We start from the raw sequence: 71742 nt of genomic DNA, 5'->3' as shown, positions 1-71742 counted from the left end.
GATCAATCCTCACACATTGCATGATTAGGATCTAATTAAATTGTGGGATGGGAAGTAGATGAGGTAGTACCTATTACCTGTATTATTATGAAACCTTTGGGAGTTACTCTACGTTTGCTTATATTGCCATGCTATGCTAGTAGACGTGGATTGGGTGAGTGATATCCATGACAGATGTGAGATTGATAATTTTAATGGTTTATCTAAGGTGGAAACTTAAACACACATCTGGGTGGATTGAGGCACCTGATGTCTATCAGGACTTGCCTGTTTTTTTTGGACCGCCACCCAGGCTCAAAGGGATCATAAGATCTTTCATGCTAGAAACTTCCGTGTGCAGCCACATGCTACTATGGGCTCTAGCATAGTTGACTAAGTTGTGCGAACTCTTACGGGGTGGACTAGCAGATGTAGGGGATGTAGGTGTACCGGTCTACCCCACAAGTAAGGTGCTAGTGCTTCTGAAAGACTATGTCTCGGTCATCCGTTTCTCAAACACCATGTAGTGCGAGAAAACAAACGGAGGCGATCGATTCATGTGGGGAAAAGTGCGCAAACCTCTGCAGAGTATAAACTAATCATGATTAGCCGTGTCCCCGGTTATGGACAACTTGAGTATCTAGTACTTGAATATCGAGTGAATCTCAACATGTTACTTCTAATTAATGTTGTTGGGTTTTAATTGTACTTTTAATTGGGATTGAGAATGCTGTCAACCATTCTCAATGTTTCACAACCACCATGATAGTTAAATAAACTTATTCCTTTGCAGTAGGGAAAAATTGGCTTTACGCAAAACTGTAACCATAGAGCTTTCCACCAGCCATATGTGCATATAGTATAGCTGTTTCATTCCATTACTCTCTATGTGTTACTTTGCCAGCATATTCCATGTGCTGACCCGTTTTCGGGCTGCAACTTCTCATGTTGCAGACTTTTCATACGACGAGTAAAGAGCTTTTAGGTCGTGGTTCTATACTCAGTGATGCCGCTGGAGTTGATGGACCCATTTATCTTCCGAGTCTTCCGCTGTTATCGATATTAGATGGCCTTCAGCCATATTTATTGTAATAAGTTCTTTTTGAGCCATCGATGTAATAAGTGTGTGATTGCAACTCTGCTATAAAACCTCGATGTACTGTGTGGTGTCAGCATTACTGATCCAGGGATGACACCGTAGCACAGTGGACGTGATCCATTCGGGTCAGGTCGCTACAGAGATGGTATCAGAGCACACGCTGACTGTAGGACACGACCACTAAGTTAAAGCCATAGATCACTATTCTCTCCTCATTTTCTAACTCCTCATCTTTTCTACTCTATTAGGATGAAGGACGCGAAGATTAAGTACGCTCAACCGGATGAAGGCACACCTTTTGGAGTTCACCTGAAGGAAGTCACCAAGTACCTGAACATTGGATTACCAAGCTTCACGGGAACCTTCAACGCCACTCTGCCTGAAGAGGAGCGCTGGAAGATTCAAGCTCACGTTCTGGGAAGAACATTCGCGCCAATCACGAAGCCCATAGATAGTTTTTTCAATGCACCAACCTGGAGTTTAGGAAGGAGCATGGCAGCTCATATCACCATAGGACGCATTGGAGAAGTTTATCAAGAAGACCTCAAGGACACTATCTACCAGATTTGCGGACGCCGAGATGAACAATGGGAGTTAGTCAGCACCAAGAAGGATAGATCCATTGCAGCATTCATCCAGGAGTTAAACCAGCACATTCGACGCCACGAGAACCAGATGTGCAATGATATGATAGAGTTGAAGAATGCGAAGGCAAGGATCATCGAGCTAGAAGGAGAACTGAAGTCTGCACGCAAGGACTACATGGACGAGATCGTAGCTCTAGCAAGTCACAATTGCGATCTTAAGCAGGAGATTGAAGAACTCAAGAGCAAGTTAGCATCCCAGGAGGACGACGAGTACGTCGCATGTCCGGACAACTACATCATCATCGACGACACCGATTCAGATCCAAGTGAACCCGACTTCGAAGACGAAGCTGGAGCAGATATCATGGAGTCTTCCACTGGTTCAAATTTCTAGATGACCACCAGATAGTAGTAGTATTCCCCCATGTAAACATTATAGTCGAGCACTTTTGCCATAGTTAGACCGTTTGTAAGCCCTTGTTTGATTGATTGAAGTGAATTGTGTGTTTTTGCCTCATGTGCATATGGGTAGTGTTTTCTCTTTACACCCCACTCTATTCTCAATTCTCGTCTTTTCTAAACCCTCAGATGCCTCCGAGACGTGACAATGGATTTCCACCGGAGCTCACTCAGTTGATCCAGCAGCAGAATCAATTGATGCAGATGTTAGTCCAGAACCAGCAGAACAACAACAACAACCCACCACCACCACCACCTGTTGACCACTTAGCCCGTTTCCTTAGGCTGAACCCGCCGGTGTTTTCCAGTAGCACCGAGCCAATAGTAGCAGACGATTGGCTCCGTAAGATAGGAAGGGAGTCGACCACTGCAGGATGCACGGATGGTGAGAAAGTGAAGTTTGCCGCACACCAGCTTGACGGACCCGCGGCAGCATGGTGGCAGAATTTCACAGCCACTTACCCAGTTGACACTGTCACATGGGATCAGTTTCAGCAAGCTTTCCGCACTGCCCATGTTTCAGCAGGAGCTATGGCCATAAAGAAGCGTGAGTTTCGCAACTTACGCCAAGGAGGAAGGACTGTTGGCCAGTATGTGGAGGAGTTTGGTAAGCTAGCCCGTTATGCCCCAGATGACGTTGCTACGGATGCAGCTAAGCAGGAGAAGTTTCTGGAAGGATTAAATGATGAGCTAAGCATGCAGTTGATGGTAGCAAATTTCAACAACTACCAGGAGTTGGTAGATCGTTCCATCATGATTGAAGGGAAGCAGCAGCAGATTGAGAACCGTAAGAGGAAGTATGGACAGGGGAAGTATAACTCTGGAGCCCAGCAGAAGCCCCGTTTTACCCCTAAAGCGGGATTTCAGTTTCAGCACACCCATGGAGGAGGTACCTCGCACAACCATAATGGCCACAAGAATGGTAATGGGAATGGAGGAAGCAACGGCCAGAAGCGGACCACCCCATCGACCCCAACCAAGAGAGACCTGAGTCAAGTCACCTGTTTCAAGTGTTCGAAGACCGGACATTATGCCAATGAATGTCCCGAAGGCCAGAATGGAAATGGCAATGGAAGCTCTGGGAAGAAGCCGAACCCTTTCAATAGGGGACAGGTGAACCACGTTAATGTGGAGGAGATTGAAGATCAGCCCGATGCAGTAATAGGTAAGTTTTTGGTTAAGTCATTTACTGCACTCGTTCTTTTTGATACTGGTGCATCGCATTCATACATATCAAGGGGATTTGTGGAAAAGTATAGCCTGCCCACTAGGATTCTTAAAACACCTATGCTAGTAAGCTCGCCAGGAGCAGAATACATGGCCAGACAAGGATGTTTCCAAGTGCCATTGAGTATAGGAAGGCATGTATTCCCAACGGATTTAATTATTCTGGAATCCCAAGGTCTGGATGTGATTCTTGGTATGGATTGGCTGTCGATGTATGGAGGAAACATCGATTGCGCCAGTAAGACAATTTTGCTTACCACACCAGAAGGAAGAAGGATCAAGTATGTATCTCGGCATGTGCCAAACAGGACACAAGTGAACTGCCTAACAGGAGTTGTGCAGGAGGAAGTACCAGTGGTAAAGGATTTTCCTGATGTATTTCCTGAGGAATTACCAGGCATGCCACCGGATAAAGACATTGAGTTTTTGATTGAGTTATTGCCAGGTACAGGCCCAATATCGAAGCGACCGTACCGGATGCCAGCAAAGGATTTGGTGGAAATTAAGAATCAGATTAAGGAGTTATTGGATAAAGGTTACATTCGCCCAAGTTCTTCGCCTTGGGGATCACCCGTACTTCTAGTGGAAAAGAAGGATGGATCATTAAGGATGGTTGTAGATTATCGGGGATTGAATGAAGTAACCATCAAGAATAAGTACCCACTGCCAATGATCAACGATCTGTTTGATCGATTGCAAGGAGCTAAAGTGTTTTCCAAGATCGATTTGCGATCAGGGTACCATCAGTTGAAGATTCGAGAGCAGGACATATCTAAGACAGCATTCACCACAAGATATGGACTGTATGAGTATACCGTTATGTCATTTGGATTGACTAACGCACCTGCCTATTTTATGAACCTGATGAACAAGGTATTTATGGAGTTTTTGGATAAGTTCGTCGTAGTGTTCATTGATGACATCCTGATTTATTCAAAGAATGAAGAGGAACATAAGGAACATTTGCGTTTGGTTTTGGAGAAACTAAGGGAACATCAGTTATATGCCAAATTTAGCAAATGTGAGTTTTGGTTGAAGGAAGTAGGATTCCTCGGACACGTTATATCCGGAGAAGGTATAGCAGTTGACCCCACAAAGGTTGAGACCGTAACCGAATGGGAAGCACCAACAACAGTTGGAGAGATCCGGATTTTTCTTGGACTCGCAGGATACTACCGGAGATTCATTGAGAATTTCTCAAAGATTGCGAAGCCTATGACGGAGTTGTTGAAGAAGGATACTAAGTTCAAATGGACTGAGGAGTGTGAGGCTAGTTTCCAGGAGTTGAAGAAACGTTTGGTTACCTCACCGGTATTGATTTTGCCAGATCAGACCAAGGATTATGAGGTGTATTGCGACGCTTCATGTCGAGGACTTGGAGCAGTGCTTATGCAGGAAGGAAGAGTTGTTTCGTATGCTTCACGGCAACTGAAGCCTCATGAGTTGAATTATGCCATGCATGATTTGGAGTTAGCAGCCGTAGTGCATGCATTGAAGACGTGGAGACATTTCCTCATTGGAAATCATTGTGAGGTGTACACGGATCATAAGAGTTTGAAGTACATTTTCACTCAGAAGGAGTTGAACCTCCGACAGAGGAGATGGTTGGAGCTCATCAAGGATTATGACATGAGATTGCAGTGCCATCCCGGAAAAGCTAATGTAGTAGCAGACGCATTGAGCCATAAGAGCCATGTCAATACCCTAGTGACGGGGAAAATACCAAAGGAATTAGCAGAAAACCTTCGTGAGCTATGTTTGGAAATAGTTCCGAGAGGCTATGTAGCAGCATTGGAGATTCAGTCAACATTGATGGATAAGATCAGAGAAGCTCAGAAATCTGACAAGGAAATTGCTGCTATAAAGAGAAAATGAGTAAAGGAAAAGCAAAGGGATTTCGTGAGGATGAGCACGATACCTTATGGTTTGAGGACCGTGTTTATGTGCCCAATGACCCGGAGATCAGGAAGTTGATTTTGCAGGAGGCACATGATTCACCGTATTCGATTCACCCAGGGAATACCAAGATGTATTTGGATTTGAAGGAAACATTTTGGTGGACCGGAATGAAGAAGGATATTGCAGCATATGTAGCAGTTTGTGATGTATGTCAGAGAGTAAAGGCAGAGCATCAGAAGCCGGCAGGATTGTTACAACCATTGCCGATACCCGAATGGAAGTGGGATAAGATAGGCATGGATTTTATCACAGGACTACCCAGGACGAAAGCAGGGTATGACTCGATATGGGTAGTAGTTGATCGTTTGACAAAGGTAGCACATTTCATTCCAGTTAAGACCACTTACACCAGTGCTAAGTTGGCAAAGATATACATGACTAGAATCGTTTGTTTGCATGGAGTTCCGAGGAGTATCGTATCAGATAGAGGAACCCAATTTACCTCAAAGTTTTGGAATCAGTTGCATAAAACTTTAGGAACCAGACTAGAGTTCAGCACAGCTTTTCATCCGCAGACAGATGGACAGACCGAGAGAGTCAATCAGATTTTGGAAGATATGCTGAGAGCTTGTGCACTAGATTATGGATCAAGTTGGGACGAAAACTTGCCGTATGCGGAGTTTTCTTATAACAACAGTTACCAAACCAGTATGAAGATGGCCCCTTTCGAAGCTTTATATGGAAGGAGGTGCAGGACACCGTTAACATGGAACGAAGTTGGAGACCGTCAATTCTTTGGACCAGATTTGATTAAGGAGTCTGAACGGAAAGTTAAGTTGATTCGCGATAGGCTCAAGGTAGCCCAGTCTAGGCAGAAGAGCTACGCAGATTCAAAACGCAAGGAGATAGTTTACGAAACTGGAGACAGAGTTTATCTCCAAGTATCCCCACTTCGAGGAGTTAAGCGCTTTGGAGTTAAGGGAAAGTTAGCACCGCGTTTCGTTGGACCGTTTAAGATTTTGAAACGCATGGGAGAAGTCGCGTATAAGTTGGAATTACCAGAAGGACTGTCAGGAGTTCATGATGTATTCCATGTTTCTCAGCTGAAGAGATGTCACGCCGAGATGGCGGAGGTACCGCTAAGAGATACAGTGCCATTAGAAGCGATTCAGTTAAAGGATGACCTAACATATGAGGAGAAGCCAGTCAAGATTCTCGATGTTGCCAGTAGAGTTACTCGCAGCAAGGTTATCAAGCTTTGCAAAGTTCAGTGGAACCACCACTCAGAGGATGAAGCCACCTGGGAGAGAGAAGAAGATTTGCTCAAGGACCACCCTCACCTATTTTCTAGCCAACCCGAATCTCGAGGGCGAGATTCACCTTAAGGGGGGTAGGTTTGTAACATCCCAAATTTTCAATTTGGAATGTTATACACTAGATCATATGCATATCATATTTTCTTGCATTTTGGTTGATCCTAGAAATTTCACGCAACTCAAGGACCCTCGGAGAGAGTTGGAGATTTCGTTATTTTCATATTTGAGAGTTTTCTCGAATTTTGAAAATAGGATCATTTGATTTATTTATTTTATCTTCAATAATTTTTCCGATGTCAAAAATATATGAGAGAGGGAATAATATGACTTTCCCAAATTTAGGAAAAATGAAGATTTAATAAATAGATCAATTTTTGTTTTCCGGTGTTTATTTGCATTTTATTTGGATAGGGAAAAATGCGTGTTTTCAAAAATTGCATTTTAGGTCCGGAGAAAAGTTCATTTTGTTCGGCTCATTTTTAGGAGTCGAGGAAAATTTACTTTATTAGTTTTGGAGTCCCGTAGATTTTGTTTTTCTGTGTCTTTCCGAGCGCGGAACCGTTTAAAAAAAATCAAAGTCCAGCGCCTTGGGCCAAAGGCCCAGCCGGCCAAGGCCATCGCTAGCCGCGCGCCAGGCACAGGCGCAGGAGGCCGCCGCCGCCTCTTGCTTCTACCGAATCCTAGTAGGTTAGCCCCTCCCCTTTCCTTATTCCGTTTTCTTTTCTTTTTTCTTCTAGGACTCTTTTCCTATTCCTAGTCTAACTCTTGTCCCCTACCCCAAGTAAACTCCCCCCTCCCCAATATAAATACCCAAGCACCCCCCCCCTCTAAATCATCAAACCCAAAGCCTAGAGCACCGCCACACCCCGCGCCGCGCCGCCGCCGCACCCTGCGTCACCGCCGCGCCGCCGCCACACCCCGCGCCGCGCCGCCACCCCACACCCGCGCCGCCGCCGCACCTTGCCGCCGCCGCCCACGCCCACGCCACTGGAGCCCCTCGCCGGAGGTAGCCCCGCACTACATCTATTCTTTTTCTCGGATCGTTTTCTTCTAATCGTTCCGATTCTTTTCTTCTCTAAACCGTTCCGGTTTTCTAGATCGGTTTTTCGTTCGGTTTTCTTCTCCGAAACCCTAGATCGGATTTGTTTTCTTTTCCGATTTAGTCGCCTAATGACCGTTCGCCGGACCGTTCGTCCTAACGAACGTGATCACTGGATTTTTCTAGGTTAACGACGTCCGTTCGTTTAACCGTTCTTCTTTTTCTTCTCATCGGATTTATTCCGCGTCTTTTCCGCGATCGCGATCTCAGATCCGATCTTTTTCCTAGTCTTTCTTTTCGCTCGTTTATCGGAATCAGGTGATTCAAGCGCCTGGAGTTTCGTCTCGAAACCGCCGTTCCGTTTAATCAACTTGAACAAGCTTTTGCTACAGTGAAATTTTGACCTAGATTCAACTTGCTAGAACCGAGTTGTTTTCTTCTGCCGCTTGTTTTTCCGTCGTTTGTTCGGTTCGTTCTTTCTTTGCAACCGGAGTTCTTAAATTGAACTTTCTGGTTCATTCTCTTGGTCGAGTTTTACCTGTGCATTAGATGAGTACTTATTGTGTGCTTGTTGTTTGTCTGCGATAGATTACCCGGATTGCGCCGCTTGTTACTTCGAAACCCTAGGACTCGCGGATCATCAGCAAGGCAAGTAACACTTTGATCATACCTTTTCTACAACCCATGTTTTGTTGCATTAGATCAATCCTCACACATTGCATGATTAGGATCTAACTAAATTGTGGGATGGGAAGTAGATGAGGTAGTACCTATTACCTATATTATTATGAAACCTTTGGGAGTTACTCTACGTTTGCTTATATTGCCATGCTATGCTAGTAGACGTGGATTGGGTGAGTGATATCCATGACAGATGTGAGATTGATAATTTTAATGGTTTATCTAAGGTGGCAACTTAAACACACATCTGGGTGGATTGAGGCACCTGATGTCTATCAGGACTTGCCTGTTTTTTTTTGGACCGCCACCCAGGCTCAAAGGGATCATAAGATCTTTCGTGCTAGAAACTTCCGTGTGCAGCCACATGCTACTATGGGCTCTAGCATAGTTGACTAAGTTGTGCGAACTCTTACGGGGTGGACTAGCAGATGTAGGGGATGTAGGTGTACCGGTCTACCCCACAAGTAAGGTGCTAGTGCTTCTGAAAGACTATGTCTCGGTCATCCGTTTCTCAAACACCATGTAGTGCGAGAAAACAAACGGAGGCGATCGAGTCATGTGGGGAAAAGTGCGCAAACCTCTGCAGAGTATAAACTAATCATGATTAGCCGTGTCCCCGGTTATGGACAACTTGAGTATCTAGTACTTGAATATCGAGTGAATCTCAACATGTTACTTCTAATTAATGTTGTTGGGTTTTAATTGTACTTTTAATTGGGATTGAGAATGCTGTCAACCATTCTCAATGTTTCGCAACCACCATGATAGTTAAATAAACTTATTCCTTTGCAGTAGGGAAAAATTGGCTTTACGCAAAACTGTAACCATAGAGCTTTCCACCAGCCATATGTGCATATAGTATAGCTGTTTCATTCCATTACTCTCTATGTGTTACTTTGCCAGCATATTCCATGTGCTGACCCGTTTTCGGGCTGCAACTTCTCATGTTGCAGACTTTTCATACGACGAGTAAAGAGCTTTTAGGTCGTGGTTCTATACTCAGTGATGCCGCTGGAGTTGATGGACCCATTTATCTTCCGAGTCTTCCGCTGTTATCGATATTAGATGGCCTTCAGCCATATTTATTGTAATAAGTTCTTTTTGAGCCATCGATGTAATAAGTGTGTGATTGCAACTCTGCTATAAAACCTCGATGTACTGTGTGGTGTCAGCATTACTGATCCAGGGATGACACCGTAGCACAGTAGACGTGATCCATTCGGGTCAGGTCGCTACACCATAGGACCTGTATGGGCCATCACCGTTGGAGCTAAATCCGACAGATCTTGGGGTAGGGGATCCCAAACTAGGCATCTAGGAACGATGGTAACAAGGACACAAGATTTTACCCAGGTTCGGGTTCTTCGATGAGATAAAACCCTACGTCCTGGTTGTGTTTATTGTGTTGGAGTAAGTACAGAGTACAGGTAATCTTCTACGAGATTGTGTGATGTTTAATGTGTTCTCTATGATCCTGACCCCTCGGTTTATGCAAGATACCCAGGGGGTCCTAGGGTACATGATCCTCGTCAGCTACGTACATGGAGCCAGAGTCCTCCATGGATCCAGTTTCTTAGAGTATACGTCAAGTCTTCTGGAGCTTCTGAACTATATTCCCTTGGCCGCCCAATGTGGCCTAGGTCGAAACCGACAAGGGGTCCACAGCCTGGCCTGGGTTGGGAGTCGACGTGATGAGAACCCCCTAGCTGGGACACCATCAATGGCAGATCATGGTCATGATGATGAGGCAGTGACGACTCGTTGATGGCCTGCAAGTGCACAAGGATTAGTTGTAACTTTTTGGAAGTAAGAGTATCGATCACATAGGAAGCACGGGAATCGGTCTTTGTCTCTTGAAGGATTTAGATAGCAATGCCTGAAAGTTAAATGCGATCCAAAGCAAGTTGGTGTGAGATAAAGGTATTGGGTAATTGTAGCAAACAGTGAAGCAAACTTGCAAAAATAAAGTAAAGTAATGCAGGAAGTCCATGACGGTTCTTGAAATCGATAGGACTAAAGCGTTCCCAGGAGTCTGGATTCCCCACTAGTATGTGTCTACACAACCGATGCCTAAGCATGATGTGTCGGATTCCTAAACCACTTTATATGTTTCTATTTGTGGGCGAAGCCAAGTACAGATACACGCATACACACGGCAGCTCCTATCACATGCACCACTACTATTTATCCCCACTTTGGTTATTGAATGATAATTAAGGGGTCTTCCCCCGTGGACGCAGCTAAAAGCAGTCTCCATTTACCCATGCTGCAACGATGAGGCACAAATGGAGATAGGCCCTGTTACTTACCTACCTCCACAACCATTTGTCACGCCAGCTTTAATAGCTTCCATCCAAAACTGACATATGAGGGGTTCACGATGAATTAATAAAATACGCACTTTATCTTTTTTTTAATAGAAAGGTACTCACTCTGTCCTATAATATAAGAACGTTTTTGACACTAGTGTAGTATAAAAAACACTATTATATTATTGGACGGAGGAAGTATATCACTTTCTATCTCATGCATTTCAAGACAGGGCAAAGTCTGAAAAAACAAATTCAGATACAAGAGTGAAAGGCACAGCTGCATTGAAAATGCAGCAACCATCAGACCATGCGAACAAACAACCTGGCAACAGGAGAGAAAAACAAAACAAGCCAAATCCGGGCGTAATTATAGAAAGAATGCACCCCAAACACATAACTTTTTGGCAGAGATATAAGCAAATTGCAGCATATAACATCGAACCGGATGACCCATATATGGTTCTACCATTGCGCTATGAACTTGTCTCCTACAAAGTGAGAAATAAAGCCTAATGGGTACGAATAAAACTGCAAACAGTGCACACAGCGCGACATATCCTGATCGTCAGGTGGCCCATATCATTACAAAATTTTGGGACAAATTGCAAACAGTGCACACCGGCGACATATCCTGATCGTTCAGGTGGCCATATCGTTACACAACTTCGTTTCAGTGGACAAATGTATCAGTTTTCGTCGGCAAAGCAGTTCTCCCCGAACCCAGTTCAGTCCTCGTGAAGGCTGAAAATGTAGCTGAAAATGAAGCCCATGAAGCGAAAGAAGCCACCGCAGCTTGCGGCGCATGCCTCACACCATTCCTCCACCTTAAGCAACCCCTTCAGCAGTCCCTTAAGAAGTGCAGGGACAGTCAATGCAAGAAATACTGAAATAGTATCCCTCCACACGTAGCATTCACAAGACAGATCGCCTGCGTAAAAATAAGAACGCGAGTTAGACCAGTGCAATAGATTAGGTATTGTCATTAACTTGATGGAAACCCTCTGCCACCGCGCGTACTGTCCTAAAAGGATCCTCCTCCTAGTTACTCTTCTTTCCTTGTCCTTCACATCCAAACCCCTCTCAGTTCTCGCCGATCTCCCTCTCCCTTGCCCACCATGGCCGTGGTCCAGATCTGCATCCTCCCATCGGAGGCTCCAGCAGCTAGCGTACGGCAAGCCGGTGGTGGGCTCCTCACCTACTCTCATCTCAGGCTTCAGGAGTAACTGGCTGACGTGCTCCCTGCCTCCTCGTCCCCCTCTCAGGATTCAGCAGTGGCTCGCCAGCGGCAAGCCAATGGTGGGCATCTTGCCTCCTAGTCCTTCCCCCCTCAGGCTCAGAATCAAGGTAGGATCTGGTGTTCCCACTCCCCTTCCCTCTCTCTTCTCTATGGATTTCGACGCAGTGGCAGTTTCCCTCTGCTAGCTACAAACCTATCCATGTTGGTGTCCACCCAATCTGCACCTCAATACTGTGCCCTTCAGAACTCCTTCTCCATGCATTAAATCCATCACAACTAGTATTTAATTAGGTAATTACCACAACTTCATTTTGGACTAGGGGATACTCCTTGCCCCATTTTTGCTTATAGAAAATGAAAGCTATATACTGCAAACTGTAATACACAGCTAATACCATTAGTATACTACTCCAAAGAAATATTTAATTAGTCCCATTTTTGTATATTTGTGTTGGAGTATATTTTTCTTGGTGGCTTGGTATGTAGATTTTGATACTAACAAAGGGAATTATTTACACTGAAGTTTCCAAAGCGCTAACAGGGCCTGCTTTTTCTCAAAGTTAAGGACATTGCAAAAGGGCAAATAGATCGCTTTTATATTAGAAAAAAAATTACTGTATAGAGCCTGCAGTTTTTGTTGTTGAATGTTGATTGCTGTTCCATTGCCGATAATACATTATTAACAAACTTTGAACCTTGATATAGTAGGATACATGGTACTATGTCATATCACCAGAATACCCACCAATATTGGACAAATCTTAAATTGTTGATGACATCCAAACATGCTAATGTTAGGGCATCTCCAATGTTGTGCATCAAACCACCCGTAAAGCCCGCACGTCCGAATTCCCACAAACCGGATGCAAAGATAGGAGGTTCGCGGTCATCCGCACAGTCGCCACATAGACGTCTGACACCCACGGTCCACACAATACTCTCTCTCTTTCTCTCTCTCTCGCTCCCCCCCCCCTCTCTCTCCCTCCCTCTCTCTCCGCGCCACAGTCACTGGTGCATGCCCGACCGAACGGCGTGCCATTCACACTGGTGTGTCGGTCAAGGCACCTGCTCTGACCAGCCGCTCACCCCGTGCCGGTTCAAAGCAGACGTGACCGGACAAGGCGATGGGACGGCTTCCTACGACATTCAAGTGGGTTGATCGTCCGTCCACTTGCTCAGCATTCATGCCAGCGCGGCGAACAAGAAGTCGTCGCTTCACCTGCTGACGCGTTCAAGTCGTCGCCCCGCCTGCTCGAACGCCCGCTATTTAAAGAGCGTCAGCTACGATAGAACCCGCACCACCTCCGAGCCCCATCTCACTCCATCCAACCTCCGCCGGCGCACCACCTCTTCCCTCCGAGCCCCATCTCCTGCTTCGACCTCAGCACCAATGGCCAGGACCGACCGTGGGTGGTTGAAGACCCTTTTGCCATGAAGTCGACACCCACATTACGGGGGGGAGAGCCCTCAAGCTCACCGGAGGAGGAAAGCTCAGACAAGGTGGACATGGACGACGCGGAGAAGGCACCCACGATGGCTGCCAGGTTCACCTTACAGCATGCAAAGGCGCACTACAATGCCGTCATGGCGAAGGCATGGCCGGAGGAGCAGGCGCCGATGGTCTCCGTGTTTCCGATATTGCAGGAGGAGTAGCAGTACAACCTGCAGCTCCTCAAGCACCACCGGCTCATGGAGGGCCAGATCGCTGGCGAGGAGGTGAGCGAGGATGCTGTCGCGATCATGCTTGCAAAGAATTTGGGATCATGAATCGAACATTGGCGGCTCCACGTCAACAAGTCAGAGCGCGACCGCCTATTCGAGAAGATTGCTGCGGAGGCGGACGCGGACAGGAATGCTGCCAATGTCGGCAGCTCCGCGTCGTTCGCACTTGGCCGCAACAATCACTGAGGCCGGACCGTCCATGGCCAGGTGTCAGACTCCCACGAGGATTAGGACGTGCCCATGTCCGGCGAAGAGCAGGACGTGGAACACGGTTGTGCCCATGGGCGGCAAGAGTAGACTAGGGTCGGTTAACTTTTGCTATGTAAGGAAAAATCCTAAATATTAATGAAAAAGCCTTGTCTGCTTATGGTTGGTGCACCGGGTTGGATGGCCGGCTCCCGTAAAGCTGTCTTTGGACACGTCCAGACGTGTCCGCGGACATTTGGTGTGTCCATTTTGATGTATAGCGTTGGAGATGCCGTAATCTTTAACAGAATGGGAAGTTTTGTATTTTTGTCAAAATCACTAATAGAAGAGTCGAGTCTACATAAATTGGGTGTTTTGAACCTAGCTAAAAGTAAATGGTGTATCTTTTTTTCTGTTTTCTCAGTGTCCTTGTTCTTCCCCCTTTCCAACACAGGCTCTACGCCATCCTCTCACTGCACCAAATCCGAAGATGTGAATGATCTGCCACCAGCTCATGCCTTGGCTTATGATATGATTTACAATGGGGTGCAGGCACTCGTTTCTCCTTTTGAAGTGTATGCAACTTTAGTTTAGTACTCCCTCCGTTCCATAATTCTTTTTGTGGTTTTAGTTCAAATTTGAAACCACAAACATATTGGTACGCACAAAAATCGACATAATTTGTTTAATTTACGCATATTAAGATGATGTCGTACCGCCCTGTATAGGCACTACCTATGTTCTTTTGTATTACATTTATATTAGTGCGTGTTTCAAATTTCAGATACTAAATAGTAAATTTTCTTCCACATTGACCCCACAGGGTTTGGACGCTAAGATATTTATATAAAGCTGACTGTTTGATGTACTGCCCTTTTCTATTCTAAATGATTAGTCGAGCAATGTGTTCAAATGACTACATGATATATCGATTAATTCAGCAACCCATGCAAATGATTCCATGATATATCAATAATAAGTTCAGCAACATACTCCCTCCGTTCCTAAATATGAAGTTTGTTAAAGAATGAGGACGTACCGAGAGAAAGCCGAACGATCCGAGACAAACAGCGTAGATCACAAAAAAGAAGGCATCTGCGCTGTTCATGATGGACATAATCAATGTATAATGCTTAGTATCGTCATCGGGGAACCCCTTGCGACTCAGCTGCAAAAAGGGAAAATTCTCAGATTTGTAAGCATTGAGTAAAATTTAAATACAAATACAGGAGGAAAATAACTTACGACTGGGTAAAGAGTAATTCCATTCGAGATAAGAACCACAAAAAATCCAAGCCCATTGATGAGGTATCCAGTGGTCTGATAGTCTGCGAAGATACCGCACAGCACCACTAGGGAACCCGCGTGAAAGAGAAGCAGGACAAGGACCATCTGGAAATTAAGTATCTTAGCAAATCTTAACTAGAACTCAATGGAGAAAAATCTATTGATTAGCATAAACGAAATGCTTGCGAGAAGTATTCCTTACCAACAGGCGCCCAAGGTACGAGTAGCTTTTTTCCATTACCACACGGTGGACAAGGAGAAGAACTGCAAACACGGTAGCCGTAACAAAACCCACCACACTAACGAACAAGACGTCACGGTGTTGCTCCTTATTTTCAATCACAAAGAGAACATGACAGAGCAGCAGAAAATTCAGAGTAGCACTAACAGTGAAAGATTCCAGACTGAAAAACTTGATCACTCGCTTCCAATTATTTGAAAGAACCACAAGCAGACTGCAATGAGAAACACAATACAACTCAAAATACATTTCCAAGTCATTTCTGAATGCAACACAAGCTCAAATCTCTACTCACAGTGGAGCAATGTCAATGAAGATGGACAGCAAGTTAACAATGATTCCGAAACGACGTATCTCGCGAGTCACTGCAGGAGGAACCCGCACACCCAGGTCTACAGCCATCCTCATCCTGGAGTTGAGAAAAAAAACCTTACATGAAACAGTTACAGGCAGCCTCCTGCAACAGACAAGTTCAATACGCATAATTAGGCAATTCCTACGCGTGCTCATCCTATTGGCGCTCAGCGCACAGGTGTAGCTCAGACGGGCGCGCGACTGCTATGTCTCTACCCCCGCAAGCAGGCCGGCGCGCTGACGAAGGGCTCTCCCGGTTGCAGGCCACCAGCACCGTGTGATGCCGGAGATGGTGTGCGGGGACGCCACGGCGTTCGAGCGCGTGGCGTCGTGCAGGGCCCGGCCGTCGCTGGGGCGCCTCGACCCCGGCCATCGGCCTGGCCTCGACACGCAACGGAGCCAGAGCCAATCGTGCGCGCGCGTGTGTCATCGGCGTCGGCGCCCGCGGAGTACTCTACTCGACCCCGACCGTCGACGAGCTCACCGACGAAGGCGAAGGGTGGTCGTGCTCAACGGCCCCGTGAACGGAAGCGGTGAAGGCGGCGCCGATCTCCTCGATCCCCTCGCTAGGCGTGCGGGTTCGCTCCATCCGTCGCTACTAATTAAGCTAGGTGCGCCGTGGGGTAGCATACCTGGGCTCTGATGAAGCGGCCCTGCCTCCGATGGTGGTGGGCGGTGCCTTGCCGGCCGCTCCTCCTCCGAATCTCTAGAACACGGGTGGTGGTGTGCGGTGTCTTGCCAGCTGCTCCTCCTCCGATGCAAAGAACTAGAACTGGGGTTTAGGGGAGGGATTTGGTATGTGGGTGAGTAGGTAGCTAGCCATTACACTTTGCTGACAAAAAGAAAAAGGTGCAACCGCCTGCGTGAAATTCTTTTACCGCGGATGGCAATGCTGAAACGGTGCCTCCAAGAGTCCAAGGGGGTCGTGTTATTACTAAAGTGTATTTTCGTATTTATTTTACTACCCCATTTTGCTTCCTCCACTGAGATTAACACTCCTAGGTACCGCCGCCATTTACCATCAGAAATCTGTTGCAATAAAGAGGGGGAGGGGTGGAGGGAGGACTACGTCAGCCAGTCAAATCCGAGATGCAAAGTTACTTTGGCTGCCACTGTTTCAAACAAAAGGGCTACAGACCGCCAAGCGAACGAGCGCGGCACGGGCAGAGAGGCGGAGCCACTCACAAACGGCGTGGGTTAGAATGTCTATAACCGCGTCCTTCAAACCCGCCTCCTCATATGTTCGGGCAGGCCACCCGATCACTATCCGGTATTTTTTAACCAAGACGATCCTTTTAAACGGGACTCAAACGCCGGGACTGACCGCCACCCCTCATATCTAGCCTAAATATAGGGCGGATATGAGGCGTCCGGGCATATTCGCTATGTCGGACCCAACAGCCCGACACCACCCCAAATTGCACCAAATTGACCCGAAGATCAGTCAAATTCATTTGCTATCTCCTTTCTTCTTCCTCCTCCGCGCCATCCGTCTTGCGCTCCATCGCTGCGCCCGCTCCGCAGCCGTTCCTAGGCTCTCCGCCACCAGCTCCGGAAGAGCCCTCCCGGTGTCGTCGTCGGCCCGGATGCCGCTGTGGTATGTCCGGCAACTCTCCGGCTCCGCCTTGTGCTTGATGTGTTCGACACATTGTCTGGCCGGATTTTTTGTGATTTTGTTAGTTGAAACGATGAATTCCGATGCTTCGTCGGACGAGGAGTATGAACCGACGGAGCTTGACCAAATGATTCAAGATGAGTTCTTCGATTCGTCGGATTCGAACGAAGAAGTGGGCATGATCATGCTCACGAGCATGCAAGAGGAAATGGATCGGGAAGTGAGCGTATTCTCAACTTCAAGGGCTCAATCAAAGGGAGAAGATTGATCAACCGGGACAGAGTGCCTAGAGCAAAGCTATCCCTCAACATGCAACAAAGAGTCACTCCAAAGTCACTAATAGCGGAGAACAAACGAAGAGATTATGGTAGGGTACGAAACCACCTCAAAGTTATTCTTTCCCATCAATCCGTTGGGCTATTCCTATAAGTGTCACAAACAGCCCTAGAGTTCGTACTAGAATAACACCTTAAGACACAAATCAACCAAAACCCTAATGTCACCTAGATACTCCAATGTCACCTCAAGTATCCGTGGGTATGATTATACGATATGCATCACACAATCTCAGATTCATCTATTCAACCAACACATAGAACCTCAAAGAGTGCCCCAAAGTTTCTACCGGAGAATCACGACGAAAACGTGTGCCAACCCCTATGCATAGGTTCATGGGCGGAACCCGCAAGTTGATCACCAAAACATACATCAAGTGAATCACGTGATATCTCATTGTCACCACAGATACGCACGGCAAGACATACATCAAGTGTTCTCAAGTCATTAAAGACTCAATCCGATAAGATTACTTCAAAGGGAAAACTCAATCCATTACAAGAGAGTAGAGGGGGAGAAGAAACATAAGATCCAACTATAATAGCAAAGCTCGCGATACATCAAGATCGTGCCAAATCAAGAACGCGCGCGAGAGAGAGAGATCAAACACATAGCTACTGGTACATACCCTCAGCCCCGAGGGTGAACTACCCCCTCCTCGTCATGGAGAGTGCGGGATGATGAAGATGGCCACCGGTGAGGGATCCCCCTCCGGCAGGGTGTCGGAACAGGGTCCCAATTGGTTTTTGGTGGCTACAGAGGCTTGCGGCGGCGGAACTCCCGATCTAATCTCCGTTCTTGAAGTTTTATGGTACGTGAGTATTTATGGGTGCAGGAAGTACGTCGGTGGAGCTCCGGGGGCCCCACGAGGTAGGGGGGGCGCCCCCACCCTCGTGGGCACCTCCCTTTGCTCCTGACGTGGGGTCCAAGTCCATCCGGTAGCTTTCCTTCCAAAAATAACTTCTCCAGTTGATTTCGTTCCGTTTCGACTCCGTTTGATATTCCTTTTCTTCGAAACACTGGAATAGACAAAAAACAGCAAATCTGGGCTGGGCCTCCGGTTAATAGGTTAGTCCCAAAAATAATATAAAAGTGGATAATAAAGCCCAATATTGCCCAAAACAGTAGATAATATAGCATGGAGCAATCAAAAATTATAGATACGTTGGAGACGTATCAGTACCCTCGTAGACCGAAAGCGGAAGCGTTTAGTAACGCGGTTGATGTAGTCGAACGTCTTCGCGATCCAACCGATCTAAGTATCGAACGCACGGCACCTCCGCGATCTGCACACGTTCAGCTCGGTGACGTCCCTCGTACTCTTGATTCAGCTGAGGTAGAGGGAGAGTTCCGTCAGCACGACGGCATGGTGATGGTGATGATGAAGTTACCGGCGTAGGGCTTCACCTAAGCACTACGACGATATGACCGGGGTGTGAAACTGTGGAGGGGCACCACACACTGCTAAAAGATCAACTTGTGTGTCTATGGGATGCCCCCCTCCCCCGTATATAAAGGGGGGAGGAGAGGAGGCCGGCCCTAGGAGGGGGCGCGCCATGGGGGGGTCCTACTTGGACTCCTAGTCCAAGTAGGAATCGATCCCCCCCCCTTTCCTAGTCCAAGTAGGAGAAGAAGGGAAAGAGGAGAGAACAGAAGGAAGGAGGGGGGCGCCGCCCCCTCCCCTTGTCCAATTCGGACTGGGCAAGGGGGGCGCCACCTCTTGCCGGCCCTCTCTCTTCTCCAATAAGGCCCATTGTGGCCCATTAATCCCCCGAGGGGTTCCGGTAACCTCCCGATACTCCAGAAAATACCCGATACACTTTGGAACCATTCTGGTGTCCGAATATAACCTTCCAATATATCAATCTTCATGTCTCGACCATTTCTAGACTCCTCGTCATGTCTGTGATCTCATCCGGGACTCCGAACAACCTTCGGTACATCAAATCACATAAACTCATAGTATGAATCATCATCGAACGTTAAGCGTGCGGACCCTACGGGTTTGAGAACTATGTAGACATGACCGAGACACCTCTCCGGTCAATAATAAATAGCGAAACCTGGATGCTCATATTGGCTCCTACATATTCTACGAAGATCTTTATCGGTCAAACGTTGTTCCCTTTGTCACCGGTATGTTACTTACCCGAGATTCGATCGTCGGTATCATCATGCCTAGTTCAATCTCGTTACCGGCAAGTCTCTTTACTCGTTCCGTAATGCATCATCTCGCAACTAACTCATTAGTCACATTTCTTGCAAGGTTTATAGTGATGTGTATTACCGAGAGGGCCTAGAGATACCTCTCTGACAATCGGAGTGACAAATCCTAATCTCGATCTATGCCAACTCAACAAACACCATTGGAGACACCTGTAGAGCATCTTTATAATCACCCAGTTACGTTGTGACGTTTGATAGCAGACTAAGTGTTCCTCCGGTATTCGGGAGTTGCATAATCTCATAGTCATAGGAACATGTATAAGTCATGAAGAAAGCAATAGAAATAAACTAAACGATCATAGTGCTAAGCTAACGGATGGGTCTTGTCCATCACATCATTCTCTAATGATGTGATCTCATTTATCAAATGACAACACATGTCTATGGCTAGGAAACTTAACCATCTTTGATTAACGAGCTAGTCAAGTAGAGGCATACTAGGGACACTCTGTTTGTCTATGTATTCACACATGTACTAAGTTTCCGGTTAATACAATTCTAGCATGAATAATAAACATTTATCATGATATAAGGAAATATAAATAACAACTTTATTATTGCCTCTAGTGCATATTTCCTTCAATGGATGGTAAGGTGGGAGGGCTAGCCCCTCTTTCCTTCCATCCACCTCAGAGGAAGGAAAGGGGGCGCCACCCCCTCCTGCCTTCCCCCCGCAAGCAAACAAGGAAGGGGGGCGCCAAATTACTGTCGAGCAATTGATAGAATTGAGCATAGTTATGAGAATATCTAGGCATGATCATGTATATAGGCATCACGTCCGTGACAAGTAGATCAAAACGATTCTGCATCTACTACTATTACTCCACACATCGACCGCTATCCAGCATGCATCTAGAGTATTAAGTTCATAAGAACGGAGTAACGCTTTAAGCAAGATGACATGATGTAGAGGGATAAACTCATGCAATATGATATAAACCCCATCTTTTTATCCTCGATGGCAACAATACAATACGTGTCGTTTCCCTTTCTGTCACTTGGATCGAACACCGCAAGATTGAACCCAAAGCTAAGCACTTCTCCTATTGCAAGAAAGATCAATTTAGTAGGCCAAACCAAACTGATAGTTCGAAGAGACTTGCAAAGATAACCAATCATACATAAAATAATTTAGAGAAGATTCAAATATTGTTAATAGATAATCTTGATCATAAACCCACAATTCATCGGATCTCGACAAACACACCGCAAAAGAAGATTACCTCGAATAGATCTCCAAAAGAATCAAGGAGAACTTTGTATTGAGATCCAAAGAGAGAGAAGAAGCCTTCTAGCTAATAACTATATACACGAAGGTCTGAGGTAAACTACTCACACATCATCGGAGAGGCTATGGTGTTGATGTAGAAGCCCTCCGTGATCAATGCCCCCTCCGGCGGAGCGCCGGAAAAGGCCCCAAGATGGGATCTCACGGGTACAGATGGTTGCGGCGGTGGAAATAGGGTTTTGTGGTGCTCCTGGATGTTTTCGGGGTACGTAGGTATATATAGGAGGAAGAAGTAGGTCGGTGGAGCTACGAGGGGCCCACGAGGGTGGAGGGCGCGCCCAGGGGGTAGGCGCGCCCCCTGCCTCGTGGCCTCCTCGTTGATTTCTTGACGTCCACTCCAAGTCCTCTGGATTACGTTTGTTCCAAAAATCACGTTCCCGAAGGTTTCATTCCATTTGGATTCCGTTTGATATTCCTTTTTTGCGAAACATTGAAATAGGCAAAAAACAACAATTTGGGTTGGGCCTCCGGTTAATAGGTTAGTCCCAAAAATAATATAAAAGTGTATAATGAAGCCCATTAAACATCCAAAACAAAATATATCATAGCATGGAACAATAAAAAATTATAGATATGTTGGGGACGTATCAATGACCTAAGGTTTATCAATCCGTGGGAGGTGTAGGATGAAGATGGTCTCTCTCAAACAACCCTGCAACCAAATAACAAAGAGTCTCTTGTGTCCCCAACACACCCAATACAATGGTAAATTGTATAGGTGCACTAGTTCAGCGAAGAGATGGTGATACAAGTGCAATATGGATGGTAGATATAGGTTTTTGTAATCTGAAAATATAAAAACAGCAAGGTAACTAATGATAAAAGTGAGTGAAAACGGTATTGCAATGCTAGGAAACAAGGCCTAAGGTTCATACTTTCACTATTGCAAGTTCTCTCAACAATAATAACATAGCTGGATCATATAACTATCCCTCAACATGCAACAAACAGTCACTCCGAAGTCACTAATAGCGGAGAACAAACGAAGAGATTATGGTAGGGTACGAAACCACCTCAAAGTTATTCTTTCCAATCAATCCATTGGGCTATTCCTATAAGTGTCACAAATAGCCTTAGAGTTCGTACTAGAATAACACCTTAAGACACAAATCAACCAAAACCCTAATGTCACCTAGATACTCCAATGTCACCTCAAGTATCCGTGGGTATGATTATACGATATGCATCACACAATCTCAGATTCATCTATTCAACCAAAACATAGAACCTCAAAGAGTGCCCCAAAGTTTCTACCGGAGAATCACGACGAAAACGTGTGCCAACCCCTATGCATAGGTTCATGGGCGGAACCCGCAAGTTGATCACCAAAACATACATCAAGTGAATCTCCACAGTTTCATCCTTCATCCAGTTTTTCTGCAATGCACAGCGAAGCCCTGCGGAAACAAGTTCACCATCACTGTCACCACGCCGTTGTGTTGCCGGAACTCATCTACTACTTCGGCCATCTTGCTGGATCAAGAAGGCGAGAACATCATCGAGTTGAACGTGTGTTGAACGCGGAGGTGGCGTACGTTCGCTGCTTGATCGGTTGGATCGTGAAGGTGTTCGACTACATCAACCGCGTTAATAAATGCTTCCTCTTTACGGTCTACGAGGGTACGTAGACACACTCTCCCCTCTCGTAGCTATGCATCTCCATGGATAGATCTTGCGTGTCCGTAGAAAATTTTTGTTTTCCATGCAACGTTCCCCATCAGTGGCATCATGAGCCAGGTCTATGTGTAGATGATATGCACAAGTAGAACACAAAGGAGTTGTGGGCGTTGGTGTTCATATTGTTTACCACCAACGTCTTATTTTGATTCGGCGACATTGTGGGATGAAGCGGCCCGGACCAACCTTACATGTCCACGTACATGAGACCGGTTCAACCGACTGACATGCAATTGTTTTGCATAAAGGTGGCTGGCGGGTGTGTGTTTCCCCTATCTTAGTTGAATTGAATTTGACAACAGTCGGTCCTTGATGAAGGTTAAAACAGCAAACTTGATAAATCACCGTTGTGGTTTTGCCGCAGGTAAGAACGGTTCTTGTTAGAAGCCTGTAGCAGCCACGTAAAACTTGCAACAACAAAGTAGAGGACGTCTAACTTGTTTTTGAAGGGCATGTTGTGATGTGATATGGTCAAGACGTGATGTGATATACGTTGTTGTATGAGATGATCATGTTTTGTAATATTGACAACCGGCATGAGCCTTAATTAGGGTTATCTCTTAATTATTGTATGAAATGCAAGCGCCATGTTATTGCTTTATTTTATCGCTATGCGTTAGCAATAGTTGTAGAAGCAATAGTTGGCGAGACGACCCCGACGCAACGATGGAGATCAAGTTGTCAAGCCGGTGACGATGGAGATCATGCCGATGCTTTGGAGATGGAGATCAAAAGCACAAGATGATGATGGCCATATCATGTCACATATTTTCTGTGATGTTTATCCTTTATTCATCTTATTTTGCTTAGAACGACGGTAGCATTATAAGATGATCCCTTCACTAAATTTCAAGATAAAAGTGTTCTCCCCAAGTATGCGCCGTTGCTAAAGTTCGTCGTTTTGAAGCACCTCGTGATGATCAGGTGTGATAGACTCTACGTTCACATACAATGGGTGTAAGCCAGTTTTACACAAGTAGAATACTTGGGTTAAACATGACGAGCCTAGAATGTATAGACATGATCTCGGAACAATGGAGACCGAAAGGTCGAACATGAGTCATATAGTAGATATGATCAACATAGAGATGTTCACCATTGATGACTGTTGGAAATATGCCCTAGAGGCAATAATAAATTAGTTATTATTATATTTCCTTGTTCATGATAATCGTTTATTATCCATGCTAGAATTGTATTGATAGGAAACTCAGATACATGTGTGGATACATAGACAACACCATGTCCCTAGTAAACCTCTAGTTGACTAGCTCGTTGATCAATAGATGGTTACGGTTTCCTGACCATGGACATTGGATGTCATTGATAACGGGATCACATCATTAGGAGAATGATGTGATGGACAAAGACCCAATCCTAAGCCTAGCACAAGATCATGTAGTTCGTATGCTAAAGCTTTTCTAATGTCAAGTATCATTTCCTTAGACCATGAGATTGTGCAACTCCCGGATACCGTAGGAGTGCTTTGGGTGTGCCAAACGTCACAACGTAACTGGGTGGCTATAAAGGTACACTACAGGTATCTCCGAAAGTGTCTGTTGGGTTGGCACGAATCGAGACTGGGATTTGTCACTCCGTGTAAACGGAGAGGTATCTCTGGGCCCACTCGGTAGGACATCATCATAATGTGCACAATGTGATCAAGGATTTGATCGCGGGATGATGTGTTACGAAACGAGTAAAGAGACTTGCCGGTAACGAGATTGAACAAGGTATCGGGATACCGACGATCGAATCTCGGGCAAGTATCGTACCGCTAGACAAAGGGAATTGTATACGGGATTGATTAAGTCCTTGACATCGTGGTTCATCCGATGAGATCATCGTGGAACATGTGGGAGCCAACATGGGTATCCAGATCCCGCTGTTGGTTATTGACCGGAGAGTCATCTCGGTCATATCTGCATGTCTCCCGAACCCGTAGGGTCTACACACTTAAGGTTCGGTGACGCTAGGGTTATAGAGATATTAGTATGCGGTAACCCGAAAGTTTTTTGGAGTCCCGGATGAGATCCCGGACGTCACGAGGAGTTCCGGAATGGTCCGGAGGTAAAGAATTATATATAGGAAGTGCTATTTCGGCCATCGGGACAAGTTTCGGGGTCACCGGTATTGTACCGGGACCACCGGAAGGGTCCCGGGGGTCCACCGGGTGGGGCCACCTGCCCCGGGGGGCCACATGGGCTGTAGGGGGTGCGCCTTGGCATATATGGGCCAAGGGCACCAGCCCCAAGAGGCCCATGCGCCAAGAGAAGAGTGAAAGGAAGAGTCCTAAAGGGGGAAGGCACCTTCGAGGTGCCTTGGGGAGGAGGGACTCCTCCCTTGGCCGCACCCTTCCTTGGAGGAAGGGACAAGGCTGCGCCCCCCTCTCCCTTGGCCCTATATATAGTAGGGGGAAGGGAGGGCAGCAACACCTAAGCCCTGGCGCCTCCCTCTCCCTCCCATGACACATCTCCCTCCTCCCGCAGCGCTTGGCGAAGCCCTGTTGGAATCCCGCTACTTCCACCACCACGCCGTCGTGCTGCTGGATCTCCATCAACCTCTCCTTCCCCCTTGCTGGATCAAGAAGGAGGAGACGTTGCTGCTCCGTACGTGTGTTGAACGCGGAGGTGCCGTCTGTTCGGCGCTAGGATCATCGGTGATTTGGATCACGACGAGTACGACTCCATCAACCCCATTCTCTTGAACGCTTCCGCGCGCGATCTACAAGGGTATGTAGATCCACTCCTCCCTCGTTGCTAGATGACTCCATAGATAGATCTTGGTGACACATAGGAAAATTTTGAATTTATGCTACGTTCCCCAACAGTGGCATCATGAGCTAGGTCTATGCGTAGTTTCTATGCACGAGTAGAACACAAAGTAGTTGTGGGCGTTGATTTTGTTCAATATGCTTACCGTTACTAGTCCAATCTTGATTCGGTGGCATTGTGGGATGAAGCGGCCCGGACCGACCTTACACGTACTCTTACGTGAGACCGGTTCCACCGACGACATGCACTAGTTGCATAAGGTGGCTGGCGGGTGTCTGTCTCTCCCACTTTAGTCGGATCGGATTCGATGAAAAGGGTCCTTATGAAGGGTAAATAGCAATTGGCATATCACGTTGTGGTCTTTGCGTAGGTAAGAAACGTTCTTGCTAGAAACCCATAGCAGCCACGTAAAACATGCAAACAACAATTAGAGGACGTCTAACTTGTTTTTGCAGGGTATGCTATGTGATGTGATATGGCCAAAGGATGTGATGAATGATATATGTGATGTATGAGATGATCATGTTCTTGTAATAGGAATCACGACTTGCATGTCGATGAGTATGACAACCGGCAGGAGCCATAGGAGTTGTCTTAATTTATTTATGACCTGTGTGTCAACATAAACGTCATGTAATTACTTTACTTTATTGCTAACTGTTAGCTGTAGTAGTAGAAGTAATAGTTGGCGAGGCAACTTCATGGAGACACGATGATGGAGATCATGATGATGGAGATCATGGTGTCATGCCGGTGACGATGATGATCATGGAGCCCCGAAGATGAAGATCAAAAGGAGCAATATGATATTGGCCATATCATGTCACTATTTGATTGCATGTGATGTTTATCATGTTTATACATCTTATTTGCTTAGAATGACGGTAGTAAATAAGATGATCCCTCATTAAAATTTCAAGAAAGTGTTCCCCCTAACTGTGCACCGTTGCGAAAGTTCGTCGTTTCGAAGCACCACGTGATGATCGGGTGTGATAGATTCTTACGTTCGAATACAACGGGCGTTGACGAGCCTAGCATGTACAGACATGGCCTCGGAACACATGCGAAACACTTAGGTTGACTTGACGAGCCTAGCATGTACAGACATGGCCTCGGAACACAAGAGACCGAAAGGTCGAGCATGAGTCGTATGGTAGATACGGTCAACATGAAGATGTTCACCGATGTTGACTAGTCCGTCTCACGTGATGATCGAACACGGCCTAGTTGACTCGGATCATGTAATCACTTAGATGACTAGAGGGATGTCTATCTGAGTGGGAGTTCATAAGATGAATTTAATTATCCTGAACATAGTCAAAAGGTCTTCGCAAATTATGTCGTAGCTCATGCTTCAGTTCTACTGTTCAGATATGTTCCTAGAGAAAATTTAGTTGAAAGTTGATAGTAGCAATTATGCGGACTAGGTCTGTAAACTGAGGATTGTCCTCATTGCTTCATAGAAGGCTTATGTCCTTAATGCACCGCTCAGTGTGCTGAACCTCGAACGTCGTCTGTGGATGTTGCGAACATCTGACATACACATTTTGATAACTACATGATAGTTCAGTTAAACGGCTTAGAGTTGAGGCACCGAAGACGTTTTTGAAACGTCGCGAAACATATGAGATGTTTCGAGGGCTGAAATTGGGATTTCAGGCTCTTGCCCACGTCAAGAGGTATAAGACCCCCGACGATTTTCTTAGCCTGCAAACTAAGGGAGAAAAGCTCAATTGTTGAACTTGTGCTCAGATTGTCTGAGTACAACAATCGTTTGAATCGAGTGGGAGTTGATCTTCCAGATGAGATAGTGATGTTTCTCCGAAGTCATTACCACCAAGCTGCTAGAGCTTCATGATGAACTATAATATATCAGGGACATATATGATGACCCTTGAGATATTCGCAATGTTTGACACCACAAAAGTAGAGATCAAGAAGGAGCATCAATTGTTGATGGTTGGTGAAACCACTAGTTTCAAGAAGGGCAAGGGCAAAAAGGGATGCTTCATGAAACGGCAAATCAGCTGCTGCTCTAGTGAAGAAATCCAAGGTTGAACCCAAACCCGAGACTAAGTGCTTCTGTAATAAGGGGAACAGCCACTGGAGCAGAATTACCCTAGATACTTGGTAGATGAGAAGGCTGGCAAGGTCGATAGAAGTACATTGGATATACATTGTGTTGATGTGTACTTTACTAGTACTCCTAGTAGCACCAGGGTATTAGATACCGGTTCGGTTGCTAAGTGTTAGTAACTCGAAATAAAAGCTACAGAATAAACGGAGACTAGCTAAAGGTGAGCTGACGATATGTCTTGGAAGTGTTTCCAATGTTGATATGATCAAGCATCGCACGCTCCCTCTACCATCGAGATTGGTGTTGGCGTTGAGTATATACATGATTGGATTATGTCTATCGCAATACGGTTATTCATTTAAGGAGTATAACGGTTACTCTGTTTATTTGAATAATACCTTCAATGGTCTTGCACCTAAAATGAATGGTTCATTGAATCTCGATCATAGTGATACACATGTTCATGCCAAAAGATATAAGATAGTAATGATAGTACCACCTACTTGTGGCACTGCCACTTAAGTCATATCGGTATAAAACGCATGAAGAAGCTCCATGTTGATGGATCTTTGGACTCACTCATTTTTGAAAGGTTTGAGACATGCGAACCATGTCTATTGGTGTATATGCATGAAGAAACTCCATGCAAATGGACCGTTTGGACTCACTTGATTTTGAATCACTTGAGACATGCAAATCATACCACATGGGTAAGATGACTGAAAGCCTCGTTTTCAGTAAAATGGAACTAGAAAGAAACTTGTTGGAAGTAATACATTTTGATGTGTGCAATCCAATGAGTGCTGAGGCATGTAGTGGATATCGTTATGTTCTTACTTCACAGATGATTTGAGTAGATGTTGAGTATATTTACTTGATGAATCACGAGTGTGAATTATTGAAAGGTTCAAGTAATTTCAGGGTGAAGTTGAAAGATCATCGTGACAGGAGGATAAAATATCTATGATATGATCATAGAGATGAATATCTGAATTACGAGTTTGGCACAGAATTAAGACACTGTGGAAATTGTTTCACAACTAATACAGCCTGGAACACCATAGTGTGATGGTGTGTCCGGATATCATAACTGCACCCTATTGGATATGATGCATACCATGATGTCTCTTATCGAATTACCACGATAGTTTATGGGTTAGGCATTAAAGACAACCACATTCACTTTAAATAGGGCACCACATAATTCCGATGAGATGACACCATATGAACTATGGTTTAGAGAAACCTAAGCTATCATTTCTTAGAAGTTTGGGGCTGCGACGCTTATGTGAAAAGTTTCAGGCTGATAAGCTCGAACCCAAAGCGGATAAATGCATCTTCATAGGACACCCAAAACAGTTGGGTATACCTCCTGTCTCATATCCGAAAGCAATAAGGGATTGTTTCTGGAATCGGGTCCTTTCTCGAGGAAAAGTTTCTCTCGAAAGAATTGAGTGGGAGGATGGTGGAGACTTGATGAGGTTATTGAACCGTCTCTTCAACTAGTGTGTGGCAGGGCACAGGAGTTGTTCCTGTGGCACCTACACCAATTGAAGTGGAAGCTTATGATAGTGATCATGAAACTTCAGATCAAGTCACTACCAAACCTCATGGGATGACAAGGATGCGTACTACTTCAGAGTGGTACGTAATCCTGTCTTGGAAGTCATGTTGCTAGACAACAATGAACCTACGAGCTATGGAGAAGCGATGGTGGGCCCGGATTCCAAAATGGCTCGAGGCCATATAATCCGAGAGAGGATCCATATATGAAAACAAAGTGTAGACTTTGGAAGAACTACTTGATGGTCGTAAGGCTGTTAGGTACATATGGATTTTAAAAGGAAGACGGACAATGATGGTAAGTATCACCATTAAGAAAGCTCGACTTGTCATTAAGATTTTTTCTGACAAGTTCAAGGAGTTGACTATGATGAGACTTTCTCACTCGTAGCGATGCTAAGAGTCTGTTGGAATTATATTAGCGATTACTGCATTATTTATGAAATCTTGCAGATAGGATGTCAAAACATTGTTTCCTCGACGATTTTCTTGAGGAAAGGTTGTATGTGATACAACCGGAAGGTTTTGTCAATCCTGAAAGATGCTAATAAGTATGCAAAGCTCCAGCAATCCTTCTAAGGACTGGAGTAAGCATCTCGGAGTTGGAATGTATGCTTTGATGAGATGATCAAAGATTTTGGGTGTATACAAAGTTTATGAGAAATTTGTATTTCCAAAGAAGTGAGTGGGAGCACTATAGAATTTCTGATGAATATATGTTGCTGACATATTGTTGATCAGAAATGACGTAGAATTTCTGGAAAGCATATAGCGTTATTTGGAAAGTGTTTTTCAATGGAAAGCCTGGATTAAGCTACTTGAACATTGAGCATAAAGATCTATAAGGATAGATCAAAACGCTTAATGGGACTTTCAAATGAGCACATACCTTGACATGATCTTGAAGGTGTTCAAGATGGACCAGTCAAAGAAGGAGTTCTTGCCTGAGTTGTAAGGTATGAAGTTAAGACTTAAAGCTCGACCACGGCAGAAGAAAGAGGAAGGACGAAGGTCGTCCCCTATGCTTTTGTCATAGGCTCTATACGGTATGCCATGCTGAGTACCGCACCTGATGTGTGCCTTGCCACATATCTGGCAAGAGGGTACAAAGGTAATCTAGGAGTAGATTACCAGATAGAGGTCTAAATTATCCTTAGAGGAATAAGGATATGTTTCTCGGTTATGGAGGTGATAAAGAGTTCGACGTAAAGAGTTACGTCGATGCAAGCTTAACACCTATCCAGATAGCTCTGAGTAGAGATACCGGATACATATAATGGAGCAACAATTTAGAATAGCTCCAAGTAGAACAATTATTTGAAATGGCTCCAAATATAGCGTAGTAGCTGCATCTACAAGATGACATAGATATTTGCGAAGTACATACGGATCTGAATGTTGCAGACCCGTTGACTATAACATCTCTCACAAGCATAACATGATCAAACCCAGAACTCATCGAGTGTTGATCACATGGTAATGTGAACTAGATTATTGACTCTAGTAAACTCTTTGGGTGTTAGTCACATGGGGATGTGACCTTGAGTGTTAATCACATATTGATGTGAACTGGATTATTGACTCTAGTGCAAGTGGGAGACTGTTGCAAATATGCCCTAGAGGCAATAATAAATTAGTTATTATTATATTTCCTTGTTCATGATAATCGTTTATTATCCATGCTAGAATTGTATTGATAGGAAACTCAGATACATGTGTGGATACATAGACAACACCATGTCCCTAATAAGCCTCTAGTTGACTAGCTCGTTGATCAATAGATGGTTACGGTTTCCTGACCATGGACATTGGATGTCATTGATAACGGGATCACATCATTAGGAGAATGATGTGATGGACAAAGACCCAATCCTAAGCCTAGCACAAGATCATGTAGTTCGTATGCTAAAGCTTTTCTAATGTCAAGTACCATTTCCTTAGACCATGAGATTGTGCAACTCCCGGATACCGTGGGAGTGCTTTGGGTGTGCCAAACGTCACAACGTAACTGGGTGGCTATAAAGGTACACTACAGGTATCTCCGAAAGTGTCTGTTGGGTTGGCACGAATCGAGACTGGGATTTGTCACTCCGTGTAAACGGAGAGGTATCTCTGGGCCCACTCGGTAGGACATCATCATAATGTGCACAATGTGATCAAGGAGTTGATCGCGGGATGATGTGTTACGAAACGGGTAAAGAGACTTGCCGGTAACGAGATTGAACAAGGTATCGGGATACCGACGATCGAATCTCGGGCAAGTATCGTACCGCTAGACAAAGGGAATTGTATACGGGATTGATTAAGTCCTTGACATCGTGGTTCATCCGATGAGATCATCGTGGAACATTTAGGAGCCAACATGGGTATCCAGATCCCGCTGTTGCTTATTGACCGGAGAGTCATCTCGGTCATGTCTGCATGTCTCCCGAACCCGTAGGGTCTACACACTTAAGGTTCGGTGACGCTAGGGTTATAGAGATATTAGTATGCGGTAACCCGAAAGTTGTTCGGAGTCCCGGATGAGATCCCGGACGTCACGAGGAGTTCCGGAATGGTCCGGAGGTAAATAATTATATATAGGAAGTGCTATTTCGGCCATCGGGACAAGTTTCGGGGTCACCGGTATTGTACCGGGACCACCGGAAGGGTCCCGGGGGTCCACCGGGTGGGGCCACCTGCCCCGGGGGGCCACATGGGCTGTAGGGGGTGCGCCTTGGCCTATATGGGCCAAGGGCACCAGCCCCAAGAGGCCCATGCGCCAAGAGAAGAGGGAAAGGAAGAGTCCTAAAGGGGGAAGGCACCTCCGAAGTGCCTTGGGGAGGAGGGACTCCTCCCTTGGCCGCACCCTTCCTTGGAGGAAGGGCCAAGGCTGCGCCCCCCTCTCCCTTGGCCCTATATATAGGGGGGGGAAGGGAGGGCAGCAACACCTAAGCCCTGGCGCCTCCCTCTCCCTCCCATGACACATCTCCCTCCTCCCGCAGCGCTTGGCGAAGCCCTGTTGGAATCCCGCTACTTCCACCACCACGCCGTCGTGCTGCTGGATCTTCATCAACCTCTCCTTCCCCCTTGCTGGATCAAGAAGGAGGAGACGTCGCTGCTCCGTACGTGTGTTGAACGCGGAGGTGCCGTCCGTTCGGCGCTAGGATCATCGGTGATTTGGATCACGACGAGTACGACTCCATCAACCCCGTTCTCTTGAACGCTTCCGCGCGCGATCTACAAGGGTATGTAGATCCACTCCTCCCTCGTTGCTAGATGACTCCATAGATAGATCTTGGTGACACGTAGGAAAATTTTGAATTTATGCTACGTTCCCCAACAATGACTACCCCATCTCACGTGATGATCATACATGGGTTAGTTGATTTGGATCATGTATCACTTAGATAACTTTAGGGATGTCAAGTTAAGTGGGAGTTCATTAGTAATTTGATTAATTGAACTTAATTTATCATGAACTTAGTCTTAATAGTTTTTACATATCTATGTTGTAGATCAATGTCTCGTGTTAGCGTTCCCCTGAATTTTAATGCGTTCCTAGAGAAAGCTAAGTTGAAAGATGATGGTAGCAACTACACGTACTGGGTCCGTAACTTGAGGATTATGCTCATTGCTGCACAGAAGAATTATGTACTTGATACACCGCTAGGTGACAGACCTGCTGCAGGAGCTACTGCAGATGTTATGAACGTCTGGCGGACTCGATCTAATGACTACTCAACAGTTCAGTGTGCCATGCTTTACGGCTTAGAACCGGGACTTCAAAGATGTTTTGAACGTCACGGAGCATATGAGATGTTCCAAGAGTTGAAGTTGATATTTTAAGCTAATGCCCGGGTTGAGAGATATGAAGTCTCCAACAAGTTATATAGCTGCAAGATAGAGTAGAACAGTTCTATCAGTGAACACACACTCAAAATGTCTGGGTATCATAACCACTTGACTCAGCTGGGAATTGAGCTTCTAGATGAGTGTGTTATTGACAGAGTTCTCCAATCACTTCCACCAAGCTATAAAGGCTTCGTGATGAACTATCATATGCAAGGGAGGACGAAAACAATTCCCGATGCTGAAATCGGCGGAGGTAGAAATCAGGAAGGAGCATCAAGTGTTGATGGTTAAAAAGATCACTAGTTTCAAGAAAAAAGGGCAAGGGAAAGAAAGGGAACTTCAAGAAGAATGGAAAGCAAATTGCTACTCTAGTTAAGAAGCCCAAAGTTGGACCCAAGCCTGAAATTGAGTGCTTCTACTGGAAGGGAAATGGTCACTAGAAGTGGAAATGCCCCAAGTATTTGGCGGATAAGAAGGATGGCAAAGTGAACAAAGGTATATTCGATATACATGTTATTGATGTCTTCCTTACTAATGCTCGTAATAGCGCCTAGGTATTTGATACTGGTTCTGTTGCTCATATTTGTAACTCGAAACAGGAGCTGCAGAATAAACGAAGATTGCCTAAGGACGAGGTGACGATGCGCGTCGGAAATGGTTCCAAGGTCGATATGATCGTTGTCGGCACGCTACCTCTACATCTACCTTTGGGGTTAGTTTTATACCTCAGTAATTGTTATTTGGTGCCAACGTTGAGCATGAACATTATATCTGGATCTCGTTTATTGCGAGATGCTTATTCATTTAAGTCCGAGAATAATGGTTGTTCTATTTATATGAATAATATCTTTTATGTCATGCACTTTTGATGAATGGTATGTTCTTGTTGAATCTCGATCGTAGTGATACACATATTCATAATATTGATGCCAAAAGATGCAAAGTTGATAATGATAGTGCAACATACTTGTGGCACTGCCATTTAGGTCATATTTGTGTAAAGCGCATGAAGAAACTCCATGCGGATGGACTTTTGTAATCACTTGATTATGAATCATTTGATACTTGCGAACCATGCCTCATGGGCAAGATGACTAAAACTCTGTTCTCCGGAACAATGGAGCGAGCTAATGACTTATTGGAACACAAGTCTGAAACATTTGAGTAGGTATGGGTATATCAACTTAATGAAACACAGGTCTGAAACATTTGAAAAGTTCAAAGAATTTCAGAGTGAAGTAGAGAATCATCGTAACAAGAAAATAAAGTTTCTATGATCTGATCGTGGAGGTGAATATTTGAGTTACAAGTTTGGCCTTCATTTAAAACAATTCTCACGCCACCTAGAACAGCATAGAGTAATGGTGTGTCCGAACGTCGTAATCGTACTTTATTAGATATGGTGCGTTCTATGATGTCTCTTACTGATTTACCACAATCGTTTTGGGGTTATGCATTAGAGACAACCGCATTCACGTTAAATAGGGCACTCTCTAAATCCGTTGAGATGACGCCGTATGAACTATGGTTTGACAAGAAATCTAAGTTGTCGTTTCTTAAAGTTCCGGGATGTGATGCTTATGTCAAACAGCTTTAGCCTGATAAGCTGGAACCCTAAGCGGAAAAGTGTGTATAGGATACCCTAAAGAGACCATTGGGTATACCTTCTACCACAAATCTGAAGGCAAGATCTTTGTTGCCAAGAATGGGTCCTTTCTAGAGAAGGTCTTTCTCTCGAAAGAAGTGAGTGGGAGGAAAGTACAACTTGATGTGGTAGTTGTACCTTCTCTCGAATTGGAAAGTAATACACCAAGTAAAAATGTTTTCGTGATGCCTACACCAACTAGAGAGGAAGCTAATGATGATGATCATGGAACTTCAGATCAAGTTACTACTGAACTTTGTAGGTCGACCAAAACACGTTACGCACCAGAGTGGTATGGTAATCCTATCCTGGAAGTCATGTTACTAGACCACGGCGAACCTACGAACTATGAAGAAGCTATGATGAGCCTAGATTTTGATAAATGGCTTGAGGCCATAAAATATGAGATATGATCCATGTATGAGAACAAAGTGTGTACTTTGGTGGACTTGTCCAATAAACGGCAAGCCATAGAAAATAAATGGATCTTCAAGAAGAAGACTGACATTGATGGTAATGTTAATGTCTACAAAGCTTGACTTGTCGCAAAAGGTTTTTGACAAGTTCAAGGGGTTGACTACGATGAGACTTTCTCACCTGTAGTGATGCTTAAGTCTGTCAGAATCATGTTAGCAATTGACGCATTTTATGATTATGAAATCTGGCAAATGGACGTCAAAACTGCATTCCTTAATCGATTTCTTAAAGAAGAGTTGTATATGATGCAACCAGAAGGTTTTGTTGATCCTAAAGGTGCTGACAAAGTGTGCAAGCTCTAGTGATCCATCTATGGACTGGTGCAAGCATCTCGGAGTTGGAATATACGCTTTGATGAGGTGATCAAAGCATATGGTTTTATACAAACTTACGGTGAAGCCTGTATTTACAAGAAAGTGTGTGGGAGCTCTGTAGCATTTCTGATATTATATGTGGATGACATATTGTTGATTGGAAATGATATAGAATTTTTGGATAGCATAAAAGGATACTTGAAAAAGAGTTTTTCAATGAAAGACCTCAGTGAAGCTACTTATATATATTGGGCATCAAGATCTATAGGGATAGATCGAAGTGCATAATATGACTTTCACAAAGCACATGCCTTGACAAAGGTTTTGAAGAAGTTCAAAAATGGGTCAGTCAAAGAAAGGGTTCTTGTCTATATTGCAAGGCGTGAAGTTGAGTAAGACTCAAAGCCCAACCACGGTAGAAGATAGAGAGAGAATGAAAGTCATTCCCTATGCCTAGGCCAGAGGTTCTATAACGTATGACATGTTATGTACCAGACCTGTTGTGTGCCTTGCCGTGAGTTTGGCAAGGGGGTACAATAGTGATCCATGAGTGGATCACTGGACAGCGGTCAAAATTATCCTTAGGTGCCTTAAAGAGGACTAAGGAAATGTTTCTCGATTATGGAGGCAATAAAGAGTTCGTCGTAAAGGGTTACGTCGATGCAAGCTTTGACATCGTTCCAAATGACTCTGAGTCTCAATCTGGATACGTATTGAATGTTGGTGAAATTAGCTAGAGTAGCTCCACGGAGAGCATTATAGACATAGAAATTTGCAAACTACATATGGCTCTGAATGTGGCAGACCCGTTGACTAAATTTCTCTCACAATCAAAACATGATCACACCTTAGTACTCTTTGGATGTTAATCACATGGCGATGTGAACTAGATTATTGACTCTAGTAAACTCTTTGGGTGTTAGTCACATGACGATGTGAACTATGGTTGTTAATTACATGGCGATGTGAACTAGATTATTGACTCTAGTGCAAGTGGGAGACTTATGGAAATATGCCCTAGAGGCAATAATAGTTATTATTATATTTTCTTAATCATGATGAATGTTTATTATTCATGCTAGAACTGTATTGACCGGAAACTTAAATACATGTGTGGATACATAAAAATACCGTGTCCCTACTAAGCCTCTACTAGACTAGCTAGCTGATCAAAGATGGTTAAGGTTTCCTAACCATAGACATGAGTTGTCATTTGATAACGGGGTCACATCATTAGGAGAATGATGTGATGGACAAGACCCATCCATTATCTTAGCATATGATCGTTCAGTTTATTGCTACTTCTTACTTAATGTCAAATACATGTTCCTTCGACCATGAGATCATGCAACCCCTGGATACCGGAGGAATGCCTTGTGTGCTATCAAACGTCACAACGTAACTGGGTGATTATAAAGATGCTCTACAGGTATCTCCGAAGGTGTCTATTGAGTTCGCATGGATCGAGATTGGGATTTATCACTCCGTGTATCAGAGAGGTATCTCTGGGCCCTCTCGGTAAAACACATCATTAGAAGCTTGCAAGCAAAGTGACTAAGGAGTTAGTTACAAGGTGATGTACTATGGAACGAGTAAAGAGACTTACCGGTAACAAGATTGAACTAGGTATGGAGATACCGACGGTCGAATCTCGGGCAAGTAACATACCGACAGACAACGGGAATTATGTATGTTGTCACAACGGTTTGACCAATAAAAATCTTTGTTGAATATGTAGGAACCAATATAGGAATCCAGGTTCCGCTATTGGTTATTGACCGAAGAGGAGTCTCGGTCATGTCTACATCATTCTCGAACCCATTGGGTGCGCACACTTAACGTTCGTTGATGATATAGTATTATGTGATTTGGTGAACGAATGTTGTTCGGAGTCCGGGATGAGATCATGGACATGACGAGGAGCTCCGGAATGGTCCGAAGGTAAATATTGATATATAGAACGATACTATTTAGACACTGAAAAAGTTTCGTGATGTACCGGGTAACCATCGGATCACCAGAAGGGGTTCCGGGGAGTCCCGGGAGGTTAATGGGCCTTATGGGCCAAGAGAGGGGAACACACCAGCCCAAAAGGGGCTGGCGCGCCCCTCCTCTTGGTCGCCGGCCCTATGGATGGTAAGGGAGAGGGCTAGCCCCTCTTTCCTTCCCTCCACCTAGGAGGAAGGAAACGGGGGGCGCCACCCCCTCCTGCCTTCCTCCCAAAAGCAAAGAAGGAAGGGGGCACCAAAGGGCAGGCGCCCAAGGGGGCCAGCCAGCCACCTTGGGGCGCCTCCTGGCTGCCTCCCCTCCCCCACCTATATATATATATATATATATATATATATGTGTGTGTGTGTGTGTGTGTGTGTGTGTGTGTGTGTGTGTGTGTGTGTGTGTGTGAGGGAGGGGGCGCGACACAAACCCACGACAATCTCTTAGCCGTGTGCGGCGCCCGTCTCCACAGTTTCATCCTCCGTCCAGTTTTCCTGTAGTGCACAGCGAAGCCCTGCGGGAACAAGTTCATCATCACCTTTATCACGCCGTCGTGCTACCGGAACTCATCTACTACTTCGCCCATCTTGCTGGATCAAGAAGGCGAGGATGTCATCGAGCTGAACGTGTGCTGAACGCAGAGGTGCCGTACGTTCGGTGCTTGATCGGTTGGATCGCGAAGGTGTTCAACTACATCAACCGCGTTAATAAACGCTTCCACTTTACGGTCTACGAGGGTACGTAGACACACTCTCCCCTCTCGTATCTATGCATATCCATGGATGGATTTTGCGTGTGCGTAGAAATTTTTTTATTTTCCATGCAACGTTCCCCAACAATGTTACACGTCGTAATAATAAAATTGTGAACCGCCTACAAAATTTGAGAGTTCAAATTATGCATGAGTTCTTCCTTCTACTTCCTTTCTTTTTTTAAAAGTTCGCACATAATTTGTTTGGTTGTCTATTAGCGCCGTAGATACTCGACAACTCTAAGGCAGATCATCAAACCTCGCACAAATGTTTGGACGAGACATTTCAGACATTTTTGGCCATCCAATGATGATCACCAATTTTTTCCGGACCAAACTAGATATAGAAATCCCCCCAACAAACGGGAGGTTTGAGTGTCCGCCATGCAAGACTTGGACAACATGAACCCACCAAAAACAGGGGCGGGCCCATGCATTTGGACAATCCCATCAATGTTTTCGTGTGAAATCCCGCCCCTTCCCGCTGCTTCGATGGAGCAGCAGTAGGAGCCCATGACGATGTTCATCGTACCACCTGACCCGGTGGCGGCACACAAGATCCGATCCATAGAACGCAACGGTCGGTGCGCAAGGAGAAAAAAAGGGCGGGAGATGCGGCGGCGACCGATTAGGGCGAGCGCTTCAGCCTTAACGCACCGCTCGGTCAGTGTTGTCCGAGCAATCGCAGCCCTGCCCTCCTAGCTGAAGATGCCCTAGTACTATGCCGCCCAACAGCTCCACCCGTCATGCAACAACCTCCTTCACCTTCGACCACCGACCCAAGGAAGAAGAGGGGAAAACTTTGTCCAGCAAGGAGGATGAGTTAATATGTGAGGCATGGTTAGCCATTAGTATTTATCTATTTCATGGCATGGAGTAAAAGGGCTAGGTTTTTCGAGTCGGCACATCCTGAACCCATGGGCATATGCACCCACTTTTTGAAAAATGCATTTTAAACACATTTTAAAATGTCAAAAAAATTCAAAAGAAAATTCCACGCATACATGTTCGCAAATGTGTGTGCGCGGCAGAAAGTTTTGTGAGTGCCTTTTTGTTTTGTCTTCGCAAAAAAGACAAATTTCGGTGTTTCTAAATACTGGTTATAATATTTTTTTTCTTTTTTGCACAGGCCACAAAAAAGTTATTTTTAAACATTATGCACGCACATAAAACATGAAGATGTATCTGTTCAACATTTTTTAATTTTTTTAGCATTTAGAAATGTGTTTTTTAAAGTGGGTTCATATGTATCCGGATTCATCCATGCACTTTTTGAGGTGTTTCTACAAAGTGTGCATGACTGCTATCATAAGAAAGAGTGGTACGATCTTTGCCGCACGTTAGTGATCTATAATCGCAATGCGAAGTCGCTCGGCCATCGATGGTACAACATTTAAGAGGTGGCCAATAAGTATTGTGACGTCTACAAACAAGTGCATACCGGGTGGCCAAGTGGTGTGACACTCCAAGAGCTCGTAAGTTTTGTGGTTTGCTGTCTTTTGTGTTCGTCATTGGACCGGATTTGCTCAATGTTACAACTTATTGACCATGTCGTTCATTTGCTAGCCCGCATGCACATGCACATGATACCACAAGATGAAGAAGAAGGATAAAACATTGTTGGATGAAGTTGAACAGACAAGGTAGAGTAAGTGGCAAGCCTTCGTGGTCAATTCCCTCAATACTGCCTTGGCCAATGAAAATGAAGGTGGTGATCCAACCATAAGCGTTGTCGAGCAAGATGGCGCAGCTTCTCCTCCCGGAGTGCGACATCTACCAGATGACCATGGAGACTCTCGACAAGCTTTGTCTCCTACTACATCGCTGACGCCTGGGTGGAGAACCCAGATGATGTGCCGCGAGCCCGCGACGGTGGTCGACCTCACCGTTCATGATCAGCCCCGTTCTCAAACCCGTTGGTCTATAGGGCGTGTTTGGATCGCTGCCTGCAGCTGCCGAGCCGCACATGGGGCGTGCCAAATAAAAATAAGGCATTGTTTGCTTGCCGCCACGCCCAACCAGTATAAGCTATCCCGCCGCACTTTTCTAGCGCCAGAGTGTGGCGGCCGATTCGTCCGCCTCACTTGCGGCACGCCACTGTTTAGCGTGGCAATTTGTGGATCTAATCCAATGTTGTCAGGTTGTACGGAAGGGGGTGGCGCCAGCCAGACCTGCAACTGCACCATGGAGCACACACATCCATGGGCGCGTGGTCTCACCCATGGGCAGCCTACACTAGAATTTGGGTGCAAGTGTAAACCCATTGTTTGGCAAACATTTTCAATACCATATTTCTTACATAGAACAATATACATCAGAAATCCCTTTTGGAGCTCGGCCTCCAGTAAGGCCTCCAAATTCAAATTTGAAATTTCATCAAAATTCATATTTTTACATTTCAAAAAATTCTGAAAATAAATACAGATATACATGAAGGCATAACACACATGTGTCTAAATTTTCAGTTCAAAATACATTGAAATGAGGGCTATGCAAAAAAGACAAATCTGAGGTTGTTTAACACACGATACTATTCATCCTCCCAGGCCATGAATTTGTCTTTTTTATACAGGTCACAACTCAAGGTATTTCATCATGAATTTTTACACACATGTGGGTTACATCCTTACATATACGCATTTTTTCAGAATTTTTTAAACCATAAAAATTTGAATTTGAATTTTTCAAAAATAAAGGCCTTTATGGAGCTGGCCTCCAAAACGCCTCTCTCAATATACAACAAATAAATAAGGAAATGTGATAAAGCTAGGAATTTTAGGAGACTTTGTACACCCATCTTTGGATGTTGGCTCCGCCATTGGCCTCGCCGACGACGTGTGACAACGCCGTGTTGATGCAGCCTCCATGACTCTCTCTTATAGGTGGCGCGCTGCTGCGGACTGCCGGGTTTGTAGGCGTTACTGCCCCTAACACTGTGAGCGCCGAAGACGGGTCCCCTAGGGTCTACCGCTATTGTTGCTTCGCCAAAAATGCTAGACCTACGTAATGCATCTTACGTACCCTACGTACCTTCCTTCTACTAATCAAACATCCCCTGAATTTCAGGGTGGGTCCCACGCCCCCACTAAGTGACCAATTAAAAACTGACAAATCATTACATAAAACCCCTCATGAAGTAAGGGCAACTCGAGAGCATTGTGAGGTTCTGGTCAATACAGTTAACAAGCTCCAGCGAAAGGACCCGCACTAGCGAGGGGCTCCCTCAACCCGTGCTAGGGTTCCTCCCCGCCGCGGCCGGCCGCCGGCGCACCCCCCCCCCGGTCCTCTACCCCTCCTCCTCCCCTCCCCCGGCGCTCCTGTCGCCCCACCCCCCCCCCCCCCCCCGAGGCGGCGGAGCATCCCCTGCCCTCCTCCCTGTCTCGGCGCCCTCCTCCTTCATCTCCCTTCGCCGCCGCCGGCAGCGGCCTCCGGCGTGCCCGGGTGGCGCCGACGGCGGCGGACGTTCCTTCCCCGCGCGCCTAGAGGGGGAGTCGGGGCTCCCTCCTGCCCGGCGGCAGTGTTGCTCGGCTGGCGGCGGTGAGGCCCGACGGCGGAGTTCTGCGTGCCTCGGGTGCCCTCGATGCACCGGCGTGGCCGTTGGCTGCGGGGCGGTGCGGTGGGCGGCTGGCCGGCTGCGCCTGCTCGGCCCAGATCTGGGCCCTATCGGGCCCCATCTGGGCTGGGGCGGGCCTGCGGTCCGGGGCGCGACGGCGTGGCTCCCTGGTGGTGAGACGAGGTGGCCGTGGTTGCGGTGGTGGTGGCTCCGGCGGCCGGTGTGCTGTAGCGTGGCTGCAGGGAATGTCCGGACCCGTTGGGGTCCGGCCGGGCCGATGGTGGTCTGGCAAGTCCCTGTCGCTATGTCCGGTCGGCTCCGCGCGGCGGTGGAGGTTGTTCCCTCCTGTCGGCTGCGTTGCGGTTGCCTCCGAGCCCGATGTCTTCTCGTCCTAGCTCCAGGTCTCGTGCTGGCGGCCTCATAGATACGGTGAAAATGGTGTGATATCCGTGGTGGCACAGGCTGGTGGGCGGCATGTTGGACGGTGCGCTTTCGATTGTCTGAGTTGGCGATGGTGGTTTCAGGGCAAGAGAAATCTCTGGCGGCTCGTTCTCCACCGGCGCGGTTGCGCCCGTGGGCGTTGCCGGACCCTCCTGAGGGGCGTCGGTGATACCCCTTCCCCACAACCATCCGCGTACTGGGGAAACCCCTAGGACTTGTCCGGGCAGCAGCGTCGTCGTCGTCGCATTTCTTCCTGAAGATGTTGCTTGGTACGCGAGGCTTTGGAGTGCTTGGCGGGCGGTGGTTCTTCTTCGGTGGGTGCAGCGGGTGTCGGTCATCTTCACTTAGTTGAGCTGCCGGCGTCGGCATTTGTTTCTTTTTTCTTTCTCTCTTTTTTCTTTTGGGCTTGATTGTGCTGCGGCCTCAGCAAGCTGGTTGTATCGGTTGGACGTTGCTTTATAATCTAAAGCGGGGGGAAACCCTTTTTCTTAAGTAAGGGCAACTCCAACATTGTAACCCCATTTCGTCTGTTTCGGTCCGTTTGGTGCGGAACGGACAAATGCGACGGCCCAACGCACGACCCCAACCCTAAATTGTGTCTGTTTTGTGTCCAGCTCGATCCATTTCCTGAGAAAAATTGCTCTGAGTTTGCGTCCAGACAGACAGCGAACGGACACACACGTTCTCTCCTTGTTCTCCATCGGGCCCGTGTGTCGGCCGTCCAACTACTCACCACCGGCCCCATTTAAGTTGCACGGGAAGGGCACGCTTGTTAGCCACCCATCCGCACCAAGTGTCCTTCTAAATGTCCAAGCCATGGACCGTCCAGTCCACCTCGTCTTTACACTGCCGCTTCGCCACCTTCCACACACCCTTTCTGCCCCATCCAACCCCGATAAGCCCTAGAGCACCTCGCCGGTCACCGCCACCACCCACAATGGGTATGTGGAAGTGGGTCCCCGGCAAGAAGGCCAAGCACAACCACGAGGCGGGCTTGTCCTCTGGTTCGCAGGGGCCGAGGAGCGTCGGCGACTTCTCCAACTCGGTGGCCTCGTCGCGCATCAGGTCGTATGTGAAGATCCAGATTTGCCGACGAAACTGGGAGACAACCACCCTGCTTCCTTGGCAGGATGCCCGTGTCAGTCGTCCTGATGAGCGTCTGTGCCCGCCTCTTGGAGAGCAACCGCCGACGATGTCAGATCCCGGTGCATCTCCTCGACGACCCAAGGTACGATGTGGAGTCACCCCTTTGGGATACTTGGCTCCGTGATGAGCAGGACATGCGGCGGCAGACATATTTTGCCGGTCGTGCTCATATCCCGCCACCGGCCCGTGAGCGTGCTCCCAGCCCTCCAAGTGCACGCGGGCATGCCAGGTCGCACGCACGCACGCCCTCGCCGCCCCCGCCGCCACTGCATCAACCGATGACGGCCGAAGAGGAGGAGGAGCTGGTGTGAAGGGTGCTTAAGGACTCCAAGAGGGAGTACGAGCGGGCCAGTGGGACGTCCTTGATGTGTAGATGGCACTGTCGGTCGCCGACGACGTCGCCACCCCAGACTCGAGGGGATGGAGGAGCCGAACGATGCGGAGCCCCGGAGGCGGCGGGCCAGTCCTAGTCATGGACTATGACCCTGCCATGTACGCCGGAGTTGGTGTCAGCACCGGCCGTGTGGGTTGGGGCCGACACATGGTCACCATCCCGCGTGCCACCGCCGCCCCTTGTAGTGCAGGCGCCACCAGCCCACCTGTGGTAGCTGCATCGCTTCATCGACCTTAGCACAGACAAGGGAGACGACGACGGCATGCCGTGAGGACGACGGTGATGGCCGATCTAGGGTTTTATTTGAAGTTTAAGTTCGTTTTTTATGTTTTAAGTTTAATGCACGTGGACAGTTTGGCCGTGAGAACTTTATTGTAATATATAATTATTGTTTAAATTGCTTTTTATGTCTTTTTTAGATTTGAATTTAAATTTAAATTTAAACCCGGACGCTTTTGCCAAAAGTGTGTCGCAACGTTGGGTGCACCGGCCAGCGGACGGCCACAAATAGACACGCATGTTCGTTTTGCCGATGCAAACGGACATAATCGGAACAAATTGAACGTCCCTTTGCGGTCGTGCGTTGGAGTTGGACTAAGCCTACGTCGTAGGTGTAGCTAAGCCTGGGAATAGTTTGTAATCCAGATTGAATCCAGCCCAACCCATACAGGTATAAGGGCATCAACCAAACCAAATCAGACTAAATAGTGAATGCTACAATCCAAACCAATCTAAACTGTACGTATTTTCAAGCCAAACCAATCCAAATTATTCACCCGCATAGAGTCTGAAACTGAAGTTTCAAACCAAGGGTGTGTCCGATTACTACGGGAAGAGAAGAGAGGCGTTGGAAGGGCAATTAGCTGCTGCTGCATGTGCATGTTACTCACCACAATGTACGTGCATAGTACATAGAACATCCTATAATGCTAGATATAAGCACTGTAGTTGACTATAGCTAACTCCATCCATCACGGGTTAAGGAGATCCTGTTTGCACTGTCCGACCTCGTGGGCCAACTCGCCGGCCCCGTTGAGCGGGAAGAAGTAGCGGTACACCTCATAGAGCACCATGCAACTGTTGTATATCATGCGGTCTGACAGTAGTTGGGCAGCTCGGCCACTGTGTGCGCCACGCACAGCCCGCAGTCCGCCGCCGTGATGTCCCTAGCGCAATACCCAAGCCTGTAGATGGTCGTCATGGTTCCGCCGCCGCCGCATCTGAGATGCACCGTGTCCGTTGCCAGCTCATTGTTCGCGGCGTTGCCGGACATGAACTTCCCCTGCGCTCGGTCGAAAGTGACCAGGTCCATGCCGGTGGTGTTCTGGGTGTTGAGGAGAAGGCTTAGCCTGTGGCCCGTGCCCGCACTGCCGCGGCCACGCAGAGCGCTCAGTCCTGCCGGGGGACATTGCCGCAGCACTGCACAAGGCTCCAGATTGCCGAGGAGGAGGAGCAGACGATGGCCGTGCCGTAGTAAGCCGAGGCTCGCGAGACGAGCGCCCAAAGAACTTGGTCGATGCTGGTCTGCGTCTCCGTGTTGGTGCAGTACACGCCGATCAGGTACATGACAGAGCATGGACATGTCATTGAGAGAGCAGGAGCATGGTCGACACCGGCAGTGGAGAAGACGAGGAGGACGTTACCAATGCATGCTTTCTTTGATCCGGAAGGGAATCTGGTCGCTGATTTAGTTCTCAATCCATGGGTTGGAACGGTTTGAGACCGTTTGGTCTATGACCAGACCAAACCAGACCAAGCCGACAATAAGAAAAACCCAAACCAAACCAGTCTCAGTCTACATTAGGAGGCCAGCCCATTTAATCCAAACCAAAGGAGACCAATAGGAAAACCGATCTGAAACTATAGTTTCAGTCCAAACCATTCCGAGGTTTAGGTGTAGCGAAGTCCGTTGCTTCGCAGGGGGTGCTCGCTCTCTTGCCGCAGCGCACGCCGTCGCTCAGTAACGCCCCGGGGCCACTGGCCGCGGGCCCGGTCCGCATGGCTGCTGCCGAGCCTGCCCACTTTGGTGCCATCCGGCCTGCGCACTCCTGTGGACGCGCTTGCCGTTTCGGTGAAAGGCGATCGCCCCGAGGCTTGAGCGCTTTTGATCGACGCCCTGCTCCTTGCCCCTTCCGCAAGCTGCGCGCACCCTGCAGCCCCAGCCCGTGCTGCCCGACCAAGCAAAGCCGAAGCCGTCCATGGTATGGTACCCTGGTAGGCTGGTACTGCTGGCGCCATGCAGCAGGTGGATCCCACCGCTGATGATAGCTGCACAGGGCAAGCGTCAACACCCACGCCAAAAGAAAAAGAAAAAAAATCTGTGCAGGCCGACGTCCCTGCGTACCGGATGTCAGGATACGATTTGCTGAGACCTGTCCGTGCTCGGCATCCTACGGAGGACGCGCGGCCGCTTCTGGTTTCGTCCCCTTGGCCCAGTCGTCGACGAATAGCGCCGGCGAAGTGTGCCCCGACGGCGGTCACGGCGCTCTTCTTTCCTCGACGGCGGTGACCTGTACGCAGCACGCCTGCTCCGGGCGCGCGCTCGTTGTCGTGCAGTCTCGAGGGACCGGTAGCGGCGCTAGGCATGGTCTCGTTAATTAATTCTCTTAGCTCACGGGTGCGTAGTTGGTGCTGCCAATGCTGCAGTTCGACGACTAGATTTTCATGGTCACTCTGATCTCGTTGGCCATCTTGTGCCGTCGTTTTTCCTACTATATATATGCGCCGTTCGGTAACGCGGGGCGACGGTGCTCTAGAATTGATGGGAAGGCGGCGGCATAATACTCGTGCTGCAACGTGTCCATTGATGTACATGCTTGAGTCCTCGTCTCTTCGGCAACTTGACAGATCAAAAGACAGCAAGAGCAAGGGAGACATGACGGAGGCGGCCGTGCGGCATGCCGAGGAGCTCGGCGCACGAGGGATTGCGGCGGCGTCGTGGTGGGCGGCAGGCAACTCGTGGTCGTGAGAATGTGAGATCATGGGCTGGGTCGTGCGCCATGCCCGTGTGCTCGGGAAAGACAGATGGGATTGCACGCTACTGGAGCGGAACTGTGATCGAGCCGAGGGGACGAAACCAGAGCAGCCGAGCGTCTTCCGTCGGATGCGGAGCGCGCACAGTCGTATCCGGCACGCAGGAGCGCGAGTTTGCGCACGGTCTGCACTTTTTTCCCCGACACGCTGGCTCTCTCTCAGGAGAGCGATGCCTCTCAGCCTCTCGGGCCCCTGGGTGACTTTGGACCAAGGCCTCGCTGCTCGGCCCTTCCCGGAGTTTGATTTGACTCCTGGGCAGGCCTCGTCTGGGCATCATGTGCCTGACGGAGACGAGGTTGTGGATGACCACGTCGTTCCTGTGGAGATAATTTGGCCGAGATAACGAAGGACCTGTGGAGTGTGGAGAAATGGCATATCCTATTTGGCGCATAGGTTGCTATTGTAGCGCGTACGATCGCTACGCGAAGATGACGGGCCAGCCCACGTAAGCTATTCGGGACTGGAGACTCCCCTTCCGGTTTTTCTTTTTCTTTCTCCGTGTTTTTCTTTTTGTTGTTTTCTTATTTTTAAAATTTTCGTTTTCTTTTTTGTTTTCCTTTATTTTCTTATATTTCTTTTTACCCTGCTCACCCGAGCTCATATGAGGCCGATCTAAGAAACTCCATGTCTGCAAATGTGCCACAACTTTTAAACGAGGTAAAAAAATCTGTCAGGGCGTCTCAAAAGGGATAAGTGAAACCTGGTGAAATCTGGATTTACTTCACTTCCATATGCATTATCCTCTTTTCTTCTTCTTATGTGAGTAGCTTTCAGCGTAAAATCATGTCTAGTACTCCCTCCGTCCCAAAATAAGTGTTACTACAAAGTTATACTAAATTACTGATACTTATTTTGGGACTGAGGGAGTAGATGCTAACAGAACCTATTCACTTTCTAATAAAATCCCAAACCTTCTGAACCAAACAAGGAAAGCCCAAATGAAATTATATATTTTTCTCTGATTTCTTTCCTTCCTTAAAATTACATGTTTCTCGTCATATTATATATAATTTGTGATCAAAGACAAACAAATAATCAGTATCAAATGCTCCTGCACTACAACCTCGCAAAAAGGTAAAAAAAAAAATGCCTTTTGGTTACTGCCAGTTCGTTACAAAATGATTTACATATCGGTTCTTTGGCTGTCGTCATCTCTACTTCCCTAAAAGAACCTTCTAAGGAAACTTCTTCTTGGTCTTCTTGATTTTACATCTGAACAAGAACACAAATAGTTCAAGTTAGTCAACCTGAAAGACACTATGGATATAAAGAGCTGTAGCAAGCAGCACAATGGAAACCATGATGCTTGCTGATTAGATTTGACTCATCGACAGATGTACCAATATGCTGAAAGTACTACCTTTTATTCTCCCAGCCTTTAACAAAGCTTCCTCAGCAATTGGTTTCCATTGCTGAGCACAAGAAAAACGGAGGCCCATCCCTACAGTCAGCCCGCGCAACAGTTGTATCGTTCGAAGCACCGAAAATAATTCCTCTGGGAAGCTCTTCAAGTAGGAAAGCAAATAGAAAGAAGACATTTTAGAAGGAAGTTAAACTGCACCAATACACAAATCATTTGTATGCCTGTAAGAGTTTTCAAGTAAATGGAGGAGCAACAACATATGCCAATTGTCTTTCATGTTTGAACTATGGAAGTGCAGATAATACAGTCGCATACCTCTACTCCAACTTTATTCAGTGAAGAATCATCAGCAAAGGGCGAGAGCACGGTTACTCCAGGCGGTAATCTTGTATCAAACATTCTAAGAGATAACTGAAACAGTTCTTCTAGCTCATTGTCTGCTATACTCCATGTTTTGAAACCAAATTCACTGAAACATTTGATAAATCCATAAGAAAAACAAGTAATATGCCAACAGTTACTCACCAACAAATCATGACTCCATTAAAAATATTTATTATGCTGACCCATTGGCCCAAGATTGTTCTCTTACAAACTAGCACATAAAAAAACTGAAATTTCTGTTTTAACTGAAAACTGTGCGGCCCTCAACACCCTCTTTCATTTTAAATAAAAGGGCAAGGAGATATTTTTTAAGGAGCCTAAACTAGGGATGATGCTGTTGACAATTTCAGTGTTCCTTTGTTCATAAATGGTCTGTTCCATGCTGCAATGATGAAAGCCTCCAATGAGAAAGGCTTGCTGAAGGCGATTTTGGCCACGCTGATCATGTGATTGCAATCCAAGGTGACGTCTAGCTGAATGCAGATAGCTTGCCAGCAGGAGGTGCTGAAGGGGCACCTCCAAAATAGACGATCCCTGGTTTTTAGGCTGCCAGCAGTACAAAGGACGCAGTTGGAATCTTCACCTACTTGATAGTTTCGGTGAACGAGCATATCCCTGTCGCTGAGAAGAAGCCATGAGAAATCTTCAGTTTGGAAGTGCATTTGGATATCCAAACACGAGATAAGCTGGTGTCTGACTGTGCTGGAAAGCAAGATTATAGAATTTCTTGGAATAGTAGAAGGTGTTCGCCCAGGAGTAACTTCAGGTATCAGATGCATGAACTCATGTAGTTCATATAAAGCTTGAATGAAGAGAGTAAGGTAGAAAAAGGTCTAGCGGCTCAGGGAGGGAGGGGAGAATTAGATTTACAATGAGGAGCCGCCTTAACTCTTGAAGTTCATCAAAAGCTTCAACGGATAGAAAAGTGGAAAAGGTCTAGCGACTCAGACAGAGAGATAAAGAGAGATGGAGGGGGGAGCCTAAGAGGGTTGTGTTGTCAGTACTGTCAGTCAATACACTTAAGCTTGACGAGCCCATTGTCCAAAATATTCGACACTTGTGGGTTCAGTTAACGACGGCCAAGATCTTGTGAGAGTGAATGAAGGGAGATCCAATACAGACTGTTACTACTTACTACAGCACTTATTCACTGTTTACTTTTACATTCCAATTAAAAGAGCCCAGCTACAGGGAACCATTGTAACGAACTCTATATATGCTGTTTTGGCTTGTTAAGAAAGTAAGAGAAGAGATACAACTTTAGAGTAAAGTAGTTAGTGTATCTCGCCTCCTTCCCTGGCGATTTTCCTTTTCCACTGTCGAACTCGACAAACACAAATTTAATACAAAGAAGGCTTAGAGACCTAGGGGAGTGCGATCTTGTGACCTAGGCGACTTTCTGCAATCTTGTGAAAGCTTCATTATGAGCTGTTTTACAGGTGGCCTTCAAGCAGACATTAAGCATGACGTGAGTGGTCAGAGACCTAGGAGAGTGCTGGAAGCTTATTGGTATGCAAAGATGTATGAAAATGCTGCTAATGCAAAGAAGGCTTATTATTAATCCACTATGCAGAAACCAAGAGCAACATTTGCCCCTACTCCTCACAGACCACACTTTAACAGAAACCATGCTGAGCGAGTTCATCCAGCTGGGAATCAGACTGAGGGCCTGTTCTGATCTCCTCCCACTCCACACTTCTAAAAAATTCTGCTCGAAGCCATCCCGAACGATATAGCTTCCCGAAGCCGAAATCCAGGAAGCCACGATGGGCTGTAGTTCATTTTTGCAAAGCGACCGATTCCCAGCTTCCCCTTTTTGTGAATCTGAAGTTGCTGATATTTACGGCCGAATTGCCACCACCAAGAAAACGTTTCGCTCACCTTCCCCTCGCTCGATCCCGCAGAACAGCCCGCTCGCTGACAACTCCCTCCCCCTCATTTCTCCTCTGTAACCCTACCGCCGCCGCCACGCCCAACAGCCCCCGCCGCCGGCCAAATCGTCGACTCTGACTACAGATCCGGTCGCCTCTGGCCGGATCCCGTCGTCTCCGCCGTCCGTCGCGCCTGGTACACGGAGCTGCGACTCCGTGGCTTGGAGGATCTGGCCCCAGCGCCATTGACGCCCTAGCAGTTTGGTCCGAAATGGGCCCTTTCCAGCCGGCCCAAGGTGGCAGAAGCGGGCCTTGAGCGCCCCAGCTGGGCTGTCTGGTCATCCAGTCGCTGGGAGAAGCTGTTGGCGCTCCAGAACGTTTTCACATCGCCAGCTGAAGCAAGAAGCCGGATAAGAAGCTAGATATGAGAAGTTGAGAAGTTAGATGGTTTCAGAACAGGCCCTGAGTAAGACAATGTTGGTATTGTAAAGAACCTTGGAACAGAGAGCATAGATGTAGACGAGGCAGAACTCTCCATATCATGCAGGAGATTGATGATGATACAGTTGAATTAGAGGAACAAGAGACTTCACCTACACCAGATCAAGCTTATCACACAGCTCCTAATACTCCAGAACACCCAGAGCAAAAATCTGAAGTTATGTTGATATCTTGTCATGCGGTAGCTGGCACAGGAGGCCCTGCTACATTTTCACTGGTGATTAACATGGGGGGACATCAAGCAGTGGCGCTTGCGGATAGTGGCAGTTCACACACTTTTATTAACTATGACTTTGCTCTTACTGCTAACTGTCATTTACACAGTACACCAGTTAAGAGGGTCAGTGTGGCTGGTGGGGAACGATTACAGTCTACTGCCATTGTCCCTCTCACTGCCTACTTCATTCAGGGAAAGAAGTTTTCTTCTGTCTTTAAAACCCTGCCCCTCCACAGTTATGATATCATTTTGGGATGTGATTGAATGTGTAAAGTCAGTCCTATTACAATGGATTTCGACATGAGAACTTTGACCGTGCACAGAAATGGTCTTCCTATTGTTTTCACTGATCACAATACAGCTCCTGCTAAGTCCCTGGTTACACCTACTGCTATGAGCAATATGTTGACTAAACCTGTGATGGGATATATTATACAGATGTATGCACTAGAAACAGAGGAACCAGTGACTACAAACATTCAGAACCCCCTTGTTCAGAATATACTGGATAACTTCCCTCTGGTCTTTTCTGAACCTACATCACTGCCTCCAAACAGGGATTGCAACCACAAAATCCCTTTGACTGCTGGAGCTCAACCACCTAACCTCAGACCTTATAGAGTTCCACACATGCAAAAAGGGGCGATGCAGGAGATAATCAAGAAAATGATTAAATCCATGGACATATACAACCGAGCTTGAGTCCTTATTCTTCTCTTGCTGTTATGGTTAGAAAAGAAAGATGGCAGTTGGAGACTGTGTGTTGACTAGAGAACTGAACTCTATCACAATCAAGAATAAGTACCCAATGCCAATATTTGAGGATCTTCTGGATGAACTACATGGAGCAAAAATCTTCTGCAAGCTGGATCTAATATCATGGTACCATCAAATCAGAATGGCAACTGAAGGTACACCCAAAACAGATACATTCAGTCCAGCAGTTCAGTTAACAGTTCTGCACAAGCTGAAAGAAAATCTCCAAGTTGCTCAAGAATGCATGAAAATGCAAGCTGACAAGTTAAGGACAGAAAGACAATTGAAGGAAGGAGCAATGGTTTATATCAGAATCCAACCTTATCGCCAGAATGCATTTGGGTTAAGGGGGTCGTTGAAACTGCGATCTAAGTATTATGGACCTTTTAAAGTGCTACAGAGAATTGGTCAGGTGTCCTATAAACTGCAGCAACCAGATACAGCAGCAATTCATCTTGTGTTCCAATCAGCTAGCCCAAAGAACATGTTGGCAAACATGCTGTTCCACTCCCTCATGTTCCATTAGTTACCGAACATGGCAATATCAAGACGACTTTTCCATCGTTCAAGCCATGAGGATAAGGCTGATCTCAAGTGGATGGCATTGTCAGTGCCGTCAGTCAATACACTTAAGCCTGACGAGCGCAGTGTCCAAAATATTCGACACTTGTTGGTTCAGTTAACGGACGGCCAAGATCTTGTGAGAGTGAATGAAGGGAGATTCGATACAGACTGTTACTATACTACAGCACTTATTCACTGTTTACTTTTACATTCCAATTAGAAGCACCTGGCTACAGGGAACCATTGTAATGAACTCTATATATGCCATTTCGGCTTGGAAAGAAAGCAAGAGAAGAGATACAGCTTTAGAGTAAAGTAGTTAGTGTATCTCGTCTCCTTCCCTGGTGATTTTCCTCTTCCCCTGATGAACTCGACGAACCCTAGCCATTTCCACCCCTATCCACCTCAAATCCCTGGCTGGGGCGTGACATGTGTCCCCCCGAGTGATGCTACAGCTTGCATTGTTAAGGAGTTTGTCAGAAAGAATGGTGGTGTCCTTCCACAAGAATGAACCTGTAGAGCTGAAGGCGTGCAGACCAACCTCACGTAGTGTTTCTAGACAAGTTGTACCAAGGGGATGTCGAGCTTGTTGTACAATTTACTACGGAATTTCAGGAGAGGAGCTCATTCTGGACTGAGAAATCAGGATACCAACCACCATTCAGCTTCGGCTTGCAGACCTTGTTCCAGGTAGCCATCAATTTAGATCTAATCATGATTTCCGAATTTCCCACAGGTATATACAGCAAGCGCAGTCAATAGTTTCTTTAACCCCCTCTGGCAACCTCAAGGAGCAATTTGGGTGGGCAGCAGGCTAAGGACAGATCTAGCGACAAGGATGTGTTGCCCAAGGAAAAGGAAGGAAGAGTTCGATATACGCCTTCGTTCAATACGCTCATTGAGGGGGCATAATCACAGATTTTGGATCTTGACAGGTCAAGAGGGAGCCTTACATACGTCGAAGGAAAGGTGCCAGTGTTCAAGAAAGAGAAAAAACAGTGAAAAAGGCCAGCCAGGTATTGAGTTCTGCCTTCTGGAATATTGATGGATAGCACACATAAACCAGCCAATTTGCCAAAAGTCTCAAGAAGCCCTTTGAGGTAAAGAAGCTGGCGAGGACAGGCCTGCATGACCAAGGGCATGTCGTGTGTGTACAGGATAATGGAAAATCCACCTCAGCAATGTGAAGAAGTTACTTGAGCAGATCTGACAGGCCTTGTTGATGATGGCTTGCAGGAGATCCACAGCCAGAATATGGAGAGGGCACAGAGGGTCCCTTAAGGAATATCAGGCCAGCAGTCGATTTTTTTTTAACTAGGACTATTGATTTGAATTTACTGTCCTTGTATAGATCTAATTATCACATGAAAAATGACATAACATAAAAAGAGATTGAGTTTACCTGAGACTTTCTTTAGTTCTCAAAAGGTCATCATCGGCCATGGCAATGACAAGATTTGCATAAGCCAGTCGTAAATCCTCTGGCATTTCTTTCACTTGTCCATAGTCAAGCAAAGCTACCTAATAGAGGGTCACCATTAAAGAATATTCATCTAAAAATAGGTCTTTGCCATAAGGAAATATCTTGACATTTTTGTAATAAGCATCACTTGCCTCTGTGTTGTTGCAGATAAGGATGTTTCCTGGGTGTGGATCTGCATGGAAAAAGCCATCCTTCAAGATCATTTGGCCATAAGCAAGTGTAAGATCCGTCAGAATCTTCCTGCATTAAAGGAGAATATATCTTTTGAGATGGCTAGAGCACTCAAAGGAATTGAAGAAAGGACATGTTTGACATAAAAATTAAATTTAATACAAATATAAGGAGGGCAATAGCTATGTGTGTGTGTGTGTGTGTGTGTGTGAGAGAGAGAGAGAGAGAGAGTATGCCTCATAAAATAAGGAAATGAGAACCATACTCTTTTGGGATGAAGGGGCTTACTGCTTTGCCATTGCTGCAAGCTTACCAGCAGGATCAATTCCTCTTTTAGACATTTCACTGCTGAGATTCATTATTGGAGTTCCTTGTATGAATTCCATGACCAAGACCTCCCTATCAAAGAAAAAAAATGTCTCAACAAAATGAAGTAAGACAAACTGATGACATGTACATTTTGCAAAGAAACAGAAGACAGAGTTGTGGCTCAACAAAATGAAGTCACTATTGCCAGAGATCTGCCCAACATCAAAGGGCAAAATATTCAGAGAAAAAGCAATTCTATGGTCCATGGCCTTGCCCAGTACTGTAGGAGGGGGGGGGGGGGTTATACCCAGTAACACGCACGCATGATCAGGCCACGGCCACACACCGGCCACTAACACACGCACGAATGGATCACCAGGCCACTATGCTGGCTATTAACGACACAACCGACATGCACGTCCACGATCCAGCGCTCACGTAGCTTTCTACTACCAGCCACGAAGACCCAGCCGTTCCTAAGAAGCAGCTAACAACCTCATGCCTAGCTAACTAACTGGAGTCTATCCATGACTAATTAATTTCCTCGTCTGCTGCATGCGCCACACACACACGCTGGTCACCACACCTAGACGTGGTTTACTCCTAACATTGTGTACCGCCCTGCGTGTCGAAGCAGGTCTTGCGCGATTGTAAGAACTCTATTCTCATTGACTAATACAGTGCCTAACTTGCTAATGAGCTTTTCATTTGTATAAAAGGAAATAAGTTCATACAAATGACACATTTCCTACATTTGTAGTACAAGAAGAATAACAAGGCATGGTATAAAATCAGCAACACACTTTTGATGTGATGAAGTGGCAAAAATAAATGAATTCATGATGGATAGTGATTCGCTCATGAACTCTAAAAATCCTAACCAGACAACACATTAGAATTCAGCCGGAGGAACGCAAGATAGAGGGGCAGCTAGATCAATAAAATTATAGATTAAAGGACAGATAAAGGGTAAACCAATTACATAACATATTTAATGCCTGTCTGACCAGTACAGACTAATGCAAGTATTCATTATATGTAAGGAAGCCTCACAGAGGATATCGTTTTTGTAACAGAAGCAAAGCCTGCAACTACCAGATGACCCATTATAACTTCTCTAATGAATCCTTCCGAATGATGCAAGCTTTTTATTTACTTGTAACTGTGGTGCAGAAGTAGGATTCAGTAAAACCTGAAAAACAGGTTTTGCTGATTAAGAAGATATGACAATGTACCTGCTAATCATTCCAGGAATCACACGAGGCACCATAACTGGAGGTTTCTTATTGCTGACACGTAAGAATTCTCGTATTCTTTCCATTGCTCTCGCTTCTCGCACAAAATCAAACTCATAGCATATCTATGGAAACAATGAAGCCAAAAGATCAATAATTCACAGAAAATGGTTAAATTATTAGTTTTGATCTCAGAAAAGGTGCACATTCTTATGAAAACAAATTATACTTTCTCGTATCTCTTGGCGCATAAGAACCAAACTGGCACTCACATAACATATACTCGTATAGGAGACGCATCATGCAACTTTATGCTTCGCAGTATACAGATATCTGGCCTGCTACAATCGAATACTAATAGTAAAAAAAACACTAATAATGTCCCAGTAAATGGTTATCTTATCTTGTTTCTAATGGTCCAGATGTTGAATACTGAGATTGCACTTATTTATTTTTCCAGTAAGTAAATAGCCTTAGTGGCCCAGTTTAGTCCACTTGTGGATGTGTGGATATGATCCATCATTTTATAACAAAATCTCCATTCACTTTAAATGACACCCCATTTTTATCACAGAGTAAATGATTACATTTGAACATACAGGCCAGTCTGCCTTAATTTACAAAAAAAGAGAATAATAAAAACCACAAGAGGCTCAATATTTCTAGATGGTTTAGAGCAGGTGCAGAGAAGTATACTAGGAGAAGCAAAAATAACAAAAGTACTAGTGAACTAAACAAAAACCTGCTTTTCCATCTCTTTTGTGGCGGAGAACAGATCAAAGTTGATGTCATATTTCTGTAAGAACAAGGCAAATGCTTGCATGTTCCGGATATCAACCATCATCAATTGTTCAGCTCCTGGATGTTGAACCTGGATAGAACCAGATCCACTAGGGCACATCAGAGCATATCAGATAAGGAAACAACCGTTTATGGAACACATACATGCAGTCCTAAGTCGTACCTTGACAGCAACATCTGTCTTTGATGATTTAAGCCTCGCTCGGTGCACCTAACCAAATATGAAGCCTATTGAGTGAGAGGCTATTGCAATTATTTTTACAATAAAATGTAGTGGCACAGGGAAACGAATGGCACATGCATAGGCCCAAGACTGAAAAGAAAAATCATGCAGAGCACCAATGTTACAATTCACCGGATCTTCAGCCAAGAGAAGTACCTAAACACGAACCTGTGCAATAGAAGCAGACCCAACAGGCTCAACTTCAAAGAAATCGAATATCTCATCAAAGCTCTTGCAGAACTGTTTCTCTACAACATCTCTGACAACTTCGATCGGCGTGGACGGAGCCTTGTCGCACAATGTAACAAGCCTCTTCACCCAGGCCGTCGGCGCCAAATCGGGCTTGCCCAGAATTTGAGCAGCCTAATCGAGATAAAAGGTGAAAGAATGTGAGTATAGCTAGGCTGTGGCATCTGTTGGAGTTAGCGAAGCTTCTTAAAATGATCCTCCGATTCATGTAAAAAAAAGTAGGAAAGACGACCGATCAGAGGGGAACACAGAAAGCAGCAGGCAGGGAGGGACCTTGAGGAAGAGGCCGCCGAGCTCGGAGCAGAGCGAGTACATCTTCTGGGCGCCGATCTCATGCTGCTGCTCCCACATGGCCTCCCGCTCCTCCTCATCCTTGACGAACCCCGTGCGCAGCTGGCACACCTGAAGACCGACCAAACCAGCCAACGAAACACCACGGTGAGCTCACACGCATAGAACCGAACACCTGGCGCGCGCGCGGGCGGAGGCGCCGATGGAACAGGGGAAGGCCCGTCCTCCCCGCACGTACCTTGTAGCTGCCGTAGATGTCGACGGCGCGGACCCAGAACTGCGCGGAGCGGCTCCACGGCCGGAACCGGTCGGAGAGGCGGTCCCGCAGCTCCTGCACCTGCGCCAGCGGCGGCGGCATTGCGGTCGCCGGAGAGGGGAATGGATGGATACAGTCTAGAATCTAGATGCCCCCCTGCCTTAATGACGCGCGCCGCAACATCCGACTCGTGGCTCCAAGCGGCTGGGCGCTGCGCGTGCGTGGGCGGCGAGCTGGGGCGAAGGCGGAAAGTGGGAAAGGCGTGGGCCTTTGCCGGCCACAGAAAAGAGAAAACGCTTCCACCACGTGGTCGTGGACGGACGGCTGTGATCGCGTCGCTCCTCTTGCCGGCTCTGCTTCTGTGTGAGCTAGTCAGTAGCTCTCCATGGCGGCGGCGAGGGCGGGCGCGGCTGCCCGGCGGCTGTGCCACGCGGCGGCGGCGCAGCCCCCGCGCCTGAAGAAGCTCGCGCTGCACCCGCCCAAATCCGTGAGTCGCTTGCCCCTTCCCCCTTCTTCCCTCCCTGCAGCGACGTTTTCCTCCTCCTCAGATCCCCTCAGATTTACCTGATTCCTGCTCTTCTGTGCTACCGTGGGTTGGTGGTAACTGCTCTGATTGGTCGTCTAGCCGTCTTAGCCGTTCAGTGCTTCCAGTTTCAGCTGAAATGTAAAAGTTCACGCTTCCACGGCAGCGCAGGAAAAAAGACATTCCGTGTGATGGTAATGCGCCACTTGTGAGCGCTGAAACTGACGTGAAATCCTGCCGTGCGGTCCATGGCGAGCTCCCTCCCAATCTGGTAGGGGAAAGCGACATTTGCCTCGCATTCTCCTTGCTGAGAGCTCTGGAATCTGGCATCTGATTGGTTATCCATTCCTCACCAGTCGTACTGTATTTTCGGCACGTATGCATTTCAATGACCTTATCCAGAATTCACAAATTCATTCAGTTATCTCCATTGGCTGGCTATTGCTGGTATCTTGACGGATCAATCGTTAACAAAGCGCTGTGTGATATTATTATCTGGCGATGAATTTGGAATGTAACCTAGCACCAGAGGATCTTGATGTTCAATCTTATTTCTGTCTGCGACCCTAAAGCATCAGGCATCTGCTATGACTGAAGCAAACTTACACACGACAACTTGCTACAGAGAATCTTGATATTCAATCTTATTTCTGTCTACAACCCTAAAGCATCAGGCATCTGGTATGACTGAAACAAACTTACACACAACAATTTGTTACAGAGAAAGACTCGCTTTGTCTGAATGTGATAACCATTAGCAGTTTAGCACATAAAGTTGGTTGCAAAAATTGCTAGGAAATTATTCCTCCCTGATACTAACTTGCTGCAAATGTCCTATCTCATATCAGTGATTTGAACTATGTTTCTGGTTGTTCTCAGGTAGAGGTTCAATTTGCAGATGGCAGTACATTCCATCTGTCGGCTGAGTTTCTCAGAGTCTACAGTCCAGCAGCTGACAGCAAGATCAGATCAATAGCTGGCGAGAAGGTAAACTTTTACTGTATCTTCTGTATTCCTTTTCACCACTTGAAGTGGGGAAACCATTTTTTCTCAGTTGGTAAGGGCCTGATGCTTCTATGGCAAGTTTAGAGCCGTTTGCTAACCCTGGAATGTTGACCTGTCCTACAAAACCTTGGAACAATACCCCTTTATAATATTACTAGCATATTTTGGTGGTGTGTATTTAGTTGTTTGCTAAGTATTTAACCCTTTAAATTATGCCAGGTTATATTTGGGCGCCGACATGTTGGAATAATGTCAGCTGAATCAATAGGAAACTATGGAGTCCGGTGAGGGTCATATTTTTTGTAGAATAGATTTCATGGAGATTTATCTACTTCGGACAATAGTATGCCTCCTGCAGAAAATAGTTGGTTGTGCCATCTCTATCTCTCAGAAACTATTAATTTGCTTTTGTCTGCAAGTCTCATCTATAGCGACTCTTTTGGACCACAGGATACTGTTTGATGATTTGCACAAGACTGGGATCTTCACTTGGGATTACTTGCACCATCTGGGTTCTAACAAATTCAGTCTATCACGAAATTATATCAGAACTTTGAGGAAACATGGTCTTAGTCGGGATCCTCAGAGAAGGAAATGATGATAAGTGTTTGCGTGTGTTAAACATGTAGATACGACGGAACTCAAATAGGCTTTGCCTACCATGTCCTGGAATTCAGAAAAACTGTTGCCTTGAGGGAGATGGATGGAGCTTCTGCATGTGTACGGAATCTCTTATTTAGATAACTTGGTACATAGTGACTGAAACTGTGTTTACGTTGAAAATATGGTAAAATTCTTTACACCGAGTTTATATATGTGCTGGATGGGATTGTATGTCTTTCTTGAGTTGTGCTGGTAGAATTTGTTTCCTTGTCCATTATGAATTGTGCATGAAATCGTTTGTACTCTATATTTGAGATCGAACAGGAGGTGAGGGAAAGATCATCATGGCAGCATGCTACATGTACCCCTGCTCGTGTAAACAATACTACCCTCCATGAAAGTAGTAGCCCGGTAAACAACTTCGGCATGGAGTCAATGAGCTTGCCATGGCAGATGCCTATGAATACCTTGCCGCATTTATTGTCGCGTGCCATGGGCATCTCACCGGTTAGGAGCTTGCAGCAAAATGGGCTCCTCATGAACGAACCGGTACAGGGAGAACGACCTACTACCCACGATTAGATCATGGATCTTAGTTTTGCCTTCCTCCATGGCCATGCATGCCACTTCAATCTCCGATGGCAACACCGATCCTAGCTCCTCCATCAGCTTGCTGATCTTTGACAGCACCAGCTCAACCACGGTGTCCCTACTCCTTCTCGCGAGAGCATGCTCGGGATCGACAAAATTTGCACTTGGTTTACTCCAGTATCTCACTTCACAAGGACCAGTAGTAAGGTAGACACCCAAAAAGGTTAAGATACATCTTGCTTGCTTCGAAAAAAGCCTCCCGGCAACACTCTTGTCTAACCATACAGTGATACAGATGACTGAGGGAGCTTATAAAAGTGTGTACTGAAGGGGTTGGTTCACTCGAGTATCTCACATTAACACCTCTATTATATATAAAGTTCAAAAAGTTCAAATACATCTCAATTAGCTCAGCTGACCAGAGCTGGAAAACTATATAACCTGGACTCGTGGAGATAAAAACTACGTCCCACTCGTATGACATGCTTGCGACTCATTTGATTATCACACCCCCGGCTCATGTAGATTTGACTCAATGATCATTATCACACCCCATCTCATGCAGATTAGTACGGATAAACTGCACACATCACATCATCTTCCTGGAGCATACACCCACTGATCAAGTTGGGGATGGGCAGGTGCCCTTCTCCACTGGCATACATGCCTTTTCCATCTCCCTTCGCAGCGCCGACACTAAGGGCATCTCCAGCCGCGCCTCCAGGAAGGCCTTCCCAGGTGTTTTTTTGCGCCGACGCCGAAAAAACGGCCCAGTCGCGCCCCCAGGAGCCCGATTTTCGCCGGCCTGAGCCGAAAACAGCGCCGACGGACCTAGGCCGAACCCGACGCGCTAGGGGGGCGCCCGGGGGCGCCGGGGCGAACTGTTTTGGCGCGAAAAAGCCGCGGGCCAGCCGCGTCAGGGACACGGTGGCTCGTCTTCCCCCCAACTGCCTCGGTTCCCGCGGAGAATCAATGGCAAGGCTGCCGCCGGTCAGCCTTGCCATTGATTCCTCACGGGCGGCGCGTCTCGGGACGGCGCGCCGACGCCTCCCCACCCTCGCGCGCGTACACACGGCACGGAGCGGCTATAAAAGCCAGCGGTTCTCGTCGGTGCCCACACCAGACTCGCCCCTCGCCGCCGCCCAGCCCCTCTCTCTCCGTCTCCGTCTTCCTCTCCCGAGCGCCACCGGTAGCCCCTCTCTCTCCCTCTCTACCACCGCCGAGCCCGTCGCCATGGCAGAGCGCTTCCCCGGAGACGAGGCGGCGGCGAACGGCTTCGGCCGGCGTTCGCTCCGCGAACAGGAGTCCTGGCTCCTGTTCCAGGCGAACATCCCGGCACCGCCGGACATGCGCGCCGGGCCGACGGGGTGGCGGCTCAGCGACGGGGGAGTGCCCGTTCCCCCGTTACCCGACGCCGTGGCGAAGCCCACGTACTTCGCCGAGGAGGCCGAGGTCACGCGCGCCTCCCTGACCGACGACGAGCGCTCCCTCCCCCAGTACGCCGCTGACAATCACGCGGCTTGGCGGGGTACTTCCAGCGCCGCCAGCAGCAGCGCTTGGCCTCCACCAACGACGCGCCGGTGGTCGGCGGCGTGAAGAAAGCGTGCGGCGCCACCTGTGGTGGGGCGTCCCGGGCCGCATACTGGAGGGTGTGCTGACGCACCTCGACGGCGGCAACAACCCGCCGTTCACCTATCCTGCGACGGGGGCCGCCCCGTCGCAACACCGACGCGCATGGGCGCCAAGGAGGTTCGCCTCCTCCTCGTCTTCCTCCTCTCGCTCATCTTCCCACTCCTCCGGTTCTCCGGCGCTTCTCGGCGTCAAGGCCGAGCCCGCGGCGGAGACGCCAATCGGTCGGCGCACTCGCAGCGTCGGCATCGTCATCAACGAGGGCGGCCGGCGCGCCCCCTCCTCGTCGGCTCCTCCGCGCTTCGTCAAGCCGAAAATGGAGCCGGGGCTGGCGCCGATGAAGACGGAGCCGGAGTTCGACGACGACGACGCGGTCCTAGAATGGGCGCGCCAGGACTCCATTGCGATGGAGAAGGCGCGCCGGGAGAAGGAGAAGGAACGCCAGCGCGCCGCCATGCGCCGCTTCGAGGAGCGCCGACGCGGCCGCGTTGAAGACGGGGTCGTCGTCTTATGCGACAGCGACGACGACGACGACGCGCCGCCGCCAGTCTGCCATGGTGACGCCGGGAAGGGGCGCCCGCGTCAAGGAGGAGAAGTCCGACGACGACGATGGCGGCGACGGCAGCAACGACTTCAGCCATTTTCTTTTTTAGATTAGGTTAATGTAATGAAAATGCGCGAATTTCACCGAAATTTGCCATGTTTGGCCGAAATTTAACTAGTTTTTATCATAACTTCGCCGAACGATCCTTTTTTTAAATACGCGCCTGGGGGCGGCCCTAGGGGCCGACGGCTGGGGACCGACTCGCCCCCAGGGCCATTTTTTTCGCCAGCTCACCCCCAGGCGGCGCTTTTAGACGCCCCCTGGGGGGCCAACGGCTGGAGATGCCCTAACTCCACCAACACCTTGCTGATCTTGGACAGCACCAGCTCAGCAAAGGCCCCGCTGCTCCTTCGAGTGAGAGTATGTTCGAGAAGAACGCTGCGCAGCTTGTTTTGGAAATATGAGCAATTTATCAAATGATTTTATTGACAGAAATATTAGATAAAGGACGACTAATATAGCAGTGATAAAACGAGTCATGCGTTCTAACAGAGAGAAGGTAAATAATATCTGCATATATGAACTGTAGCCTAGCATATCTAGAGCAGGCAGTAGAGGTAGTCGCATATATGGAGTAGAACCTAACACATGTAGGACAAGTGCTAGTACGGAAAACTGTGGCATGACATCTGACAGAAAGAAGAAGAACACATACGTGACAGCAGCAACTGCAATACTGGACTTGGGGTCGGTGTCCTCGCCAGCCATGTCGTCGAGGAGGTTGTCGACGTCGAGGAAGTAGTTGTCGTCGGGGAAGTAGTCGTCGGAGTCCGGGGCGTTCGTGACGAAGAAGTCAGTAGTCGCGCTGAGCGCTCCCCAAAAACCTTATCACCCTTCTCCCGTACAGGACTCAAAGAGGTGCGATTTCGGAGGCCTACTGTCCTGACTCATTGTGCACGCCGCAAGCCGGGATGAGGAAGACAGCAGCAACTTAGAGATTGGAACCGGTGGTGAGAGGAATGAGAAGTTCTGGTGCGTCTCTCTGAGAGGAGCGACCTTTCTTTCATAGGCGCAAGAGAAGGAGGCGAGAGGGCAGCAACGGAAGGTGAAACGAAGAGACGAAGATGAATCGAACAGCCAGCAGCTGAAGGGCTGCACCGTTCGCATTCAAACTCCACTATCATAAAAACTTTTCAGCTTCCGTGTGACCTTTCGTATACCCGTAGTGCGTGGCAAAAACTTAGACATCGGCTCGGCTCATTCCCAACCCACGGCGCGGCGCGGCGTGACGAGGCGGCCGGCGGAGGAGGAGCGCACGTGGATGTCCCTCTTGTTCTCATGCTCATACAAGTGAGGAAAGAATTGTTGGGGAACGTTGCAGAAAACAAAAAATTTCCTACACGTTTCACCAAGATCATCTAGGAGTTCATCTAGCAACGAGTCATCGGATGCATCTACATACCTTTGTAGATGGCGCACGGAAGCGTTCAAAAGAACGGTGATGATGTAGTCATACTCGACGTGATCCAAATCACCGATGACCAAGCGCCGAACGGACGGCACCTCCGCGTTCAACACACGTACGGGACGGGAGACGTCTCCTCCTTCTTGATCCAGCAAGGGGGGAGGAGAGGTTGATGAAGATCCAGCAGCACGACGGCGTGGTGGTGGATGCAGGGCGTCACAGAAGCAGGGCTTCGCCAAGACTACGAGGGAGAGACGTAACGGAGGGGGGGGATGGAGGCGCCAGGGGCTGGTCTGAAATCCCTCCTCTCCCCCCACTATATATAGGGGTGCCATGGGGGGGGGCGCCGGCCCTAGTAGATGAGATCTACTAGGGGGGGCGGCGGCCAAGGGGAGGATTCCCTCCCCCCCAAGGCACCTAGGGGTGCCTTCCACCACATGGACTCTTTCATGGTGGAACCCTAGGCGCATGGGCCTATAGGGGCTGGCGCCCCAGCCCACTATGGGCTGGGTTCCATCCTATTTCAGCCCATGGGGCCCTCCAGGATAGGTGGCCCCACCCGGTGGACCCCCGGGACCCTTCCGGTGGTCCCGGTACAATACCGATAACCCCGAAACTTGTCCCGATGCCCGAAACAGCACTTCCTATATATAATTCTTTACCTCCGGACGTCCGGGATCTCATCCGGGACTCCGAACAACATTCGGGTTTCTGCATATACATATCTTCACAACCCTAGCGTCACCGAACCTTAAGTGTGTAGACCCTACGGGTTCGGGAGACAAGCAGACATGACCGAGACGACTCTCCAGTCAATAACCAACAGCGGGATCTGGATACCCATGTTGGCTCCCACATGCTCCACGATGATCTCATCGGATGAACCACGATGTCGAGGATTCAATCAACCCCGTACGCAATTCCCTTTGTCAATCGATATGTTACTTGCCCGAGATTCGATCGTCGGCATCCCAATACCTCGTTCAATCTCGTTACCGGCAAGTCACTTTACTCGTACCGTAATGCATGATCCCGTGACCAGACACTTGGTCACTTTGAGCTCAATATGATGATGCATTACCGAGTGGGCCCAGCGATACCTCTCCGTCATACGGAGTGACAAATCCCAGTCTTGATTCATGTCAACCCAACAGACACTTTCGGAGATACCCGTAGTCTACCTTTATAGTCACCCAGTTACGTTGTGACATTTGGTATACCCAAAGCACTCCTACGGTACCCGGGAGTTACACGATCTCATGGTCTAAGGAAAAGATACTTTGACATTGGAAAACTCTAGCAAACGAACTATATGATCTTGTGCTATGTTTAGGATTGGGTCTTGTCCATCACATCATTCTCCTAATGATGTGATCTCGTTATCAATGACATCCAATGTCCATAGTCAGGAAACCATGACTATCTGTTGATCAACGAGCTAGTCAACTAGAGGCTTACTAGGGACATGTTGGTGTCTGTTATTCACACATGTATTACGATTTCCGGATAACACAATTATAGCATGAATAAAGACAATTATCATGAACAAGGAAATATAATAATAATGCTTTTATTATTGCCTCTAGGGCATATTTCCAACAGTCTCCCACTTGCACTAGAGTCAATAATCTAGTTACATTGTGATGAATCGAACACCCATGGAATTCTGGTGTTGATCATGTTTTGCTCTAGGGAGAGGTTTAGTCAACGGATCCGCTACATTTAGGTCCGTATGTACTTTACAAATTTCTATGTCTCCATCTTGAACATTTTCACGAATGGAGTTGAAGCGACGCTTGATGTGCCTTGTCTTCTTGTGAAACCTGGGCTCCTTGGCAAGAGCAATAGCTCCAGTGTTGTCACAGAAGAGCTTGATCGGCCCCGACGCATTGGGTATGACTCCTAGGTCGGTGATGAACTCCTTCACCCATATTGCTTCATGTGCTGCCTCCGAGGCTGCCATGTACTCCGCTTCACATGTAGATCCCGCCACGACGCTTTGCTTGCAACTGCACCAGCTTACTGCCCCACCATTCAAAATATACACGTATCCGGTTTGTGACTTAGAGTCATCCGGATCTGTGTCGAAGCTAGCGTCGACGTAACCCTTTACGACGAGCTCTTCGTCACCTCCATAAACGAGAAACATTTCCTTAGTCCTTTTCAGGTACTTCAGGATATTCTTGACCGCTGTCCAGTGTTCCTTGCCGGGATTACTTTGGTACCTTCCTACCAAACTTACGGCAAGGTTTACATCAGGTCTGGTACACAGCATGGCATACATAATAGACCCTATGGCCGAGGCATAGGGGATGACACTCATCTCTTCTATATCTTCTGTCGTGGTCGGACATTGAGCTGAACTCAATTTCACACCCTGTAATACAGGTAAGAACCCCTTCTTAGAATGATCCATATTGAACTTCTTCAATATCTTATCAAGGTATGTGCTTTGTGAAAGACCTATGAGGCGTTTCGATCTATCTCTATAGATCTTGATGCCTAATATATAAGCAGCTTCTCCAAGGTCCTTCATTGAAAAACTCTTATTCAAGTAGGCCTTGATGCTGTCCAAGAGTTCTATATCATTTCCCATCAATAGTATGTCATCTACATATAATATGAGAAATGCTACAGAGCTCCCACTCACTTTCTTGTAAACGCAGACTTCTCCATAAGTCTGCGTGAACCCAAACGCTTTGATCATCTCATCAAAGCGAATGTTCCAACTCCGAGATGCTTGCACCAGCCCATAAATCGAGCGTTGGAGCTTGCACACCTTGTCAGCATTCTTAGGATCGACAAAACCTTCCGGCTGCATCATATACAATTCTTCCTTAAGGAAACCATTAAGGAATGCCGTTTTGACGTCCATTTGCCATATCTCATAATCATAGAATGCGGCAATCGCTAACATGATTCGGACGGACTTCAGCTTCGCTACCGGTGAGAAAGTCTCATCGTAGTCAACCCCTTGAACTTGTCGATAACCCTTAGCGACAAGCCGAGCTTTATAGATGGTCACATTACCATCCGCGTCTGTCTTCTTCTTAAAGATCCATTTATTTTCTATGGCTCGCCGTTCAACGGGTAAGTCAGTCAAAGTCCATACTTCGTTTTCATACATGGATCCTATCTCGGATTTCATGGCTTCTAGCCATTTGTCGGAATCCGGGCCCGCCATCGCTTCTTCATAGTTCGAAGGTTCACCGTTGTCTAACAACATGATTTCCAAGACAGGGTTGCCGTACCACTCTGGTGCGGAACGTGTCCTTGTGGACCTTCGAATTTCAGTAGGAGCTTGATCAGAAGTATCTTGATCATTATCATTAACTTCCTCTCTAGTCGGTGCAGGCACCTCAGGAACATTTTCTTGAGTTGCGCCATTTACCGGTTCAAGAGGTAATACTTCATCAAGCTCTACTTTCCTCCCACTTACTTCTTTAGAGAGAAACTCTTTCTCTAGAAAGGACCCATTCTTGGCAACAAAGATCTTGCCTTCGGATCTGAGGTAGAAGGTGTACCCAACAGTTTCTTTTGGGTATCCTATGAAGACACATTTTTCCGATTTGGGTTCGAGCTTTTCAGGTTGAAGTTTCTTGACATAAGCATCGCATCCCCAAACTTTCAGAAACGACAACTTAGGTTTCTTACCAAACCATAATTCAAACGGTGTCGTCTCAACGGATTTCGACGGAGCCCTATTTAAAGTGAATGCGGCAGTCTCTAAAGCATAGCCCCAAAAAGATAGCGGTAAATCAGTAAGAGACATCATAGACCGCACCATATCCAATAGAGTGCGATTACGACGTTCGGACACACCGTTACGCTGAGGTGTTCCAGGCGGCGTGAGTTGTGAAACTATTCCACATTTTCTTAAGTGTGTGCCAAACTCGTGACTCAAGTATTCTCCTCCACGATCTGATCGTAGAAACTTGATTTTCCTGTCACGTTGATTTTCAACCTCACTCTGAAATTCCTTGAACTTTTCAAAGGTTTCAGACTTGTGTTTCATTAAGTAGATATACCCATATCTACTTAAATCATCAGTGAGCGTGAGAACATAACGATAGCCACCGCGAGCCTCAACACTCATTGGACCGCACACATCAATATGTATGATTTCCAATAAGTCGGTTGCTCGCTCCATGGTTCCTGAGAACGGAGTCTTGGTCATCTTACCCATGAGGCATGGTTCGCATGTGTCAAATGATTCATAATCAAGAGACTCTAAAAGTCCATCTGCATGGAGCTTCTTCATGCGTTTGACACCTATGTGACCAAGGTGGCAGTGCCACAAGTATGTGGTACTATCATTATCAACTTTACTCCTTCTGGTACTCACACTATGAATATGTGTAGCAATACGCTCGAGATTCATTAAGAATAAACCATTCACCATAGGAGCATGACCATAAAACATATCTCTCATATAAATGGAACAACCATTATTCTCAGATTTAAATGAGTAGCCATCTCGAATTAAACAAGATCCCGATACAATGTTCATGCTCAAAGCTGGCACTAAATAACAGTTATTGAGGTTTAAAACTAATCCCGTAGGTAAATGTAGAGGCAGCGTGCCGACGGCGATCACATCAACCTTGGAACCATTCCCGACGCGCATCGTCACCTCGTCCTTCGCCAGTCTCCGTTTATTCCGCAGCTCCTGCTGTGAGTTACAAATATGAGCAACGGCACCGGTATCAAATACCCAGGAGTCACTACGAGTACTGGTAAGGTACACATCAATTACATGTATATCAAATATACCTTTGGTGTTGCCGGCCTTCTTGTCCGCTAAGTATTTAGGGCAGTTCCGCTTCCAGTGACCCTTCCCTTTGCAATAAAAGCACTCAGTCTCGGGCTTGGGTCCATTCTTTGGCTTCTTCCCGGCAGCTTGCTTGCCGGGCGCGGCAACCTCCTTGCCGTCCTTCTTGAAGTTCTTTTTACCCTTGCCTTTCTTGAACTTAGTGGTTTTATTGACCATCAACACTTGATGTTCCTTCTTGACTTCTACCTCCGCTGATTTCAGCATTGAGAACAACTCAGGAATGGTCTTTTGCATCCCCTGCATGTTGAAATTCATCACAAAGCTCTTGTAGCTTGGTGGAAGCGACTGGAGGATTCTGTCAATGACCGCATCATCCGGGAGATTAACTCCCAGCTGAGACAAGCGGTTATGTAACCCAGACATAGTGAGTATGTGCTCACTGACAGAACTATTTTCCTCCATCTTACAACTGAAGAACTTATCGGAGATTTCATATCTCTCGATCCGGGCATGAGCTTGAAAAACCATTTTCAGCTCTTCGAACATCTCGTATGCTCCATGTCTCTCAAAACGTTTTTGGAGCCCCGGCTCTAAGCTGTAAAGCATGCCGCACTGAACGAGGGAGTAGTCATCAGCACGTGTCTGCCAAGCGTTCATAACGTCTTGGTTCTGTGGGACGGGAGCTTCACCTAGCGGTGCTTGTAGGACATAATCTTTCTTGGCAGCTATGAGGATGATCCTCAGGTTCCGGACCCAGTCCGTATAGTTGCTGCCATCGTCTTTCAGCTTGGTTTTCTCTAGGAACGCGTTGAAGTTGAGGACTACGTTGGCCATTTGATCTACAAGACATATTGCAAAGATTTTAGACTAAGTTCATGATAATTAAGTTCATCTAATCAAATTATTAATGAACTCCCACTTAGATTAGACATCCCTCTAGTCATCTAAGTATTACATGATCCGAGTCAACTAGGCCGTGTCCGATCATCATGTGAGACGGACTAGCCAACGTCGGTGAACATCTTCATGTTGATCGTATCTTCTATACGACTCATGCTCGACCTTTCGGTCTACTGTGTTCCGAGGCCATGTCTATACACATGCTAGGCTCGTCAAGTTAACCCTAAGTGTTTTGCATGTGTAAAACTGTCTTACACCCGTTGTATGTGAACGTAAGGATCCATCACACCCGATCATCACGGCGTGCTTAGAAACGACGAACTTTAGCAACGGTGCACAGTTAGGGGAGAACACTTCTTGATATTGTTATGAGGGATCATCTTATTTACTACCGTCGTTCTAAGTAAACAAGATGCAAAAACATGATAAACATCATATGCAATCAAATAATAAACGTGACATGATATGGCCAATATCACATAGCTCCTTTGATCTCCATCTTGGGGCTCCATGATCATCTTGTCACTGGCTTGACACCATGATCTCCATCATCATGATCTCCATCATCGTGTCTCCATGAAGTTGCTCGCCAACTATTACTTCTACTACTATGGCTAACGCATTTAGCAATAAAGTAAAGTAATTTACATGGCGTCTCTCGATGACACGCAGGTCATATAAAAGAATAAAGACAACTCATATGGCTCCTGCCGGTTGTCATACTCATCGACATGCAAGTCGTGATCCCTATTACAATAGCATGAACATCTCATACATCACATATAGATCATTCATCATTCATCACAACTTTGGCCATATCATATCACAAACCACTTGCTGCAAAAACAAGTTAGACGTCCTCTAATTGTTGTTGCAAGTTTTACGTGGCTGATTTAGGGTTCTAGCAAGAACGTCTTCTTACCTACGTTAAAGCCACAACGTGATTTATCAACTTCTATTTACCCTTCATAAGGACCCTGTTCATCGAATCCGCTCCAACTAAAGTGGGAGAGACAGACACCCGCCAGCCACCTTATGCAACTAGTGCATGTTAGTCGGTGGAACCGGTCTCACGTAAGCGTACGTGTAAGGTTGGTCCGGGCCGCTTCATCCCACAATACCGCTGAAGCAAGAAAAGACTAGTAACGGCAAGAAAGTTGACAAATCTATGCCCACAACTAATTGTGTTCTACTCGCGCAAGAAGAACTACGCATAGACCTAGCTCATGATGCCACTGTTGGGGAACGTTGCAGAAAACAAAAATTTTCCTACTCGTTTCACCAAGATCATCTAGGAGTTCATCTAGCAACGAGTCATCAGATGCATCTACATACCTTTGTATATGGCGCACGGAAGCGTTCAAAAGAACGGTGATGATGTAGTCGTACTCGACGTGATCCAAATCACCGATGACCAAGCGCCGAACGGACGGCACCTCCGCGTTCAACACACGTACGGGACGGGAGACGTCTCCTCCTTCTTGATCCAGCAAGGGGGAAGGAGAGGTTGATGAAGATCCAGCAGCACGACGGCGTGGTGGTGGATGCAGGGCGTCACAGAAGCAGGGCTTCGCCAAGACTACGAGGGAGAGACGTAACGGGGGGGGGGGGGGGGATGGAGGCGCCAGGGGCTGGTCTGAAATCCCTCCTATCCCCCCCACTATATATAGGGGTGCCATGGGGGGGGCGCCGGCCCTAGTAGATGAGATCTACTAGGGGGGGCGGCGGCCAAGGGGAGGATTCCCTCCCCCCCAAGGCACCTAGGGGTGCCTTCCACCACATGGACTCTTCCATGGTGGAACCCTAGGCGCATGGGCCTATAGGGCTGGCGCCCCAGCCCACTATGGGCTGGGTTCCATCCTATTTCAGCCCATGGGGCCCTCCGGGATAGGTGGCCCCACCCGGTGGACCCCCGGGACCCTTCCGATGGTCCCGGTACAATACCGATAACCCCGAAACTTGTCCCGATGCCCGAAACAGCACTTCCTATATATAATTCTTTACCTCCGGACCATTCCGGAACTCCTCGTGACGTCCGGGATCTCATCCGGGACTCCGAACAACATTTGGGTTTCTGCATATACATATCTTCACAACCCTAGCGCCACCGAACCTTAAGTGTGTAGACCCTACGGGTTCGGGAGACAAGTAGACATGACCGAGACGACTCTCCAGTCAATAACCAACAGCGGGATCTGGATACCCATGTTGGCTCCCACATGCTCCACGATGATCTCATCGGATGAACCACGATGTTGAGGATTCAATCAACC

The 71742-nt window shown here is 47.0% G+C and overlaps 3 protein-coding genes and 1 pseudogene across 3 annotated transcripts; 1 reads left to right on the top strand and 3 right to left on the bottom strand.

Moving 5' to 3' along the window:
- Positions 1 to 11329: 11329 nt before the first annotated feature.
- LOC125548914 (uncharacterized) lies at positions 11330 to 16393 on the bottom strand. Its single transcript, XM_048712437.2, has 6 exons — positions 16258 to 16393; positions 15567 to 15680; positions 15233 to 15485; positions 14989 to 15135; positions 14783 to 14911; positions 11330 to 11526 (listed from the first exon to the last, which is right to left on the bottom strand). Exons 2-6 carry the CDS (start codon positions 15677 to 15679, stop codon positions 11467 to 11469), a joined length of 702 nt encoding a protein of 233 aa, XP_048568394.1. The 5' UTR covers position 15680; positions 16258 to 16393; the 3' UTR covers positions 11330 to 11466.
- A 28306-nt stretch (positions 16394 to 44699) lies between these two features.
- On the bottom strand, positions 44700 to 46314 carry LOC125547054 (cysteine-rich repeat secretory protein 55-like; annotated as a pseudogene).
- Positions 46315 to 47700: 1386 nt separating this feature from the next.
- Positions 47701 to 57704, bottom strand: LOC125545479 (uncharacterized). Its single transcript, XM_087513615.1, has 12 exons — positions 57418 to 57704; positions 57162 to 57290; positions 56808 to 57002; positions 56580 to 56627; positions 56358 to 56486; positions 55616 to 55740; positions 54360 to 54470; positions 54028 to 54140; positions 53820 to 53934; positions 48440 to 48593; positions 48122 to 48266; positions 47701 to 47973 (listed from the first exon to the last, which is right to left on the bottom strand). Exons 1-12 carry the CDS (start codon positions 57535 to 57537, stop codon positions 47924 to 47926), a joined length of 1434 nt encoding a protein of 477 aa, XP_087369741.1. The 5' UTR covers positions 57538 to 57704; the 3' UTR covers positions 47701 to 47923.
- A 9-nt stretch (positions 57705 to 57713) lies between these two features.
- LOC125545480 (Myb domain protein) lies at positions 57714 to 59801 on the top strand. Its single transcript, XM_048709428.2, has 4 exons — positions 57714 to 57922; positions 58838 to 58945; positions 59183 to 59247; positions 59414 to 59801. The coding sequence occupies exons 1-4, from the start codon at positions 57821 to 57823 to the stop codon at positions 59559 to 59561; spliced, it is 423 nt and encodes a 140-aa protein (XP_048565385.1). The 5' UTR covers positions 57714 to 57820; the 3' UTR covers positions 59562 to 59801.
- The last annotated feature ends 11941 nt before the right edge of the window (positions 59802 to 71742 follow it).

Source organism: Triticum urartu, chromosome 3A (genome assembly GCF_056163025.1).
Source record: "Triticum urartu cultivar PI428250 chromosome 3A, HENAU_Tu73, whole genome shotgun sequence".
NCBI classification, from domain to species: Eukaryota; Viridiplantae; Streptophyta; class Magnoliopsida; order Poales; family Poaceae; genus Triticum; species Triticum urartu.
The sequence above is the reverse complement of the archived record's forward strand: the minus strand, read 5'-3'. Positions and strand labels throughout refer to the sequence as shown.

Bases quoted from the DNA above. Each gene is read 5' to 3' on its own strand.
- LOC125548914 (XM_048712437.2), bottom strand. From the start codon at position 15,679: ATGAGGATGGCTGTAGACCTGGGTGTGCGGGTTCCTCCTGCAGTGACT. The intron at 15,136-15,232 runs GTAAGGAATACT...CTTAATTTCCAG, and splicing joins CGTACCTTGGGCGCCTGTTG to ATGGTCCTTGTCCTGCTTCT. The intron at 11,527-14,782 runs GTACGTCCTCAT...ATTTTTACGCAG, and splicing joins GATCGTTCGGCTTTCTCTCG to GCGATCTGTCTTGTGAATGC.
- LOC125545479 (XM_087513615.1), bottom strand. From the start codon at position 57,537: ATGCCGCCGCCGCTGGCGCAGGTGCAGGAGCTGCGGGACCGCCTCTCC. The intron at 57,291-57,417 runs GTACGTGCGGGG...GTCGGTCTTCAG, and splicing joins ACATCTACGGCAGCTACAAG to GTGTGCCAGCTGCGCACGGG. The intron at 47,974-48,121 runs GTAGTACTTTCA...GTTCTTGTTCAG, and splicing joins AAAGGCTGGGAGAATAAAAG to ATGTAAAATCAAGAAGACCA.
- LOC125545480 (XM_048709428.2), top strand. From the start codon at position 57,821: ATGGCGGCGGCGAGGGCGGGCGCGGCTGCCCGGCGGCTGTGCCACGCG. The intron at 58,946-59,182 runs GTAAACTTTTAC...AAATTATGCCAG, and splicing joins GATCAATAGCTGGCGAGAAG to GTTATATTTGGGCGCCGACA. The intron at 59,248-59,413 runs GTGAGGGTCATA...TTTGGACCACAG, and splicing joins ATAGGAAACTATGGAGTCCG to GATACTGTTTGATGATTTGC.